A 72,089-nucleotide genomic window follows, 5' to 3' on the forward strand; every position below is an offset into this window, starting at 1 on the left:
GATACGAAGTTCCACCAAGGGTAAGCCATAACCTACCTAAATGGCCGAACCGCAACACCAACAACTCACTCATTTGCCTTGCCTTTCCGCTGAACCTCAGAACCAAAGTAGTATAAGCATAATCGAATTCTAGATTAGAAATCATGAAGAATGATAATAATATTGCTACCATTTAAATTAGGTCAATTTTAGCCCTAGAAATTGGGGAAACGGGCCCACAAGGGCAAAAACGGGAAATTCGAAAGCAAAATGCCAAATTAAGTACTAGATGACGATAACCCAACCACTAATTGTTGATTTAACTCAAGGATTAGCCTAATTTCTGATTTCAAGCAAATCCTTAAAATTGGGTAAAAACCCTAACTCTTTGATTCCAAAATTCAACACTAAAAAGGAATGATATATGATTAACAAGCTTAGCTTCATTAAAATATAACATAAATATCACCAATTTATCATTAATAAGCCTAGGGACAATGTTCTTCAAAATCCTCTTTCAACTCCCATCACCATGGGTTTATTAAGGGGGAGGGAGAAATATAAGATGATTATGGTTGAAGGAAGAGTAAAGGAACAAGTAAGATTTACCTCCAAGAACTGTTTCCCAAGGCTCTAATTTCGAAATGGGAAATAATGAGGGTCTAAGGGATTTTAACTCTTTACTAATATTACTAACTGTCCATCACTCGCTTTAGCGGTATTGGGACAGCCCCAGCGGCCACCTGACCGCTTTAGCGGTCAAGCCTAAAACACTTGGATGCCTACAGTGGTAGGGTTACTGCCCCAGCGGTACTGCTGCCGCGGTGTTGGTGTCGCCAAAGCGGGCAACAGACATCAGAAAACTTCCCAAGTTCCACAATTCAATCCGATTTTCTGACTAGTTCCTGAGGCCATCTGCTCGTATATCATACACTTAGACACACATAAAAATGCGCTACGAATGTACCTGTGGCCTAGAAATTCCAACGGAGGTCTCGTTCAGTCAACACCCGATGCCTTAATTTCAATTTTCCAAACCCAAGTCCCGAAATGCATCCGAGTGCATTGGAAAATGAACCAAATACACACCCAAGTACTAAATGACCATCCGGACCTCTTGAAATCGACGAAATTTCAAAAAAGGGCCCGTTTACCCAAAAGTCAACTTTGGGTCAACCATTTTTCACTTTAAGCCTGTATTTCACAAAAGTTGCCAGAATTTGGTCTAGACACCTCAAAAGGCGTGTCAACGGTCCCCTCAGGTCAAAATTGAGCTATTTAATGCTCGGGAGAGGGCAAAAATGCCGAAAAGACTATGACGACCAAGCGGGTCGTTACAGACCTGGCCATGCAAGGCCTAAAAAAGGTGTTGTACATCTACTACTTTGCCAAATATGACGAAGATAATGTAGGAGAGAGAGGGAAAATGGCGGCGGCGCTAGGGTTTCAGGTAAAACCCTTGAAGAAAGCCAAATGATACCTTAAGGGGTCCGTTTGGCTGAGAACACACACCTATATACTAGTGTTTTGTGGGCCAGGGCTGGCCTTGTATTGGGTTGGACTCGGTCCAAATTTAAAGAAAAAATAAGAGGGGCCTGATATACACATATATATATATACATGACATATGTGTATATATCATATACATGCTTATAACGAGGGGTAGAAAATGCAAGTTTATGCAATAACCATAATTTGAATTTTGTTCATAATTGAACATTTCAAAATATGGCCACACCTAATTCAACAACCAATTGAAGGCCAATTTTGTAAAAATGACTCTAATTGACTTGAACCAATAAATTTTCTATTTCAATTAAGGCCATAATTAGAATAACAATTAATCATTTCAATTTTTGCCAATATTAGCCATGTAGTAAACAATTCATTGAATATAACCACAATTAAACATTCAATCAATTATGATTATTTCTAATAAATTGTACATATGCAAAATTAAGAATTGAGGGTTAGAAATGATTAATTCATTTAATTAATCAGATTCCTTGAATTAGACAGGGTGGAATGCTTGCTAATTGATCTTTCTAGTAATTTTAACAATTAAATGAATGATTGTTTTCAAATGATCTTCTTGATTGACTTTAGTAAATGGCCCATAATTATTTTAAAATATGTAAATTAATTTCCAAATGATTTGTAGAATTATAGAAATTATTTTGCCAAATGAAATGGCAAAATTTTATCTGAATAATTTTATAAAATCATTTTGATTTGTAGAAAATACATATTTCACTCTATTTAATATTCAAGGACTCTGGGTGATTAAAATAAATTTGCAAGATCAAAAATCAGGTGTCAACACTATACTAGATAGAGAGGTTCACAAGTTGAGGTCAAAGGAAATAGCGTCACTTAAGGTTCAGTGGAAGAACCGCCCCGTTGAGGAAGCGACTTGGGAGACAGAATTCGATATGTGAAAGAATTATCCCTAGATTTTCCTTGAGTCAGATATCATCCCCTTGTTCTATCTTTCGTTCGTTCGAAGACGAATGGTTGTTTAATTGGTATCTGATGTAACGACCCGCTAGGTCATTATGGGGGTTGACATAGAAAACTAGACCCCTGTTGGAAATTTTGAGGCCGCGAGTGAGTCTGTAGTGTGATTTTATCTGTCTGTGCATGTTTTGGTTGCGTCTATAGGGCCTTAGATTGGTGTTGGGATTTTTCGGTGGAAACTGGTGCAAAAACTCGAGCAACTGATCAAAATGGACTGCTACAGCGAGTGTGAGACCGCGGCAGCAGGTCCGTCATAGCAGGTAGGGGGTCGCTGCAGCGGGGAGGTAGGACTTTAATGAGGTCCGCCATAGCGGGAGCCTTCCTGCTATAGCGAGACAAAGCCCCGCTGCAGCGGTTGATGGGAGGTAGAATCCAAGTTTTATATTCTTTATTCTGAATCCATTCCCCACATAACACCAAAACAGTTTCCAAGAACTACTGTGGCGAAATTCTAAGGCTAAGGCTAAAGTACGCTTCAAAAGTAAGTCTCAACGCTTAACTTTGTTAATTCCATCATCATGATAGATTTCATGATTAGTTAAAGGTCCGTTAATGGTGAATGAAAGGGCTAATCATCTAGGGTTCTAGATTATCACTTCCTAGGATCATAACTTTTCTACTAATGGTGGAACTTGTTGAATGAGACCTAGGGTTCATAAAGATGATAACTTTAGCATAAAAACTGCTTATAAAAGGGTTGGAATGATTAGAAAACCTATGAACGGATAGAATATGATTATTGGAGTTGATATTATGATGAAATAACGCTTAGTGATAGTTCACCCATTTGAAAAGGGTAGAAGTAGTTGGGTTCTTTACCCCCCAAAGTGTACTTATATAACTCTATATTTCTAGACTTTGAACGTTCGGAAGCTTTGCGAAATGGGAAAGCTATCGCGAAGTAATTACATTGTTCCAGTTCTGGTTTGAGATAGGTTACGGTCTACTTGAGTTGGACTTTGATTAGTTTATTGTATGTGTTAAGAAATTGATAGGAGAAGCATGATTAGGCTTTGCACATAAATTGTGGTTGATAATTCCTATAGTTTGATATTGATTGATCAATTATGTGATGAACTAATATGAAATGATAAAGAAGGAGTTCATAACTACCCTTCTTGTTGACTTGGAGAATTCCCTTATTCATGTTATTGATTGTTGAGTCTTGATATGACTTGTGACGTGGTGACTTGTATTCCTTATTATTGATTATTAATTGGTCACATTCCTTATTGATTGTGAAGCGGGAATACATTGTGATAAGAAAGATATTATAAATATGAAAAGGCACACTTGACAGGGAGTGAGGACGTGGCCTACGTTAAAGGCTCGAGATTCGAGGTAAGATTTCGGAGCGAGGGTACATGGACACCATGGGTCCCCTACAGGTCATGGCTAATGGGTCAAACACCACCATTTAGCATGTGTGTACGGATATGTGACAGAGTTGAGCTGATTTGTTATTGATGATTGTGTTTAGTGATTACATGGGTTGAGTTACTCTTATTAATTTCTACTTCTGTGGAATTACCTTATCCCTGTGTTGGCTAATATTTCGGTGTTGGATGATTTCTATTGATAGTTCTCGAGATTATGTGTTGTTGTGCCTATCCGTGTATATTATTGATTTTGTGATTTTATGCATGATACTAATCTTAGTCTGCCTAAGATATCTACAAGTACATAGTGTTTGTACTGATACTACCTTGTTGCATTCTTTTGAGTGCAAAGTGTGATCCATAGATATCTACGAGACCTCATATTTAGCGTGAGGTCAGTTCCTGACAGATTTGAGGGTGAGCTCTTATCCATGTCAGGTCGCCTGAAGATCTTTCTTATTTTAGATGTCTATTTCATTTCAGACATATATGTTTATTTTAGATAGCTATTCATTCTTTAGACGGCTATGTTTTAGAGTCCTTGTACGATGACTTTCGGGTTTTGGGATTGTAAAAGTTAGACTTCCGCAGATTTTATTTATTTATGGCATGACTAGGCATTTGGAGATTTTTATATTAGTTATATCCTTGAATGCTTTAAAATTGGCTAAGTAATGTGGTAATCGTTTGGATGGTTGGTTAAGTAGATGCTTCGCCTATAGAAGATTTGTGCGGGTGTCACTCACGGCTGTTTGGGTCATGACAGTTCTAAATTAATGCTATGTATTATTTTCATTAGCTTCTAAGTATAATTTTTCTTAAATAGAATTGGGTGATTGCTATTGAAGCACTTAATTCTGCACTCCAAGATCACGGTAATTTCTTTTATATGGAGCATCAGTTGAGTTAGTTATAGGTAAAAAGGGGAAATCCCGTTAAGTTTGGGTTAGTTCTAGGAAAAAGGGGAAAATTCCGTTTAAGTTGGACCGATTGAGTTGTGATCCATCATTTAGCATGCAGTTCAAATAATTTTTGGGCAGGATTGAGCCAGACTCATTTTCAACCATTTTGATTTTTCAAAATTTAACCCAAAGTGATCATTTATCACCCCTAAATATGCTTAAATGTTTGAAAAATAATGATAAGTGTGGTATTTACTTCGGTCATTGACGTATTATTCATCAATTAATGGTTTAATTTTTTTATCTCTTCTGAACTCCAATATGTCATTCCGTTTTCTCAAATTGGTTTTAAAGTTTCTTTGCATTTCATTTGATTCTTTTTTTTCTCTTTTACCCAAGTTTGGAAGAATATTTTACAGAGATTTGTTATAGCTATCAATTGCAATTTGCAAGGAGTCGATGGGTCAAGAGAAAGGCGAAAGTAGTAATCTGTTCGAGTGTTTCATTGCTTTGTTGTTGGGCAGCATGTTGCCTAAATAAAATTAAAATAGTGGCTGAATGGGTTGCTTAATCTTTATTTATGGGAAAATTTAAGAAATATACAATTAGCTCATTTAGATTGCAAGAAAATAGCTCAAAACTTACATTTGCAAAGCTTTGGCCTAAAAATACTTTTATACAATGTTATACACTTATATACAAAAATACATGTACGTTATGTATATAGGTGTTTGAAGGTGTATAATGTGTAGGTATCATACACTAAAAATATAATTGTACAATATTATACACGAAAGTACGCACTTATACACATTTATACACAATTATACAATATTGTATAATGTGTAGGTATATACACAAAAAAATATATGTATACAATACTATACACAAAAATACGCACTTATACACTATTATACAATATTGTATAATGTGTAATATACACTAAAAAATATACTTATACAATATTATACACGAAAATACGTACTTATACACATTTATACACACTTATACGATATTGTATAATGTGTAGGTATATACACTAAAAATGTACTTATACAATATTATACACAAAAATACGCGCTTACACACAATTAGACAATATTGTATAAGTGTGTATAAACATAGATCTAGACTGGTTTTGAATGAGAAGTGCACTTTTATACAAGACATATACATTATGTATATAGGTGTATAAAAATGTATAATAGTGTATAAGAGGTGTGGTGTGTATACACCCATATACTATTATTATACAATATTATACAAACCTAATTTCAGAATTTTCTATTGTTCTTCTCCTATTTCTTACAATCCTGCAAATATCTCGCACCCGATTCTTCAACACTTTTTCTATAGATTAATATCGACAAATTAGGTCAGTAGGTGATTTAGTAATTTTCATCGTAAAAGCTTTTGCAGGATTTGATCTGAAATTTGATCCATTCATTTTCATGATCTTGACCTGAAAGCTCAATCAATTTCCGTTCATCTTCACCAATCATTTGTGTTCCTCGTTATATAAACCTTAATTCGTTGAAATTAGTTAAATTAGGACGGATCAATGGAGTGGGCAACACTACGACATTTAGATCTCCGGCTATGGCGGCGTCGTCTTCGAGAGATGCCAGCAGTTATGGTCTAGCGGAGAAGAGAGAGAGGAGGAGGAGGAGGGAGTGGCTGCATAGAGAGAGAGGGAGGAGGAGGGAGTGGATCATTTTTTTGTAAGCTTTAAAAATATGGGTCAATTTTGATGGCATTGTTATCCTAATTAACCTGAGGTGTAATTATCTGTCTATTTATTGCAAAAAAGTTATTAAAATATAACAACAAAGTCTTTGGTTTTATCTAAGTATTATATAAAAGTAGCTAAACTAGTATAATTTAAAAAAAAAAAAAAAAAGTCACTCAAGATTTTTTTCAAATATGATAAAAAATATCTTATTTGTTTTCTCAGAGTGATATTCTATAATACCTAGGTAATATTGATTGACTCTTATACAAATAACTAGAAGCAAGTGCTCGACTGCTCGTGCTTCGCACGGGTGTGCCCAATTATAGTAGTAAAGAATATTAACTTGCATTGAACTTTAAACATCATTTGTGATGCCCAATTATAGTAGTAAAGATATGAACTTGCTTGAACTTTAAACATCATTTGTGATCTCTCGTGTGAACGACTCACTAAGACATACACATTGTTCAATGTCTGTTAGAAAAAAGCTCATACAACCTGATGATATGAAAAGGTTCAATAAGGCAGCAAGCAACATCATTATAGAGTAAAGAAAAGTTTCAAAGATAAAGTCAAAGATCCAAGTGCTGGTTATTCTTACAGAAGCGGCCTTAACAATGTCTTTCCATAAAATAAATAAATTCTACCATACATCCATAAAAAATAATTCGTCACATATAGTTATCACTCGTTATTTACACCATAGGTAATAAAATACATGAACTTAAAAGACAATATAGTTTTAGACTTCCCTTCAGAAATACATTTAGTTTCTTCCACACCCCTTGCAATGCAGACCGGTACTCTTCCAAATGCTTTTCAGCCCCTTCAATTACTTGCATTCCTGCCAGTTACAAAACAGGTCTTTTGAGACTTACACATTCACCCAACTCGATCTAAAAGTATGTTCAACAGTTTCATAACAGACATGCAACTATACAATGCAGGAACCAATCATGTGACAGGTAATTCGGAGGAACTGAGCGATCAACAGGACATTCCTAAGTGTCCGGTTGGGCTTCCGGATGGAAGTATCTCTGTGTCATCCTCCACATGTATGGGCACATATTTGACATCGAGAACGTCTTTCTTAAAAAATATCAAGCAACATGTAGGCAAAGAGGCTTCTATGGAAAAATGCAATGATGAAAAGGATAAGAAATCATCATAAATCAAGAGCATGAACTTTAAAAACCCCAACCTATTCATTTCTAAACTCGCATTTGCACAAAACATATGAGAATGGAATATAGGAAATTAATGTAAAGTAGCAGCCAATTTATGTTTACATAAAAAAAATTAACTTGCCATACATATCAAACTCATATTGAACAAGAATTTAGGGAGAACATAGTTATAATATATGTACCATTAAGTGAAGTCTTTCTGTTCCCGATTCAATCACGATCACAAGATTTTTCTTAACAATTATAAAATAGCTGGAGCAATAATTTTATGATTTATTCATCTACAATACTATGTGCGGATGCAACATCTTAAATGCAAAGGTCTCACAACAGACAAACTTATAACATTTAGCTCACATACAAAATTATCTTTCAAAGTTAATAGGGACCTCCACCTCAATTTTTCACACTTTACGTAATACTTCAAAAACTAACAATGGGAAAAATAGAACAACTTTTTACGTAATGCTATAGTTCTTGAAGAGCTTTTGGCTGCTTTAAGTTAAATGGCTTACCCTGTTTCAATTTTGGAATATAGCTGTTGGATTGGATAGAGCTAATATTATTGTGTTTAATGTCCTTGTATATTTGAATGAAAGTGCTAGCTTAATTAAGTGGATTTTGGGTGTGGAGAGTTTTGATTTCATATATAACCGAAAGCGCCGTGGAGCAGATCAGTACTTTGATCAAGTGCCCTGACTGTCTCCTTGATCAAGTCTCCTGCCAATCAAGACAGTCTGAAAAGGTTGGATGTGTAAAAGATTGTGCGTGATCAATGGGTGTGTCACGGGGATTTAGTCTCAAGTTCCGGGGACGAAACATCAAGTATTTTATATGTATAACTAAAAACAATCTTCTTAAGAATAAGAGTCCAAAGTGTCTCTACCTCATGATTTTATATTGATGTTCCTAATTGTGAGTCTATGCTGCCAAAATGAACTCGAAATTTGATTGTTTCCTATATCAAAAGAAGTGGATGATCTTGCTTCATTTTTCCATGATATGTTGTTACCTGCATATAGCCGTTAAGTAATGCATATCAACATATCTTTCAAGAATTAAATCATAGGCATTGTGCCAAAGCTAAATCCCCACACATCGATTAGAAATTAAAAGGCAAAGATATCAATAAATGCAAATCTGAACTAAACGCTGTTGACACCCAATTTTGTCCCTCCTTTATTTCAATTTATTTTCTTGGGCTTCTAAATTTACTGACGAGCTAAACACTTTATTTTCACTATTATTTTTTATTGCTACTACTATTAATATCTTTACTTTCATTTTTACTATTTTACTATCAACATTACTAGCATTACTTTATCACAAATTTCAAAATGGTCCGTCATCATTTTATTTTTGGATTTTGTGCTCGTTAAATTAATTATACTTTATCAAGTCCTTTATTTTCTACATATTAATCACTAATTATCATAGTATATATTATACTAGTTATTAATTAGAAGCTCAAAAATAATTAAAGTAAAGGAGGAAGGATCCATATTTTCAGCCAAATAAATGGCCCAAACGACCAGCCCATTACCCCCAAACTTTCGGACCAACTGAGCCCACTATCCCTTTACCCGACCGACCCATTACTCCATTACCCGACCCGGCCCAATGAAACAAAATACACGGTTATCTCCAAAACTTAACATTTTCTCCTTCAGCCGCACAGCCCCTCTTCCTACGCTCCTCTCCCTCTCTCCTCTCCCTTTCCAGTAAAACTCAATCCCCTTTCACCCTCACAGACTTTGCCACCCCATTTTCGGATTAAAGCAGCCTTCCTCTCCTTTCCCTCTCCCTTCCCTGCATCTTTCTCTCTCTCAACCGACGTGAATGGCAAATTCGCAGAGGATTTTTGCAAACCCAGGCCATGCACGGCCATTTGAGGAAAAACAATTAATGGTCAGTCCAGATTTTCAACAGGTGAAAGGTTTGGGTTTTTGTTTTCTTTCACCGTCCTCTGCTCGCAATCTGAATTTACTTTAATGGTTTTTGTCCGTGTATGAAGGGAAAATCTTTCTTTATCAACTCCTGTGATTTTCTCGAGTACAAGTTTTAAATGATTTTTGTCCCCATCTTCTTTGTTTCTGATTAAGGTCAGAACGAGCTCCTAACGTTCTGATTTTGGAAATGAATTTGATTTCAAATCCCGCCCAAAATTGGAACCAGAAAAAACCCTAAACATTCTCCTATAAAGATTGGTTGCTTGACCCGTAGAGAGGAAGTTCTTTTCTTCAGCAGTTTGAATTCTCTGAAAAATACAAAAACAGTCTCACTTTGTTTCTTGACATCAATTTTAAAATACCAAACATTTTACTCTGTTTTACTCTATTATCGTTTTGAATCCGAGTATACGCAAGCTCGGAGATATTAACATTCGAGTGTAGATTCGAGACCATTGACACCCAGTTCAATGTACCCAAAACAGGTCGGCGCTGTCCCTCTTTTGCTCTATTTGTTCTGAATATTGTACTTTGTTACGTAATTAATTTACTTGGATTTGGATATAATGAAATGATTATACCACATGTCGATGTTGTTTGTTGATTTGATTTGGTCTCTAGTTTATGTTCTGTGTTCAGTTCTGTTAGCAGCCATGTATTGGACCTAGTTCTGTTTTCAATTCGTTAGTATGCTTATGTGAAAATAGATATGTCTTAGACCCTGATGCTGGTTATATCCGAGTGTTTTGTTTGTGAGGTTCATGAAATAAATCATGTCAAGGCTATTTCTGGTGATCTGTTCAGTTGTCTCAATGGGTTCAAATGCTAGTTTCTTTCCGCTCTAGAATCTCATCCTGCTAATCTGTTTACAATTTGTGCAAATTAGTCTTAGTTTCAATCCCGCTTGAAATGAAAAGGATTAGTTTTCCTTTAAACCCATTTGTAGGAATATGCAAAGATAGTTGTCTGGTCCTGTTTTGGTCCTATTTGAATCAAGCTTGAAGCTTTCGAGTGATTGTCCTCTAGCTGTGTTCAAATTTAACTGTTGGGATCTGCTGAACCTGAAGACTCTTGCTGTATTTTAACTACCATTTCAGTATAATAATTTGTGCATTTTTGAAAGGTTCAGTTAGTCTACTATGAACTGTGGCTATCTGTTTGTTTGCTATGAAATGTTCCTACTTTGATAAAACAAATGATATGCCTTGAAAAGGGAATTAGCTGCTTATTGGTTCTTTCCATAAAAAGAATAGATACTACATTTGATAGGTTTGCCCAATCCGTGGTTAAAATGGCCACCATGTTTGGTACATGTTGTTGTCCTTTAAAGAAACATTGGCTGCATTCGAAATTATGCTAGTGTTTGTTGTGTATTGTCTACTGCCCCTCCCCCGAGACTGTCTACAGAAACTTTCAAAGGATTTTTCTACTGGTTTCCTCTTTTATTTTATTTATAGATAACATATAATACGTTGAGAAACTCGAACATGATTTGGTTTGACTGATTTCTTTTCTTCTAGATCCCCCTGTATTAATTCCGCCGCTACTGTTTGTATATTTGTGGTGCCTGCCTATTATCATTTATCAGAACGTCTTCTGAAATCTTTAAGTCACATTAGAATAACTTTAGCGAGAGTAATTTAACATTACGTGACATAGTGTAAACACTTAAGGGATCGACTTGGATTTTCCAACCACTTTATATGATGAGATGCTTTTACCCCTGTGCTATATAAACATTGTGCCTCTTATGCATTGAAGCTGAAAATTAAGTACTGTGTGATTCTTTTAATTTCCATCTTCATATATTATTCCAAATCAGATTTCTCCTCTAATTATTTTGTCTCTTTCCTGTTTTTTGCATGTACAACCGGAGCCGGAGAGTTTCACTTTGAAACTCAACGACACTGCTTACGGGGTCCGCGCCCCTCCATTGTCTACTCTCTCACTTTGATTGAGTGAAATTGCAGAACATTGCCACCCCCCCCCCCCCCCCCCCCGAACACCGGAATGACTCTAGTCATTTTATGTTACTATTTCGTTTATCTGATGGTGTGATTTAAGTGTCTTATGTGACTAACCTTTGGCTGCTGTTGAGTAATTCAATATTAAGACTTTGGTTACTTTATAAGTTTCACTTGATATTTTACTCTAGCTAATACACAATGGACTAGTTACTTAACGTTGGGCTTTCCTTAAGTGTCTTCACCAAAGAACGTATTTTATCAAAACTTTCCATTTTTCTAACGGGCCTGCTCTTCCTTTGAACATAAATAGGACTGTCTCCATTTCTTTCAATGTTTCATAATCATAACAAGATTTAATAGTTTCCATAAAGATTAAAGATTATCACCATTTCTTTCAATGTTTCATAATCATAACAAGATTTAATAGTTTCCATAAAGATTAAAGATTATCACCATTTCTTTCAATGTTTCATAATCATAACAAGATTTAATAGTTTCCATAAAGATTAAAGATTATCACTAGTATAATTTGCAAATGAGAAAATTGATTTTACAAGATGAGCTTTCTAAAGGGAGTTGATACAAATGTTTCTTTAAATTAATTTAACTAGCTCCCTCTTAACACCCGTACTTTAAACATTTTTTACGCTCATATTTTGCTAGCCTAATTTAATTAATTAACATAAGTCCGGTCGGTTAACCATTATTAATGGGTCTTAAAGGATGCCTAATACCTTCCCTTTAGACTAATTGAACTCTTACCTAGAATCTTAAGTTTCGTAGACCTTAAAACGGAGTTAACTTTAGATAATCACTTTAATTAACTCCAGGTGTCCTAATTCACCATAAATAATTAGGTGGCGACTCCCTTAACTTTAATCAACCCCGAAATTACCGGGATGTTATAAACTATTTTGACTCCGGTTAAAATAGGGTATAACAAACGCAATCTTAATCATCACCATGTAGAGTGTTACCTCGTTCAAACATAATAGAAGCACAATGTTTAAGCATTTCAGACTATTAGTTGATCCCCTTTTCTTGTCCGTAACAGAAAAGTAGCCAATACCCCAATCAACTAATCTTTTCTTGGCACCATATTTCAACTCTTTACTCAACCTTGTAGACCTTTAAGAAAACAAATAAAATATCAGTAAACATGAATACAATGCACACGGAACCTAAAGGAAGCTTCATTTTCTCGTAGAAATATAAGAGAGCTTATGCATTTATCCAGAGAAGACACAAAATTTTCACTAATGGAAGTGCGCAGAAGCTAGAAAGGAACATTATATGAAATTAGGTGAAGAGTATTGCTTCCTGAATATGTTCTTATAGCTCTGAATAAAGTAACACAATGTCTTGATGTTTTCATTTTTAACCCAACGTTTACGAGGCCAACTTTATAACAATTTGACTACTAATCAACTTTGTTCTCTAATTTCCAATTTTAATCCAAACTTGCCAAATTTTCAGTACAATATTCACTAGAAAAGTTGATGACCGCAAAATAGCAACTATTAGAGAAATTTTAAGCAAATAAGTCTTTTACAAAAGGATAATAACGAATAAATATTAGTATCCAACAACTACTATTTAGCAGAATTTTGTAATGTATCTTTGGGGTGTTGAATGATAGATGCTTATGTTATACGACATCTAAAAAGTATGGAGTAAATGTTATGAAATAGAGAATTGTTCAGTTGTTTCAGGCTTATTGTCAAAACTTTTACTGTAGGAAAGTTCTTCCCTATTTGTTACCACAATTTTGCTTCTAATGGCAATTCTACTGCATAATAGAATTTACTACCAAGCTTCATAAAAGAATTTACTACCAAGCTTCATAAAAGAATTTACTACTACCAAGTAACTGCATACTTGTACAAAATCAACTAAGAGACCAAAAGAAAGAGGAAATACTATATATGTACGGATCAAATATCTCCAAAATTACATATATGCTCTACTAAAAAGAAACTGAAGCATAAATGCAAATTAATTTTAGCGGAGAAAGGAAGATTGTAAATCAATAATCTTAATCACTTCTTCTTCTGGACCAAAAAGAGTGTCCACTTATCAAATCAAGAATGAATTAACCTTACTTTTCAAATTTGCCCTTATTAAGTATGAGATGACCAAATCTCAATACCTATTAAATTAAGAACATTTTAGTCAAATTATCTATTTTTGCGCAGGAGTTAGTACTTTTTTAAGGGGGGTAAAACTAGCTAAGTGAACACTCTTTTTGATCTGGAGGGAGTACTACTTAATACTATACACATTTAGAATCGAAGATTTACATGTTCATCAAGAAAAAACAGAGAAAAACGCAGAAAATCCAAGTATGAATGGGAACCACGAAGGAGAAATTTTAAAATGAATCAAGAATTCAAAGCCAACAGTAAGAGCAAGGAAGACAAAACACACAGTATCGATGAGTTAGAGAAAGAGAGGCTAACTTTCTCTTTTGTCTTCTCTGCCCCTTCGCTTTACGCTACACTAAATAAATTTCCAGGAGACATCAAAGAGGATAAATGAAGGAAGCGATTAAGTTTACTGAAAATGCTAGAATGTTTACCAACAATTCTGCTAAGCTTGAGAACTTCATCAAAGAGGAAAATACGGGGGGAAAAATCAAAGAGGAAAATGAAGGAATAACTCTGTTTATGACACGTAACATGGCTACTAGCATCTTTGTCAATTTTATCAAATGTATCTTTGTCAATTTTATCAAATGTGATAATGTAAGATGTAAAAAAAAAAAAAAAAAAAAACAACAACAACAACAATGCAAGATGTACAGTACTATAAAGAAGTATGAAATGTCAAAAATGTCCTTGTTCGTCCACCCAACTCCCATTTATATATATTACTAGATGGCTTATGCTCGTGCTGCGCACGGGCCTAACACTTCAAATTATAGTGTATCTATGTATATGTAATTGTATTTAGATAGTGATAATATATATATATATGTATTATCTTGAAAATACGATTAATATAACATTGTAGTTTGTGCTCCGTATCTAAAACTTTATTTTATTCGTGTTTGCTACGAAAATTTATTAATATTTTTTAAAAGAGAAGACTTGTTTAAAAGAAAACTATTTTCCTCTCTTTGAGATAAAATAATAGCAATATTTAAGCATCAGTTGATACTTTCGATTTTAATTCGATTAATTTAAAAGTGTAAAATACTTTTTATTTTTTATCAAATTTTGATTTGGATAATTGTACTTCAAATTATTAAATTAATTTTACATGTTTGAAACGAAACAAAGTAGAAATTAATTTTCTATTTAAACGAAGAAATGCTATTTTTTAATTTTTGATAAATATTCTCGGTTTAACTCATTTTACTTGTCATGTTGTCTTTTGCATGATTTTTTAAGGAAACGTGAATTAGAATTATAATTTGACTAATTTACCTTATTCATTATTTGATCTTCATTTGATATTAATCTCTTTTCACATTTATTAGAGTAAGAATAAAAATAAAAAAATAATTAAATTGTATCTTATTTTTAAATATATATTTTAAGTATATTTATTTTAGTAAACATAACAAATAAATGACATGGCGGAATAGCAAATATAGCAATTAAATATTTTGAAGAAAAGTAATAATATGAGGTCCATGTTTTTTGCTGTGCAATAATTTCATTTACTCTCACTAATGGGTTAATATGCATGTGGCAATGAATCCACTATTATTGACTTGATGGGGATAATTTGAGAATTACATGAATATTATTTATTTTTTTTGGCGTTGCCTTTTTTTTTTTTTTTAATATTGGGTCCATCTTTTTTTTTCATGAGTTTGGGGAGGGTGGGAATAAGGTTTTTTTTTTTTTTTTTAAGAGTGACTGTCGATGAAACATGGGTAAACCAATACTTCTATATAGTAGAAAAATAAAAATATCATAAAGTATTTCTATCTACTTTTTAGAAGAGTTGGTAATATAAAGTATAAAACGACATTTTTTTGCCCTTAAATAAAAAAGTGGGTGGGACCACAAAGGATTTTTTTACTCTTAAATAAAAAAATAGGACCGAACACGGACGACGATCTTGCCTCTACAAACCGGACCTTCTATATAGTAGTAATAGTGAAGTAATACATACTAATTCAAATTATTATATTAATTTTACATGTTTAAGATGAAACAAAGTAGAAATTTGATTTTTTATCTACATGAAGAACTTCTATTTTTTAATTTTTAGTAAATATTTTTTGTTTAACTCATTTTACTTGTCATGTTGTTTTTTACACGATTTTTTTAAGGAAATGTCAATTAGAATTATAATTTCACTAATTTACCTTTTTAATTATTTGATCTCCATTTAATATTTTTTTTTCTTTTATGACATTAATCTCTGTTCACATTTATTAGAGTAAGGAAAAAATGAAAAAGTAATTAAATTCTATCTTATTTTAATATATAAGTATTTTAAGCATGTTGTTGTACAATAATTTCATTTGCTCCCACTAATGGGTTGATACGCATGTGGCAATTAATCCATCATTATTGATTTAATTGTTGGATTTTCTAAGCATTTTTTTTAACACTGTTTGTTTTTTTAATATGGGATTCCTTTTATTTTTTTTAAATATTGTTTGCTTTTGTTAATATGGGGTCCACTTTTTTTTTCCCGTGAGTTTGGATGTGGTGGGTTCCACTTTTTTTTTTTTTTTTAATACTGGTTGGTGTTTAATATGGGGCCATGAAAAACTTCTATTTTTTAATTTTTAGTAAATATTTTTTGTTTAACTCATTTTACTTGTCATGTTATTTTTTACACGATTTTTTAAGGAAACGTTAATTAGAATTATAATTTCACTAATTTAGCTTATTAATTATTTGATCTCCATTTAATATTATTTTTTCTTTTATGACATTAATCTCTTTTCACATTTATTAGAGTAAGGAAAAAATGAAAAAGTAATTAAATTCTATCTTATTTTAATATATAAGTATTTTAAGTATGCTGCTGTACAATAATTTCATTTGCTGCCACTAATGGGTTGATACACATGTGGCAATGAGTCCATCATTATTGATTTAATTGTTTGATTTTCTAAGCATTTGTTTTTTAACATTGTTTGTTTTATTAATATGGGATTCACTTTTTTTTTTAATATTGCTTGCTTTTGTTAATATGGGGTCCACTTTTTTTTCCCCCGTGAGTTTGGATGTGGTGGGTTCCACTTTTTTTTAACATTGTTTGTTTTTTTAATATGGGATTCACTTTTTTTTTTAATATTGCTTGATTTTGTTAATATGGGGTCCATTTTTTTTCTCGTGAGTTTGGATGTGGTGGGTTTCACTTCTTTTCTTCCTTTTTTTTTAATACTGGTTGGTGTTTAATATGGGGCCCATAATTTTTTTTAAAATATTAGTTGTTGTTTAATATATATGGGGCCCACAAATTTTTTTGCTTGATTCTGTTAATATGGGGTTCACTTTTTTTTTTCCCGTGAGTTTGGATGTGGTGGGTTCCACTTTTTTTTCTTCTCCTTTTTTTTAATACTGGTTCAATTGTTTTTTAATATGGGATTAATTTTTTTTTTAATATTGCTTGATTTTGTTAATATGGGGTTCACTTTTTTTTTCACGTGAGTTTGGATGTGGTGGGTTCCATCGGTTTTTTTTTTTAATACTGGTTGGTGTTTAATATGAGACCCACAATTTTTTTTTAATATTAGTTGTTGTTTGATATATATGAGGCCCACATTTTTTTTTCTTTTTTTTGTTATGGGCCTGTTTAATATGGGGCCCAATATTTTTAATTACTAAGCATGCCTTTCTAAGTAATCCAAATGTAACTGATATAAATAGAGTAAGGAAAAACAGAGGAAGAGTCCATCTAGGAATATTTTGGCTTTGCAGTTTTTTTTTTCCATCTTGATTGTGTTTTACTATATAATATTTGGTACAACACCTATACAAAGAATTTTCTAGAACCAAATTAGCTATAGTAAAAGGTTACCATATGCAAAAACTTGTCAGCCTCAATCACAAAGAGAAGTGGGCCCACTGAGAAATACATTTAAGGACACGTGTAAGCTTGAATAAAGGAGATTGAACGTAAAAGGAATTCTTTCAAAGGGTTTGGTTTTCTTGGTAAACTAAATCAATGTACAGCCAGAAGATGCTGACGACGACGGACGACGAAAAAGCACTCAACTGGTGCTTCTAAATAGTAGTAACTAGAGGGGTATGGCCCATGCTCATTTTACATTTTAAAGTGGTGGATGCTTTGCAGTCATTTGGTGGTGAACGATAGCAATAAGGAATCAAAACAGGTGATGAAAGCTACGACTGTATTGATGTAAAAGTATGTTGAATAAGTACTTATCGTTTTTCACGTGCAATATACATGGAGATAGAAGTGGTAGTCAAAAAATTGCACCGAATATGAAGTGATTATTGATCAACTCTTAGAAGATGGAGACTGTAGTATCCTTTTTTGTAAGGGGAATAATTAGGATCTGCACAATATAATCCCAAATTGTATTACATTTAGCTGGAAGCTAAAATACCATACCACTCTGCAAATTATTAAATATCATTATCTCAAATTACCACTACTAACAGTAAACCATCTAAATTTATCCAGCCATCATTGTGCACAATAGATACACTTTTTTTATAATATGTGCAAAAGTCCTTAAATACATCGTCTATGTTATAAAATATATATGTGAATGTCCATATAGTCTAGGTTTTCCACATGTCCTAAATAAGAGTAGGTACATGTACATTTGGTGGCATGTATGAAATGAAGAAAATGAAGCAACACAAGTTTGATTTTAACTCTTGGTGTTGTCATTGATGACTTCATCAAGAGATTTACCATCTCTATAAATAGATGGTTAAGTTCTCAATTTGTTATGAGATATCAAGAATAAGTGAAATATAATCTCTCCCTTCTCTCTACAAAGTTATTAGTTTGCTTCTCTTGTTTATTTCCAATTATATAGTTTTATAACACGTTATCAGCACGAGTCTCTAATATTTTATTTGAGTTTAGCCTATATCGAAGTTTTTGTTATTTAAGGGGTTGCAATTATAAATCATCCGGGAAACGGTTCACGACAGTGTATGTAATCAAGTATTGTTTGCAATTCTTCGTGAGGTTTGGATATCTAGTAAGTTATACTTGTATCTTATAATAAAAACAGTTTCCATCACAGGTAAAGTGATTTGAGCCTTTTTGCTTATTATTGTTGGTTTAATATTTTTAATTCACTTCTAATGTTACATGCTATGTTTATATATGCGTATATCATGATCAATTTGGTACTTGTTGTTAGAATGATCCCAGAAGTGACATTCATACTTCACAAGTATAAAGTATCACTAAATTTATTTATATTTATGGATCATGATCACTGGAAGTGATGATTCATATATAGGCCTCCATATTGTGATTTATATTGAAAATATGTTAGAGAAAAATCTCTACATTATATGCATATCTCGATTTGCTCCTGAAGTAGCAATATTTTAAAAGAAATTTTAAGCTATCACAATTTGATATGCTTAAGGCCTGCATGTTCAGATGATTGTGTTCCATTTTTTTAAGAATGAGAACTTTTGATATAAGCTATAAATATAGATTCATTCCCTGAAGTGAATGTGATAATATGTAGTAAAGCCTATAAATATAAACGTGCATTTGATTGTGAAAATATCATGATCCATCTCCAGAAGAGATAATTATTTATTTACAAGTATCATGACACTAGCAATGTCCAAATAATATCTGATTATGATAAATAAATTGAAGTCTCTTGAAGATGTTATATATGATAATACCATTCATCGTAGATCGTAATTGGTACGATCGGAACACTGTAGTAGACCTGAAGTTTACTAACAATAAAAATGGTTATCATATTGAGACTACAAATAATCGGAATATTAAATATCTTCAAGTTACTATGGGTAAGAAATACACAAGTGAAATGTTACCCGAGCATGATGAGATCACATACCACAATAAACCAGAAGTTTATTGATATACAATTTCATGCAATAGTAAACCAGAAGTTTATCAAAAGAAATAGCACTCGTCATGGTAAACTTGAAGTTTACGGGTACAAATAATTTTATCAGTTGACAAGACCATTTTGATCGTCCTGATTTAAATCTGATGTGCTAATTGAGTATTAAAAACATATTGAAGAACTAGAAGATTCTTCAAGAATTTGTTTGTGTTGCTTGTTCTCATGATAAGTTGATTACACCAGCTAATATTGGGACTGAATCCCCAAAATTCTGAAAAATATAAAAGGTGAATGTGGGCCCCTTCACCTGTAATGTGATGTCTTAAATAGATGCATCTATGAGACGGTCATATGTATGTTTATTGTCAACTGGCAGTTTGACATTTACGAAGTTGCTTGCTCAAAATGATTGAGTTGGAAGCACAATTTTCAGAATATGTAATCAAGACAATCATCTTGATAATGCTGGTTTATATCTAAGTTGGTTTGGCATTAGATGCCTCCATAATACAGCTAAACCATTGCTTATGGGAACAGAGTTTCAAATGTTGGTCTGAGATATGATATATTGCATACAACAGCACTTGTGTGCTTCAGATCAATAAATTTTGAAAAATTCTCCCCTCATATTTGGTTCAGGGTCAGGAACTAGATATTTCCATCTTTTAGCATTTGATGTGTGGTACATGATTAATGGATATACCATGATGCACACAGATGGATTTTCCCAAAGAAAATAGGGACATATGTCACTAAAATAAGGGGGAGAGAATAAGCAGCTAAGAAATATGTTGTGAATTATCATCAGTATGATCCTCAGATAATTCAAGTCAAATGCTGGAAGCATTTGCTGACCCAACTATTTCATATTTCATCTGCAAAATGCTCATAATGTCCCTGAAGGACAGAGTCTACAACATGCATGGAGCATGGTAGACCAATCGGTTCCAAATATAATAATCCTTGAAAAAAAAAAGGAGGAGCAAATGATCATAATAAGGAGGCAAAGTGCTCTTGAAGAGCCGACGACATAACACTTCATGAAACCTTATGCGAGGTTCAGGTAACTAAAAATAATGAAGTGATGAGATCTCAGTAAGTTATGTCGAATTGCGAACCGATACAACATGATATCTTGTCGACAATATTTTGATACAATATAGCGCAATATTGTAAAAGATTGTGAGGATCTAAATTCTACGTCTATCAAAGCATGCTGACTTAGAAATTATTATCAAGTGAAATGACGCATCTTGGTAAGCATAAAGCTTATTTGACCTGCTGTCCAGACACCAGAAGATGTCATATCATTTAAATAGAAATAGATGTTTTCACATCCTATATGAATTACTTGACAAAATTTATATGAAAATTTCTGAAGGATTCAAAATGCCTAAAGCATATACAAATTCTTGGGAAACTCGTTTATAAATCCTTAAATGGATTAAATGAATCAAGGCTGATGTACTGAAATCGCCTTAATGAATATTTATTGACGAAGGGTACCAATAAGATCATGTTTACCCTTGTCTCTATATGATAATCAGAACCTTTCATATTATTATGCAAGTTGATGACTTGAATATTATTGGAACTCTTGAAGAGTTTCCAAAAGCACTTGATTATATCTACTGAAATGAGAAAATTGAAATGGTCCTGAAATACCATATATTTGTGCAGTTGATGCATTTATATATCTTGCTATAACTACAGGCATGATATAATTTACTCCAACATGGAGTTATTGAAATAGATCAACTGCATATTACAAATGAAAGCCCTAACATGAATGTATTTGTCCTAACCAATACTGTCAAGTGTTTTGGACATACAGGGCATTCATCTTATCGACTTAAGAATTCAATCCAGATGTGTTATCTATTTCCATAAAGGATTATTGTCATGACAGTCAAATCATAGAAAGACAACAACAGATTATGAAGCAAGTCATGATGTACTTGTCCTGATTGCAACAATATTATACGGCGATGATGCAGCTCTATCTGAGAAAGCAAGATACAGATCATCAACCAGTTTGTCAAATGATCATTTAACAGATCTGATAAAAGCTCTGTCAATCTCAAGATATGATAAGTTGGTATACAAGATTTGTCACATGATCGTCAAGAATTATGTGATGCTTTAATCAGGGGGAGCAAATACGCACTGTACTCTTTTTCCCTTAACCAAGGTTTTGTCCCATTTGGGTTTTCCTAGCAAGGTTTTTAATGAGGCAGCTCTCAAAGCGTATTACTAGATATGTGTACTCTTTTTCCTTCATTAGGACTTTTTCCCACGGGGTTTTTTCCTAATAAGGTTTTAACGAGGCACGTCATCTATTAATGGTTTAAAGCAATCCATGCGCATGTGGTATAACCGCCTTAGTGAATATTTTTTAAAAGAAGGCTATAAAAATGATGCAATTTGCCCATGTGTTTTTATAAAGAAAGTAATATCGGAGTTTGTTGTACTTGCTGTATATGTTGACGACATAAACCTTATCGGAACTCCCGCAGAGCTCAAAAAGGCAATTGATTATTTAAAGAAGGAATTTGAGATGAAAGATCTTGGAAAGACAAAATTATGCCTTGGTTTGCAAATTGAACATTTGACAAATGGGATTTTTGTCCATCAATCTGCCTATACAGAGAAAGTGTTGAAACGATTTTATATGGATGAAGCACATCCATTAAGTACTCCGATGGTTGTTCGATCACTTGATGCGAATAAAGATCCGTTCCGACCTCAAGAAAAGAATGAGGAAATTCTTGGTCCAGAAGTACCATATCTTAGTGCAATTGATGCACTAATGTATTTTGCCAATACCACAAGTCCTGACATAGCATTTTTCAGTTAATGTGTTAGCGAGACATAGTTGTGTTCCTACAAGGAGACACTGGAACGGAATTAAACACATATTGAGGTATCTAAAGGGGACTATCGATTTGGGCTTATTTTATTCTAGCAACTGCAGTCCCGATCTTGTTGGTTATGCCGATGCAGGGTATTTATCTGACCTACACAAAGCTAGATCTCAAACAGGCTATGTATTCATTTGTGGGGGCGCTGCCATATCTTGGCGATCTACAAAGCAGTCTATTGTGGCTACCTCATCAAATCATGCTGAGATAATAGCTATTTATGAAGCGAGCCGTGAAGTTGTGTGGCTGAGGTCAATGATACATCTCATTCGAGAAAAGTGTGGTTTGAAATGTGATAAAATACCCACAATGTTATATGAAGATGATGCAGCATGTATTGTCCAATTGAAAGGAGGATTCATAAAAGGAGATAGGACAAAGCACATTTCACCAAAGTTGTTCTTCACACACGAGCTCCAAAAGAATAGTGATATCAACATGCAACAGATTTGTTCAAGTGATGATATAGCTGATTTGTTCACCAAGTCTCTACCAACCGCAACTTTCGAGAAGATGGTGCACAAGATTGGAATGCGAAGACTCAAATACTTGGACTGAAGTTCTCATCAGGGGAGTTAATACACGTTGTACTCTTTTTTCCATACAAGGTTTTGTCCCACTGGGTTTTTCTTGTAAGGTTTTTAATGAGGCAACCAAAATGTATACTATTAGAAATATGTACTCTTTTTCCTTCACTAGAATTTTTCCCACTGGGTTTTTTCTAGTAAGGTTTTAACGAGGCATATTATCTATCAATGGACATCCAAGGGGGAGTGTTATAAAATATATATGTGAATGTCCATATAGTCTAGGTTTTCCACATGTCCTAAATAAGAGTAGGTACATGTACATTTGGTGGCATGTATGAAATGAAGAAAATGAAGCAACACAAGTTTGATTTTAACTCTTGGTGTTGTCATTGATGACTTCATCAAGAGATTTACCATCTCTATAAATAGATGGTTAAGTTTTCAATTTGTTATGAGATATCAAGAAGAAGTGAAATATAATCTCTCCCTTCTCTCTACAAAGTTATTAGTTTGCTTCTCTTGTTTATTTCCAATTATATAGTTTTATAACAGTCTAGCAGAACTATCATATTTAAAGTACTCTTCATGTATGAGGAACATCGGTCGCACTTTAGACAACATAAATACCTTCAGTGACTGGAATAGATCTGGGACGTCAACAATTGATGAACAAATAGAGATCTTGGTCCTTTTTAAAGTAGAAAATTAAGAATCCTGGAGCATTACACCAAGAAAATACAGATGGACATCAATATGTGCAATAGTTACTTTTTCTCTCCAAACTCATATACTCCATCTGAAGACACACATCAATTGCTAAAGCACTAACATTCTAATTAGCAATAACATCAGTTTTTTAAGTCCTTATTCAGTCCTTGTTGCTTTCCCCCACCACTTCCAGATTTTGAATAATAAATTACCAAAACATGCTCCATATGCATGTGAATTGTATGTAGCAGCACAACTAATCTGATTAACAATAATATCTATTTCATAAAGCCTTATTTCAATATCTTTTTGCCCTTTCCCCTCAAATGCCAGATGTTGAACTCAATCAATCTAAATTCCCTGGACATATTACACAAACACAACACCCAATTGTTAAACAAATGCAAATAAATGTAAATATGAGCACAGACGGATCCGAAATTTTGAACTTTAATGGGTTCTAGATTTCAGGATAGTGACATCAAGTGTCAGTTACTGGTATTAAGTTGTTCTATATATTTAGTGGATGCCTTAATACAAATACAGGGTATGTTACCTTCTAGCTCCATCACTGAATCTGAGCAAGTTACAATATGAGGAAAAAAGGCTAGAAATATAGTACCTTTTGTTAAGGAAAAAGAGTCCAATCCATTGTGTCGATGAATGGTAACTTGATAGTCCTTCTTTGATAAATCCAAGTAAAACAAATCAACACATTGTGGATCGAATTCGTGGCCATCAGCAAAGCAAAACAGTCATCACATGTACATCCAAATTCATCATTCCAACTGAACAGGAGTAGTAGTCCCAAGCTTAGTAGTCGGCATTTTCCATTCCAAACCACATTATATGGAGAGAGTTCAAGCTACCTTCAAAAATCAAGTGAACACCATTCAACTAAAGAAACTGAAACCGAGAGGATTGCAAAAAATAGATATTAGCAAGTGAAAAAATAGAAGTTAGAGTTGTTTCAACTATTGCACAAATATTTAACAGATGAATAACCTTTTAGTCGCAGTTTCAACACATAGATTACTAATGGAGACAATGAAGAGATACCCTCCTTGCATGGCCGCAACACATGAAGTATATGGGAACAGAAGGGATAACACAACCATTGAGGCTAAACACCATGTCACTGTCTAGTTAGCCTTAGGTTGGAGCTTTGCGCCGTAAACAATACTTTCTCAAGTGGCATTGAATAGGAGATCATGGAAAAACTAATCTATCTAACAGAATTCTTCTTGTAGTGGTATCATTATGTAAAGAAACAAGACTGAATAAATCATACGTACTATTTTCTCAACGGAATTAGGGGTAGCAAAAACTGAAACTTAGTGCTACTGTAGCAGGGCTAAAGATAACAGACCTCTACAATTTGGGAATCCTAAACTGCTGATCATATAGAGACAATAACTGACATTGACATACCATCGAAAACTCACAAGCATCAAGGATACGTCTGGTTCTTAATCCTTGCCATATTATTATTAGGTTTGTCATTACATTCCAGATACCTATTTCTCAAATCTCTACTGATCACTCTTATTCTATCTATCCTACAATTTTCAGAAGTTGTAGGTTCAACATTTTTCAACAGAATCTCCATATTATTATTGTTTTTTTCTTTGTCTATATTCATCTTTTTTTATAACACCACAACACTACACTATAAAAAATTTAGTAATCTAATCAGCTGCACTTAGATCCTATTTTTTTTTTTTGGTGAAAGCATATGTTATAGAAAGTCAAATCACATCATCATAAGCAAAGCCACCATGCCAAAAATAAACATGAAATAACCTACTTAAGAAAGTGTTGATTTCCACCATCATGACCCTTCGGAACCGAACACTAAACTACCAAACAAAACTTTCTAGCTTTACTTCCAAAAAATAGCTACAAGTAGCATACTAGTAATGCATATTAGCAAATTGGCCTGAATAAACCAATTATAGCATGGAAAATTAGCTTGGTAGCTCTATAATTACATCATAGATCTCCACAGTCCTAACTCTCCATTCTACCGAGACATTTGCATATATAAAGGTCTATATGTCTAACATTCAACAACTAAGATTTTCTTCTCCCTAATCAGTTCACTAAAATTACCTTGTCATGAAATGAAGGAAATTTTTAAGTGATATTTTTCGCTACCCTATGTGATCCCTGTAATTAAGAAGAGATAATCATTAGACATGTAATTTTTTTTAATACAAAATCATTAGACATGTAAAATAAGAAGAGAAAATCATTCTACACCTACTTACAACATAAAAAGAATTAAAAACAAAGAAAAAAAAAATCGAAGGGAGTTGAATCAAAAGTCTATTTGTACCACAAAACATTCAAGTCATCAACATACCGTTTTCTTGTCTCAAACTGACAACCATCATCCAGTTCTTACTCCCCTTGCTAGAGTTTTTCTAGTTTCTAGCTACTTCGTAAGGAAAATGTTGCTTATATTGCATTACTCTTTCTTTCTGTACAGTTAACAGGGAGTCAATCAATCAAAGTAACCAACAAACTGCTCCTTTGGGAACTTTCACCTTATAAATACAAAGGTGTAAATGTAACTGTCCTTATGTACTTTTGTAAGAATCATTTTTCTTTCACCTTGCTATTTATCCTACCTTTTGCAACATGCATATGTTTGATTCCTTACTGTGTCAAATAGTCCAAATGCATTTGCACCTAAAGCTAGCTTTTCTTATCTACATAATCATTCGTTAAAAAAATTGAAATCCTTTGGTAAATTGTGCATTCCATCTTTCTACTTATGGTATGATTTCAAGAAATAATTTCATAGTACTTATTTATTTCATTTCACGTATAACTGAAGGCACCATAGAGCAGATCATTATTTTGATCAAGTGGTCCAACAAATGAATTTTCATAATACTTCAGTGCATTATGTACTTAGCTAATTTGTTTTCACGAATCAATTTGAAAAAGAAAAGGAAAAGTGAACAATTTCTATTTATCCTATCACTAGGTCATGAGATTCTTGTATAGTACCTGCGACTGTATAGTACCTGCGACAAAACTGTTCCTTCCCATATCCACATCTCTCTCAGGAATTAAATCAAACACATTGTGTTAAAGCCAAATCCCCACATTTTGAATAGAAATTAAAAGCAAAGAAACCAATAAATACAAATCTGGATCTACCATAATCTAAATTATCACCATTTAGAGCATTGCATTTATTCAAACATAATAGTTGCACAATCTTTTAGCATTTCATACAACTATTTGATCCTTTTTTCTTGTCCGTAATAAAAAAATTGCCATTACGTACCTCAGTCAATTAATCTTTTTCTGGCACCATTTTTCAACTCTTTACTCAACCTTGTAGACCTATAGAAAAACAAACATCATATTAGTGAACATGAATAAAATGCACAAGGAAGCCTCATCTTAGAAAAGTAAGAGAACTTATATGTTTATCCCAAGAAGACGCAAAATTTTCATGACTACTCAGAAGATTTGAGACTGAATAACTAGTTCAACATGAATGGATAAGTTAGAAAAATTATTGAGTAGAAAATTCAACAACGAACAACCCAAAAAACAGAATAATTAACATATACCCATATTTGATTCAAATGTTAAAAACTTCTTCAAGTTCGAGCAAACTAACTGGTGAAAGAAAAATTGTGATATTAATAATCTCCCTATAATTAAATTCCTCCAACATTCATTAATCGTATTGTTAGTTGTTGAAGAAATTAAAGTCACATAGAAAAGGAACAAGAAACAACGGAGAAGAGATAAAGGAACATGTCATAGAGAACAAAAAGGAATACATACACATGTGGAAAGCTGTAGCAGTGAAGAAGGAAAGAGCATGAGAGAGCAGAGGAAGATATTGAGAAACTTGAAAGAGGCTATCGAACAAACAGTTTGACAGAGGATAAGGCTTTGACAACAAAAATAACTACAGGACACGTTTCTATATCCACACAGTACATGTGTAGAAAAGAATACAATAGACGTTAGGTTTTGCATAGAATTAATGAGGACAGATTTACCATTTTACCCCTAAGTGAATTCACAATTACGGAAATACTGTGTTCGTCCACACTTAACTGTCCTTTCTAATATATAGTAAGTAAAGTAATTTATTAAAATTGAGAAATAATTTAATAAAATTAAGTGACTTTTTCGTACAAAAATAATTTAGCGCTCATGGTGTAATAATGAAACGAAAATTGAGTAAACATCTATGAAATTAACCTAATTCGATTAAATCAAACAAGTATGTATTATGCATGTTATTTTTTATATGTTAGCTCTAATTTTGACATTCCTAATTAACCTTTGATTAAGAATGTAAACAAGGTTTTTTTTCGAATGGACAAGAATGCAAACGATGTTGGTTTTAAAAGGTAAAAAGTTGTAGATGCGGGGTTATATATCCAAGAGAAAATCACTGAGCAAGTGAAAACTAGACAATTTAATCAGGATACAAAAGAGGCGATTTGTTTTGCCCAATTCCCAAGCTATACTAGTACTAGGAGAAAATTCAAATACATGCTTCCAATTGCTTTATGCAAAACCAAGCTGTATAGAAGTATAAAACTAAATGTAAAAAGCAGCCCGGTGCACTAAGCTCTCGCTATGCGCGTGGTCAGTAGTCGAAAATATTGCACAAAAGCCCAAACACAAAGCCCAGACATAACATCATAGAAGAATAAGGTAGTCACGACAAATTTGGCACTACATGACAACCTATCCTAATAAATGACTTTAAAAAGTCCAACTTATGATTATTGGCGGGCAATTTGCAGGATTGTCCTTCGCTGGGGGTGATCTTTATTTTTTGTACCCCAAATTGGTGGTCTTTGATTTTTATCCACTGCCTTTGCAAATTCTGCCTTAATTTGAGCCTTAAGGCAGAATTTGCAAAACTGGCCATGCAAATTCTGCCTTCCATGGATAGTTTGGCAGAATTTGCAAAGGCAGAGGCAAAAATTAAAGACCAATTTGAGGGGCAAAACTTAAAGACCACCAATTTGAAGGCCAAAAATTAAAGACCACCCCAAATGAAGGACAATCCGTGCAAAAAAAAAAATTATTGGCACCTCATAGCCCAATATTCTAAATTATACAACTAAAAGATTAAATGCAATTACATCCATCTTTTGAAGTCTCCCTCATAACATGTAACTAACCACTAACCAAAAAGGCCACCCAATAACATAAGTTAGATTTTTCGCCTCATATTCCCAAGTCTTCCATCAATAGAAGAAGAAGACTCAACCTCACCCACAGCTTCCTTAAAATTCTCATTATCACAAGTATAATAATTTGCCTCAAACTCAATCAATATTTCATATAAAGTTTCAAGTTAAAGAAAGTTTATTTTTTCCTTCAAAGTTTTTTATTTATTTTTTCAATTTTTTAACCAAAGTGCCCAATTTATTACGCAGCCAAAAGAGAATTACAAAAAAAAAAAAATTACAAAATATTTTTTTCACTGTTAAGAGCACCATTTTCCCATTTCAAAAGATTGTTTTCACTAATGAGAACATCCTTTTTATTTTTAAAGTTGTTGATGAACAGGATAATTCATTTTGAAATTTTTTTGTCTTCCCAATTCCAATATCTACAACGATAATGCATGCAACATAAATCACAAAGAAAAAGATTTACCCAAACAAAACATAAACATAAAAAAGTTCATTACAGATCTGTTGCAAAAAACAATCACAAGGAAAAAAAGATAACTTATGTCAGATTTATGACACCTGAAAAAACGTCTCCTAGAATTATTTGGAGTCCATGATGTGGGATGGTGTGTAGCAACTCCACATACACGAACCCTTCCACGACTATTTGAAGAACTCGAAGCTTTCGACATTTCATAAGCAAGTGAAAGAATAATAGAGCAAAGTGTGGAGTTTCAAAATGCAGTACCAAAAAATAAAAAAATAAAACTGACTAGCGCATAAAGTGCACTACACAAAAAAATATCTTTATACAATATGCAGTTCAGAAACTTCAATGAATCAAATATACCCCATACTATGTGAAACTGAACAAACATGCCCTCGAATATAAGTTTTCGGGTTTTCGTTAAATCAAGGCCACGATTAAATGCAAAACATAATGGTAATGGCACATTTGAGACAACGTTTAAATGATGGGCAAAAGCGCGTAATATGGTATAGTCCAAGCAGATTTGGCCTTTTGCCGAAAAAATTACGGCACAAGCTGACGACAGCCATGCACCACCTGTGTCCTCGTTCCCGAAGGCACCTCTCTCTTTCAAGAGGATTCGCGGCATGTCAAGCCCTGGTAAGGTTTTTCGCTTTGCATCGAATTAAACCACATGCTCCACCGCTTGTGCGGGCCCCCGTCAATTCCTTTGAGTTTCATTCTTGAGAACGTACTCCCCAGGCGGGATACTTAACGCGTTAGCTAAGCACTGCACGGGTCGATACGCACAGAGCCTAGTATCCATCGTTTGCGGCTAGGACTACTGGGGTATCTAAGCCTATTCGCTCCCTAGCTTTCGTCTCTCAGTGTCAATGTCGGCCTAGCAGAGTGCTTTCGTCGTTGGTGTTCTTTCCAATCTCTACGCATTTCACCGCTCCACCGGAAATTCCCTCTGCCCCTACCGTACTCCAGCTTGGTAGTTTTTACCGCCTGTCCAGGGTTGAGCCCTGGGATTTGACGGCGGACTTAAAAAGCCACCTACAGACGCTTTACGCCCAATCATTCCGGATAACGCTTGCATCCTCTGTATTATCGTGGCTGCTGGCACAGAGTTAGCCGATGCTTATTCCCCAGATACCGTCATTGCTTCTTCTCCGGGAAAAGAAGTTCATGACCCGTGGGCCTTCTACCTCCACGCGGCATTGCTCCGTCAGGCTTTCGCCCATTGCGGAAAATTTCCCACTGCTGCCTCCCGTAGGAGTCTAGGCCGTGTCTCAGTCCCAGCGTGACTGATCATCCTCTCGGACCAGGTACTGATCATCGCCTTGGTAAGCTATTGTCTCACTAACTAGCTAATCAGACGCAAGCCCCTCCTCGGGCGGATTCCTCCTTTTGCTCCTCAGCCTACGGGGTATTAACAGCCATTTCCAGCTATTGTTATAAATTACCCTTCATTAAATACTATTTTATTAATATAGTTTCTTGATTACATAAAAATTCACTTATCTAAATAGAAGTAAATTTGAAAGAAAGGGATTAATCAGTAAATTTGGAAGAAAGGGATTAATTTTTTCTTGAATATGCAAGTAGACACTTATTTTGAAGCAAATACTCTACTAAAATTAAGATAAACGTAAAAGAAAGGAAAATGATAGAAATCTTACATTCATAAGTTGACAAATCAATCCCCTCCGTAAAACCCTCGTACCCTTCTCCCTAAAACCCTTAACACCGATCTCTTTGGAACCCCTTGTCCTTTGAAATTGCGTGGTTTCTTTCCAATTAATTGCGGTAACTAGTTCTTGGCCTCCAAATAACATAAACATGGACATACATATACTCGTATATTTTACAACACTCTACTAACTAATTAATTAAGATAAACGAAAAAGAAAAGAAAATAATACCCTTCTGTCTCAGTTTACATGATACTTTTTTCTTTCTAATAATTTATCCCAAAAGAATGATATAATTTTATATTTAGAAAATAATTTAACTTAAAACTTTTGTTCCCTTAATGAAATAATTTACGGCTCACAAATATTTATAACTTGGTATAGACCACAAATTTCATGAATTTCCCTTTCTTTTTAAATTTGGTACTTAGTCAAACTATATCACGGACGGGTGAATAATACTCCCTCCATTCCATAATAAGTGACTCTTTTAGCTCATGCACACCCTTTAAGAAATTGCTTCCTCCTAGAAAATTATGAGTATTTTTACTAATTTACCCCTAATTAATGTGTAGAAAAATAAAAGTTATTTAATGATTCTTGATTATAAATAAGGATAAATTTGAAAGAATAGAATTAATTTTTCTTAAAATCCTCAAGCGTCACTTATTTTGAAATAAAATAAAAAATCTAAAAGGTCACTTAATATTGGATGGAGGGAGTATTTTACAACAATCTACTAGCTAATTAAGATAACCCAAAAAGAAAGAAAAATGGTAGAAAAAATATCACAATTCATAAATTAACAAATCAATCCACTCCCCATAAAACCTCTCAACCCCAAACACCAAATACAATGACAGACACAGCAACATCCGACGTCTCCGACGGAGCAGTCCTCAACGTTATCAACTAACGCCTTCGTTCCCTTCGTAAAAAACACAACCTCATTGTCCAAATGGAAGGATCACTTTCTAATGGCAAAACCCTTAACAAAGAACAACAAGAAACTCTCCGTTCCAAACCAGCAATCATCGCAGGTACGGGTTGGTCTGAATTTGGGCGGGTCAAAAATTACTTGGGCTGATATAGGCTAAAAACTGGGTCATAACCCAACCCGCCAAATTCTTGCTAAGTAGGCATTTGGCCATGAAAACCCTTTTTTTTTTTTTTACTTTATTTGGAATTTGAAGTTTGGGGTGAAGATGGAGTTGTGTTTGGTTTTAGTTTTTGCAAAGAATATTTGTTTTTTTTAATGTACTGAACAACTTGTTTGGATGGTTGTTACCTATTGTATTATATTGTGTTGTTAGTTTAAATACAATGTTTGTTTTGATTGTTACTTAAATTTTGTTGTATCGTATCATTAAATCTATCATTATGTAACGACGAAAAGTTTCATTTTGTGTAATGACTAGTGTGGTGTTATCGCGTCGTTACCTTATTTCTTGTTCTCATTTTGTCTTTACTTATTATTTAATAATCCTATTTTATGCAGCTTTACGTTACCTTTTTATAGTAGCTCTACCTCCTACATACTTTTCTTGTAGGTTTATCGAATTGTGACATTATGTAACTACGGGAAACGATACAATCTATCCAAATGTTGTATTCATTAGAACAATACAGTACGATACAATACAATACGATATAATACGACACATTATGGAACAATACGTGACAACCATCCAAACAGAGAGTGAAAACAGGGTTTTAGATGTTTTCCAAATTCTATTTGGAATTTTCATGGCCAAACGCTGATTTTCAAAGAACGTGTAAAAAAAAGTGAAATTAGGGTTTTAGATGTTTTCCAAATTCCATTCAAATGAAGTGAAAAAAGTTCCGGAAAAGTGAAAATTTCTTATGGCCAAACGGGTCCTAAGTTTTAATTTCCTTATTTTCCTTCGCAGGCATCGACAAGCTTGAGAAGCTTCGCGAGCCTCTCACATCCGCCGTGGCTGAAGAAATCAACCTCGCCACGTCAGCCAACCTTTCCACGTCAGTTGACTCAAATTCTGATACCGAGAGTTTAATGTTGGTGGTTGAGGATTAGTTAAGCTGTTTTATTTCAGGTTTATGTTTGATGTGAAGTCGTTACAGAGTGATTTTATGTTGAGGAGGATGCATGAGAGAGCGTGTTGTTTGAGTTATGATTGTATGCAGGAGGATGATGATTCGACTGATGTGGTGGATGATATGTTAGGGGAGAGGGATTTGGATTTGATTTCAATGGTTAGTGGGCTTTTAATTTCGAGACCTGTTAATTCTCCTTTGCCGCATAAGCGTGCACTTGAACAGTGCATTGAGCGTGCGAAGCTTTGGATTGCGAAGTCTGATAAGCAAATTGTACCTGATTCTGATACCACTTGTGAGTATTACAGTCAAACCTCTTTATAACAACATCATCTGTTCGGATATTTTTTTGGCTGTTATAGAGCACATATAATATAACATGAAAAATCTGTTTAAAAAAAAAAAAAAACTTAGCTGTTATAATGAAGGTCTGACCGCGTAATGTTATAACAACTGCTATGGTGAATCCCAAATAAATTATCTATAGTCCATTTCGTGCTATTTCATCCCTTTTTATGATACTAAGGGGTGTTTTGGTAGGGTGTATAAGAATAGTACTGAGTATAGGGTGTATTAGTAATGCTGAGATTAGTATGTTAGGTTTGGTTATGCTGTTATTATTTTTTATTGATTGCTTGGTTTGTTGTATTAAATGAATAGGGTGTATTAGAATAGGAATAGTACTGGTATTAGTTATACATAGGTTTGCTATGTATAAGAATGTTACCAAATAGGGTGTATTAGTTATACATAGGTTGGAAAACAATACCAAACAAGGGATTAATAATACCAAAGCTAATACATGTATTATTTTCTGTAATACATCCTACCAAAGGACCCCTAAATAATTTATCTCCTGTGACAAGATTTTAGATTCTGTAGAACTAAATATATCCAATTTGTTGGATGAATGTTACCGTTCCCAATCTTGTTAGGACTGGCTAAATTGTGTCCCATTTGGACCTATTTCAGTCTACTACTGAATATTATTTTCTCTAATACATCCTACCAAAGGACCCCTAAATAATTTATCTCTTGTGACAAGATTTTAGATTCTGTAGAACCAGTGTTTTAAAAGGCGGGGCGTTTTCCTCGAGGCACGGGGCGTAAGCCCCATGGGTATTTAATTTTTAGTATTTCTTAAAATAATATAATTACAATAAATATTTTTAAATAGGTAAAATTACATAAAAAATAAAAGAAAACTGTAAATAAATGAAATATATATATATATATGTGTGTGTGTGTGTGTGTGTGTGAGCGCGCGTGCGCTTGATCCTCACAAAAAATGATCAAAGCCCATTATACACCGCTTATAACTTGTAATTATATATAACATAATTTTACAAGTATAAACAATACAATGAAATAAAAGCTATTATGAAATGCAAAACAATTCTAACATTTTAACTTTCAAACACCGAAAAAAACACAGTTTCTTAAAACACTATTACTATCATACTATTCATTTTATCTCCGTATAAGCAAATAATCAATAAAATTTATCAATATTACAATTAAAACATAACTTCTTCATGAACAAAAAATAAAATTATATGATAATTCTGATACATAGGACTTATGACCAATGACAAGTGAAAATGTGCAATTCCGCTATGTGTTTTTTTTTTAAAAAAAATAAGTGATTCACCCTCACGACGTTTTCAAATAGTAAATATCCAATACTACGACTTGTTATATGAGTTACACCCAATCTTCTATTTCTATAGATGAAAAACTATTAAGTATCATTATTTTGTTAAACAATTATGAGGGTGAATGATTTTAATTAAGGAATTTAAAATATAATTTGTGTAAGAACTGTTAGGCGAGCCCTGGGCGTTGGTCGTTAGGCGTGTTTAGGGCGTACGGTTGGGCGCTTAGGGCGTAAGCCTCATAGGAACTAAGCCCCGCACGTTAGCCCCAGGGCGTTTTGCCACTGCCCTGCCCCGAGGCGAGCCCCGGGGCGAGTCCTGACACTGCCTTTTAAAACAATGTGTAGAACTAAATATATCCAATTTGTTGGATGAATGTTACCGTTCCCAATCTTGTTAGGACTGGCTAAATTGTGTCCCATTTGGACCTATTTCAATCTACAACTTCATAACTTATGTTTTAGGATATCTAGAGCTAGAGTTCAAGAATAGATTCTTGCCTATCCCTTATTTCTCCATTAAGTCCGTTTTCCGCTAAAGGAAGCACGAAAGCACCTATTATTGTAATACTTAAGATGAAGGACGACTAGGCAACTATGCTACTATTGGCACCCCAAACTAAAAAGTACAACTGGAAATCCAACTTTAGGTGGTCATTTTAATTAGAAACTCACTCTTTGGAGAATTATAGTTATATCAATATTATGGTGAATTTTGAGACGTGTAGATGTTCATAGTTTAAGCTGGTTGTTTGTGGTTGTAGATGCTGAGTTGAGATCGAAGCTGAACAGGATAATGTCTTCACTTTATTTTACTACGGAGCCTGTTAAAGTGGAGGCAGCTGCTGCAAACTATGCGTCACATTCAGTGCCTGTAGAAGAGTCTGTGGGTGCTGTGCCTATCAGTGAACCCATGCAAGTGCACACTATTGCTGTGCAGAGTCAGCAGAAGGTAAATACTTACGGAAGTATAACCTCTACAATCTATGGGCAATGTTTAAGTGCTGAAAGACATCTAGCAAGATTGACATGATAAAGTTATAGATGATTTTTTATATATGGATGCTTCTCTCTGTTGTTATGTGTGAATGCTAAGCTTTAACTCATTTTCTTTTATTAGCCCTTGTCTCCATTGCTGTATAGTTAATGTAATTGTTGAAGTAATGTTGTTTAGCCCTAGCAGTATTGCTTAATTAGGTGACCTAGCCGATAGATAATTTCTATGCAATGTTTTTAATAGTTGTACTTCAGATGCATAAGAGTCCCGTGCTCCTTTCTTGGGAAGTAGCTGTCTTTTAATTTTTCTTTCCCTTTTCCAGAATAGGGGGTGGTTTGAAATTTTGTGATATTTTTCTAAAGCTAGTTTAGCAATGTAGTGAATTTTTTGCAATATAGTAAGGCATAAGTAGCTTAACTAAAGCATTGTGACGAATCACTTATTGAATTAGTACTTTCGATCTTCTAAGCTTTTTATAGAGAAAATAGCATCCAAGAACATGTTGATTTGGGATGCTTTAGTTGAATAAGAGTTGCTTAAGAAAGTTAGTTTGACATTTGTTTATTCTGCTAAATTGTTGTGTCTTTTGCGGAAGTTATATTTGTTTATGGTGATGTTACACGTATGCTTTTTATCGTGATGTTACATGTAAGGTAATATGCACACTAACCCTTACATTAGTAGGCTTCTCCTAAATTGTTGGAAGTGGGACAATACTAGCATTGAGCCGTGGTGCTTGTGTTTAGGTTTATCACAGGTACTCTTTGCTTGTGTTTAGGGCTATCACAACTCACAAGTACTTTTTGCTTCACTTGTTTTTAGAGCTCAAAAACCCTAACCTTGCCTTTGCTTCACATGTTCATATCCGCCACTGAATTGCTTAATCCGTTGACTGTGTTCTCATTCAAAAAATAGCTAAATACAGTCAAGTGGAAACTTCATTGCTCCCTCACGACTGTGCATGTGTATGTTCATCTGTTAGACTCAACCTTTTGTGGTTCTCTATGAGTATTGATCTGTTAGACTATACTACCTTGTCATGTATTTGCGCAATTTAAACAGTCTGTCAATTTGTGAATTTTTTCTGTATAATTGTAATTTAGGGTTGTGTTTACATAGATCAAGTTCACCGATAGCATCAATGTAACAGACTTTTCTCAGATCTTGGTTTGGTATATATTAGAGAGATATGATCAGAGTCACACGACAATTGTTTTTCCTATGTGATAAGTTAGTGTTCTCTATTTATTATTGCACAGGTCATAGAGATTTAATTGGATCCTCCATGTATTTCTGCTCCTCTACACTTCCTTGACATACAAAAGTACAAAAATACATTTACATGGAATTCTGTTTTGAAGATCACATTTACATGAAATATTTGTTGGCTTTTATTTGAATGACTTCCAAACAAGCAGTTTTCGAGTTTTGACCCGCATGATGCTTGTTTTTCTGGCTCAAAGTGTGTGTTAAAATGTAATTCACCTCACCTCTCTTGTCAAGTCCATAAAGCTTCAGCGTCATGCCCATTTCTCTTGCTCCAAAGGTAGGTTAGGTCAAGTTTGATGGGTTTGCTTTAAGCTCAAAGAAAAGTTTGACGGGCTTGGTTATGACCCCTTATTTAGCCTATCTTAGCCTAATACATTGTGGTCTTAGTAGACTTTGGGCTAATTGGGTGATATTATTTCATATTGTTTTAACCTAAGTTGCACGGACTCGGGTGCGGGTACCCGATACGGGTGCGGATCCGAGTGTCGGATTCGACAAAATCTAAATTTTAAGATTTGGGGGTGCGTATCCAGTTATGGATACGGGTGGGGGGATTCGGCTAAGAAAATTCAAAATTATATAAAAAATAGAGCTATAAAGATATTATAAATTTGACTATTATATAATTATATTTCAAGTATTTCGATAGTTTAATATTAGTTATTGCTCCTAAATTAATTTTAATTAATATAAATTAAGTGCTCTTAAATTCTCTCATTCTAAATATAGTTATCTAAAATTCTCGATTATTTTTCTTTGTCATTTTTCTAAGTTATTTCAATTCATTATCAAATTACATATTTGAAATTATGTGAAAATACTATAAGTTACAATAATTAATAATTTAAATTATTTAAAAGACATGAAAAAATACGTTCCTGAATAATCTGTTTTACAAAGGGGTCAATTTTATTATGTACAACCAGTAAATTTTTCCGTGCTTTTGTGCGATTAAAAATATAAATTAATTATCAAAAAGTTGACATGCTAATAATAAGTTTAGAAATTATCCCTATATTGTATGGGAAAGAAACATTTATAAACAGCATAGTTAAGTGCCTTTCAATTTTGCGTCACAAGTAGCATATAATGGAAAATAAAAGGGACAAAAATAGCATAGCATATATGGAGAATAAAGGGGTCATTTTACTAGTTATTACAGTTAAGAGACCTAATTCTAGGCTTGTAGCAGTTTCACGCCTCTTCCTAGTTAAGAGTCGTCTTCTCCAAAATTCTCCACTTCCTTTTCAAGCTTTTACATATCTGTAATTCCACAGCAAAGTTCTCTTTCACTTTCTCTTTGTTCTTTACTCAAGATAGAAAGAGAAACCCATTCAAGGCCGGAAACAAACTCTCCATCTATATCACTGCTTCTCTCTGCCATCTGAAGTTATATTTTTAATTTTGAGAAATCAAAATCTCAAATTTTTCCCCCAAATTTGTCGATGGACTCCGGTCAAGGTATCCGAATGTAATTGACCTTATCCCGGACGTTTGCCGTTCCCGCACCCGACCCGACCCGTGTCGAGACGGGAACGGTACCCAAAATGGTGAGTCCGTGCAACTTAGGTTTTAACATTTTCTCAAGCTAGTGGAATTTAAAAACTTCTGCAAGTGACCTAAAATAGGAAGTGATACATAATTACATGAATTGGATGTGCTAATGTAAAAAGAAAAGTCAGTTTGGTGCACAAAGCATTCCGTGTTCACGCAGGATCCAGGGAAGTGCTGCATCCCATGGGTCAGTGGCTGATTCTACAGTTAGAACCCGTGACCTATAGGTCACACGACAACTTTACCATATGTGGGTACATAGAAATAGAATATGCTTGTAGCTTGTTGTAAATTTATGTGGTCCTGGAACATCAAAGTGACTTTGTTAGGATAGAAATACATTCTAACTCAAATCTTTTTCCTGATAAAGCAGCATCTATCTTTATGTGCTTCTTTCTTTCCAGAGCATATGACAAACAACACGTAGTAGTGCTACTTGTTTGTCACAAATCTGTTTCATCATTTTTGTCCTTTCAAATTTCTGTTCTTGAAGAAGCTGCTTCAAGCCTTAAACCATATAGCTGACATGTGGCTTGGCCCTTGCTCTAACCTCATTTTGTTTCGTATGCATATAAGATTCTAGATTGTCTCCAATCAAGAGGCAGCACCTAATGTGAATCGTCCATCTAATAGAGATCCTGCGAAGTTTGTACCAGAACACCCAACAAAATTTGTGCAGTTTATATGCCTGCATCTTCCTGTTATTAATTGCCTTGAACGATGACTACGGCCTACGAGTAACAATGTAAATAAACTAACCCACTTTTAGCACACTATCTTTTCTTGGTTTTCTTTGAAAAATCTTCAATTTATACATAATCTGAAAAACGAAGCAGTTAGGAAATAAATTAAAAAAATTAGGTTTTCATAATGTATGCAACTATGTATGATAAGATCATGAATTGGGTCACAAGTCTAACCTAAAGTTGCTTTAAAACTTGTTGAACATATATTCACCTGCATCTTGCTGTCGTGCCACACATCTGCTTCATGTATGGAAATTCTGAAGCTCAAACTACATCCAGGCCCCGAAGGACATATCAGAATAAAAACTACAGGGGTAGTAATCGCAATGGGGGTGGAGGAGGCCGTAGGGGATATTCTGATGGCCATGGAGGGCGTGGTAGGAGCGGGTCCTACCAGAATGGTGGCTGCAACCAATACTATGATCAATCTAGTAACTACTTCCAGAAGAGCTAATAACAAATTATAGGGGAAGAGGAGGTGGGGGAGGAGGTACTGTTGGTGGGAGTTACAACAACCCCCATGCTTCAAGTGGTCAAGCTGGCAATGTCTCTGTTGATTCATAGCCTTGTTTGGATGTTTATAAACTTTTCCTTTGCTAGCATTTTCTGGGGAGATGGGGAGGGGAGGGGCGGGGGTGGATTTAGTGGTCAGTATGTTTCCCTGTTAAATGGAACGCGTATCTTGTAGTTTTTGAATAGTTGTAGGCTTGTAGCTGTTGCTTAAACTTTCACTAATTCAAGATCAGTTTTGGTTATCAAGTTTCTTAACTGATAGTTTGAAGGTTCGTTCTTTTGGCCGTGGATGTGTAAATGATATTTTGAAAATTTGTAATGGGGCAGGTGAGGTGGCGAGTTAGCACTCCTTTATTTGGGTAATTTGCACGATTGACCGTTATTCGTGGGTGGTCTTTAATTTTTGTCCCTTAAATTTGCCCTTCGCCTAATATCCCGAGGTTCTGGGTTCGTACCCCGGCTGAGTCAAAAAAAAAAAATCGCAAAGCAAAGTTTCGTAGCTAAATTAGGCTTATTCGGTAAAAGTTAGGCCTTAAGATAGATGTTTGCTTCAAATTAGGTCTATTCAGGCAAAAATTAGCTTAAGACAAATTTTTGCTCAAAATTAGGCTTTAAGGCAAACTTCAAAGCCTAACTTTTGCTCGAATAGGCTTAATTTTGGGCAAATATTAGGCCTTAAGGCTGAGGTTTCGCGAAAGTCTTGTCTTGCGATTTTTTTTTTTTTTTTTTTACTGAGCGGGGTTTGAACTCAGAATTTTGGGATATTTTCGATCACTTTTTTAAGTGAAGGACAAAAATTAGAGACTAACAATTTGAGGGACCAAAACTAAAGACCAGTGCGCGTTTGAAGGACAATCCGCACAAAAAAATGCCTTTATGTAGGGGTCATTTGCACTTTTGGCCTATTTTTTGCTGGTCTTTAATTTATATCCTTCAAATGACTGGTTTTTAATTTTTTTTCCCTTTCAAATCAAACCTATACCTAGACAGGCATAGGTTACGCATCATAATATTCATAAGTTATGTCATCGCCGTTAAAGAAGCCCCGCTAGGCATAAGTTCAATTTTAAAGGGCAAAAATTAATAAAGACTAGCCCATTTGAAGTGTAAAAATTAAAGGTCAGTCCATTTGAAGGGAAAACCGTGTTAGGGTTTTGCCCTGATTTTCTTACCATATTTGAGTTTTATGTTTCTCTTGAAGGAAAGTCAAATTATAACCATAATTGCTTTACTTTTCCTTAAAACAAAATATAATTCTCTTCCATATTTGGCTAGTCCTTTTCTTGGAGGAAAAGGTTTTGGACCTCTATAAATTAAAGAATCCCTCTCATACAACATAACACAATAACATCCACAATGTAGTCGTCAAACGAAGTCTTGTTTAGGGGTAGATTTTCTCTCAATAGGATTTTATGATTTTCTATTAGTTTTTTCATATGTAGGCCAATTGGCCAAATCATATCAAAATAATAGAGAAAATTACACCTTAAGTCACGTATTGAAATTAAGCACATAAATAGCATAACTTTTCAAATTCTTCAAAAAGAACACGTTTTTTTTTTATTATTATTTTTTTTGACCTTTTTAGCATATTAAAAAAGTATGTTAGGATAAGGAATATCCTCTAACTAAGGGGTTGCATGATATCTTTTATTCTTTTTCTTTCATTTATCTCTTATTTTAAGGGATAAACCCATTATTTTATCTCTCTTCTTAACCATTAATATCTATATTTTTCATGTATATAGTATTTATTCAAGCCTTCATGTAGTTTCAAATCAACTCCTAATTCCTTTTTCATGTCACACTGAATATCTCTTGAAGTATAAATTGACTTGGGATCATCGCATTTGTCCGTGATCAATTTTCCAATGAGGTTTGATGTAGCATTCCTTTATGAAAATAATCTTGCTTCATTCCCGCATATGTAAACATCTTTAAAATCTCTCACCTTGAATATATTTGATGCATGAAGGCTTTGATGACTTTAAATTCCAATCACACTGATCATCCACACATACAAGATAATACTTGTAATATACAGAACATAATTTATCATACAACTTTAATAAAATTCTACCACGCATATGATATTTTTTATACAACGTATAATCAATATATAATTTATGAAATGTATATATATTTTATTACATAGGGTGTAATAAAATTATACCAATAATATTCTGTGTATAACAGCTTTATTAAACTACACATAACAAAATTATATAAGTAATGTACATAATGCAATTATATACTGTAATCGTATTCCACATCTCACTCCATCGTATTAAATCAAAACTCTAATTTTATTATTCATGGATGAACAAAAATCAGACTAGAATAAGGAAAAAGTAAAAAAGGCAAAAAAAAAAAAAAGTACTCTACTAATATATCTTTCAGATTATGAAAAAAAGCGTGACAAGCAGTTACAAAGGATATAACGTCCCACGACATTGCCGCTTCTCGTTTCCTTATACTTAGGAAATTGCTTTACTATAAGACTCTTAATTAAATTACTATCAGATGTTTATTGTATTTACCTGTTATGAGTATGTAAATACTTTTATATTTTTGTCTACTTATGTTTTTTCCCAAAATAATATGCTTCTTTAATATAATTTTTCTTTGTCGTCTAATTTGTTGCCGAGATGAGGAATGAGGATATTCGGGATAAGGTGGGGGTGGCCTCGGTGGAAGACAAGATGCGAGAAGCGAGATTGAGATGGTTTGGGCATGTGAAGAGGAGAGACACAGATGCCCGAGTGCTGAGGTGTGAGAGGTTGGCCATGGATGGTTTCAGACGAGGTAGGGGTAGGCCGAAGAAGTATTGGGGAGAGGTAATTAGACACGACATGGCGCAATTACAGCTTACCGAGGACATGACCTTAGATAGGAGGGTTTGGAGGACCCAAATTAGGGTAGAAGGCTAGTAGATAGTCTCGTTATCCGTTCTTATTAGTAGTCGCATTATTGCAATATAATTTCTTGTGCTCCGATTTCTGCTATTATCTGTTATTTCTTGTGCTTTGGTTATCCTGTGTCATCTGCTCCGATTTCTGCTATTATCTGTTATTTCCTGTGCTCTGATTATCCTGTGTTATCTGTGTCGCTTGCATTATTTCATTTCCATATCGCTTTAAATCTCTTATCCGAATCTCTTAACCTTATCTGACTTCTTTTTATGCTTTTATTGAGCCGAGGGTCTTTCGGAAACAGCCGTCCTACCTTGGTAGGAGTCAGGTCTGCGTACACTCTACCCTCCCCAGACCCCACGATGTGGGATTTCACTGGGTTGTTGTTGTTGTTGTTGTTGTTGTCGTCGTCTAATTTATCATGTTTAAGATTTGCAATTATTAGCTTCCGCATGACGCCCTAATTTTTCCTACCCCAACAAACCATGCAATTACTTCTTTATCTAATGCAAACATAGAGGATTTCTGAGTGATCAGCACTAGGGCTATACAAAGAAAACCGATAAACCGCACCAAATCAATAATCCGAGTCAAATTGAGAAAAAAAAATCGATTAGTGGTTTGGTTTGACTTGTTTTGGTATTGAAAAAATAAAAAACCGGACTATAATTTGTTTGGTTTGGTTTTAACTAAAAAAAAAAAAGTTAAATCGAATCAAACCAACCCGACAATGCATATATACAATTTTTAAAATTATTTTATACATAAAGATATTTATTTGTAATGCGATTTATAAAAATTTCTTAAATATTTTCATAGTTTTTAACTTTTAACATATTATTTCAAGCTTGGACTTAGAATTTGGAATGATCCAATAAGTTTCATAGCCGAAAGATCGTTAGCAATTCAAATAAAGTTCAAACCAAAACCAAATTAATACTAATGCTAACAAAAGAAATTCAATTCTATAACTGATAATGACAATAATGTTGAATATCTATTATTACTTTTGCATTGATTTAAACGGCAAAAATACATAACTTTATTTTATTTTTGTCATGTAATTAACTTATTTTAGCATGAGTTAGGATTTTTAGATTATGAACATTTTCATTATGGCTTAATTAGCGATATCTATTTTATTTCATTATCTTTTTTTGTTGTATATTTTATTACAATGTCATCACTCATATCACATTTGTGTTATTTCTTAAGAAACACCTTAATTATATAGTTGTATCTTACAATGACTAAAGAAATGTTTGAAGTAAAAGTTACTCCTATATGTTTAATTTATATGAAGACTTATCCAAAAGAAAAAAAAAAATCCGAAAAACCCGAAAATATCCGAGGTTGAAAAACCTGACTTATGTTGGTTTGGTATGGTTTATAGATTTTAAAACTCGACACAATTAGTTTGGTTTGGTATCTGAAAAAGCCGAACCAACTCGGTCCATATACACCCCTAATCAAGTTAAGGCATAAAGTTTAAAAGGAAAAAGGAGGACAAGAACAAGTTGGTATGAAATTTGCTTCATCTAACTAAATTTTAAGGGGAAAGGACATAAATGGCCGGTCGGCCCAAACTTATCCCACCCGATGGCCACAGTTCTTTTAAACTCAAATTATAATATTCCACTTTCCCTTCTTTTTCTGCCTTCTCCATTTTTCTTCTTCCTCTTCCACCTTCTTCTCCATCTTCTCCTCCTCTTTCCTCTTCCACCTTCTTCTCCAATTTTATTTGTGAGTTGCAGGTTACGAAAATGGCAGAGGATTCATATGAAGACGCCATTGCAGGACTGAAAAAGCTTTGATTTATAGAAACTGTATCATATGTATTTATAATATGTATCCCTACTGTATATGTATATAAAATATATCATATGTATAGAAACTGTATCATATGTGTATATAATATGTACCCCTGTTTTATATGTATATAAAATGTATCATATGTATATAAACTGTATCATTCTTGTATAGAAAGTGTATATATAATTCCAACATGTGTATATAAATTGTATCAGTTTTGTATAGAAAGTGCATCATACGTATAAAAAATGTATTATAAAAATCGTATCATTGTGGCATATAATATGTATCATGATTGTATATGTTAAAAAAAAATATCATATCATTATTGTATAATATGTGTATAATAAATGTATAATTAACGTATAATTTATGTATGATTAATTCCAGCATATGTATATAAACTGTATCATTCTTGTATATAAAGTGTATATATAATTCCAATATATGTATATATGCTGTAGCAACCCTTTTGTGGCGACTTAGTCGCCACAAAACTTTTTTTTTTTTTAAGCGCCTGGGCTGTTGGGCCGACCAGTCTTGGTATTATTTTGGGCCGAGCAGACTCCTGGGGTATCAGGGCCAAATGTGGCATTACTTTGGGCCATTGGATACACAGTGTCCTTTTCCCAAATTTTAAATACAATACAAATACTGACTATGATTAAACAGGAGCACAAAAAATGGCTATTAGTGCACTTCTTCCCCTGGCCCCATATGCTTCTGGCGAGCCCAGAGCTGTATTGATCTGGCCCATTGGCTTGGGGAGGCCTTTTCCTTAACGGGTTGATTTCTGACCGGGTCAGTCATGCATAAGCGTTTGGAGAAGTTACATAAATACAAGTAAATAAGTAAAATATTTCGTAATCTATAACTATTAACTAAATTACATAATCTACAATATATACTCTATATTTAGGGTATATGTATGATTTTATACCATAAATTAAAAAATATTGCTATGAAGAAAAGGCTAATAATAAGGAGTTTCCTATATTAGTGGTAACCAAATTAAATACATATCAGAACACATTAATTACTTTTCTAAACATCCCAATATACTTAACTAGAATTTAAATTTTTAAAATAGTATACTACTGCTTATATGATATATATTATACAAATTCTTGAACAAGTATATATATTCTTGTACTTATATATTACGTATATTTCACTATTATATACTATATATAATATTATTTTTTATGTATATTAACTAGTATATACTATATATAAAATAATTTCTTATATATATATGACCACATACATTATTGTATATATTAGGCATATATTGTTTATTATATTAAATATACAAAGATAAATTTAATTGATTTAGTTTTCCTATTTCATGGAAGAGAGAGAAAAAAAATTGAATAATTAATATGTGATGGCAGAAAGAAAGCCAAGTTTTATGGGATAGGGTGTCAATTATTAATTAAGATCCTATTTTAGTGGTAATCCATAAGTAATTATATTATTCTTTCTATATATTGTATATTGTATATTTTATATGTTATTGTAGAGTACGATTGGTTGACCCATAGAATAATATATTCATATATTAGGTATATCGTAATATTATATACAATACTATATACACAAATAATAATATTATTATATTATATATATATATATATATATATATATATATATAAATTTAAATATACTAATTTCTATTATTATATTCACAAATATTTTTTATCATCTTTTCAGTTAAATATACCAATTTGAATATACCATATACTTTTTAAGGTATATTTTCATGTAAGTGATGCGCGGTGAATATTAGCTATTTAAGTTTATACTCAATCTTTTGATATATACTTAAATCTTATTTCTCTATATTTCTACATTAAAGTTTTTGACGTTTGTATTCCTTGTTTATCGTTATAGGTATTATACTTATTACTTGGTATCAGTAAATTGCAAGGCTTGAAATTCTTTTGTTGTTCAATATTTTCTATATCTTCAACTTTATCTGTTACGGTTTCAGTTACGTGATTTTATGCATAATATAATTTTTCAAATGATTTTTTCACCTCATATTCAAATAATCTTATCCAAAAATATCGACATTATAAAAATTAATATTAGAAAATTTCTCCTTTCTCGATTTTTGTCTTTTGTCATTGTTATCAATTACTTAACATCATTTCATTGACATGTGACTTCGTATTAAATTGTCTTTTGTTCCCTTTTCTATTTAATATAATGTATTAACATAAATTTTGCATTAATTTTATAATAATATTCTTTAAATTTATTAATTATATTATCTAAGTGAATTCAAAGTATACTTGAAACAAATGATAGGCTAAAATAGTGAGCTAAGGATGAAAATTGCACTGTAGTTCATAAATTCTAAGATACTATATATTTGCGCACAATTATTTAGCTTCTGAAATATATTTTCATTATATAAAAAAAAATTTTTTTTCCTAAAATCTAGCCAAACACCTCTTTTTCTAAAAGTAAACACTTTCTTTAAAAAAAAAAAAAAAAAAGCAATTTTGATTTCTCACAAGATTGGCTTATATGTGAGGCTAAATTAGCAAGTCCTCAATCTTCTTTTCTAGGGGAAATTATCCATATTTCTCTCAAAATTAGATTAAGAGACTAATTATCACCATCTTTAAACAACAATAAAACACATACAATCAACCAAAAGATCATATAATAGCTTGAAATTACGATGAAAATTAAGTACTGCTAAAGAACTAAACATGATCGATAGCTATAAAACACATGTAACATGAAATAAATTACATTCATATAATAATTGTGACTATACCACTTATTTAAATATTAAATAAAATAAAAAATTAAAACCGTCCATTTCACCATTTAACTGATGACAAAGCTTAAAATTGCAATATTTATTGCTCACAATGGGCAAGTTATTTCAGTCTCCAGCATCTCTATATGTTTTTCTAATAAAATGGAAAATAATGCTTAAATAGAATCATCCGGGCATGTCAATGAGATGATGATTTTTATTCAGACTTGGAGCTCGATCTTTTAAAGAGGAAGACATTGTACAAATGAATATTTTTTGAAAATATTGTCAGATTTAACTTTTTAAAGTAGTATATTATCGTTTGTGATAAATACGCGTTTGGTATACCGCTTTTCCCCAATATCACGTTTGCAATTACGTTAGACATTTTAATATAATAAAACTAACATCTTATCATATATCATTGATATGTTTATAAATAAATAATTTTTAATATTGACAGAGGACATTTATTTGCAAAGAGAGGGAGAGATAACAAATTTACCATTTATGCGTGGCTGCTTATAAGAGGAAATATAAAATGTTAACCATTAAAAGCAACAAAAGAAATCTATATTATGTTTCTTTGAAGGTGAAACTACGATAGTGAGGTTACCAGTGATTTGTTGATTTTGTAAGAAATTTGTTATCATATTTCTTCATTGCCATCGCCAATTCCTACTTTTCCACCCAAGTTTCAAACACTACAAAAAAAAAATGCCTTCTATAGTCCGTAGTATTATGAGATGTTCTAAGATCCGAAAAGCAACTAAGAAAACTAAATGCTTATAATAAAGCTTCTTTTTCTTTTTGGCTAATATGATAGGAGAAGTAATTAAGCAATATGACATGCATTGACATAAAAGATTAATAAAGAAGATATTGATGAAAAGTTAAGAACATGAAAGTAATTTATGCAACGAAATGGTAGAGAAATAATGCAAGTTAGATCATAAAATGTTACATCACAATATAAAGCCACATAAAATCATTCATTGGAAAACAAAACTAAACAAAATTCTTCAATCAACTCACACAAAAAAATCACATATCTTTATCCTTTCTCATACATTTGCGGCACTATCAAACACAGTAAAAATCAAAAAAATAATTTGAAATAAATGGAGACTTTTTAAACCAATATACATACATAATGGTAGATCCTTCTATTAGAAAGGGAAGATTTCAGAAAACATAATTTTGAAAGAAATGGTGATGGCAGGAAGCATAACTTTAAGGAGAAAATCTAATTTAACTTATGTGTTATTGGAAGGGTATATATATAGAAGGTTAAGCCTAGAACCATCAACTCTCATTTTAAATTTGAAAAGTAAATCATGATTACATCATTTTTTCCAAACATCTAATAACCTGATTATTAAATGTAACATTTAGTGAGAAAATCATATCGTCAATTTTCCTCTAATATCCCAAAAGTTAATAAAAGCAATCAATTTCTTTATTTTATTTTTTCTTGATTATCGTGTTTTCTTCTTTAAAAGTATAGTTTCCTATTAGTAGCAGCATATCAAATACATTAAACTTCTAGAGGAAAAAGGAATTATACTCCATTTTTTTCCCAACATAATTTTTCTTCTAACTTATATATAAAATAGAAATTTTATATCCATATAAAATATTAAAGTAAATCATAACTATATCCTTTTTTCCTTACATCTACTAACCTAATTAATGTAGCATTTAATGAAGAAATAATATAGATCGTCAATTGTAATAGCCCAAAACTAAATCTTTTTACCAAACATTATTCTTTTCTTACCTTATATATGTATGACGAGACCAATGTGCATAGGTATTTTCTGCTCGTACTCTGTCAAATTATAGTAAAGTTTAAGATATCGTCTCACAGAGATTAGAACCACCTAGGCTACAAATTTGTATTATTTTTGTTACTATTTGAGAGGATCAAATTGATGAAAAGGGAGTTGTTCAAAAGTCTTGAAAATTATGATAACAAAATAAGAAATATTTTTGGATTTTTTTAATAAAAGATAGAGGTTGGGATATTTTGAACAAGATAAAATTATTATAATAAAATTAAAAGTTTATTATTTATTTCTCTGTTTAAAGAATGATAGCTTATTTCTAATACAATCACTCCACATAACGACAATATGTTAATAGCACCACTCTCACTTATACTATTAATTTATTCACAATTAATTAGTGACACTAAACAATAATTAATTAATCACACCTCTTTCGATTAGTGTAGTTAACCAATTAAAGTAATGGCTACAAACAAGAATTATCTTAGTTGAGTGCACCAAGTGAACAAAAGCCTCTTTCGATTAGCTTTTGCTAAATCAATAAACTTATTTGAGTCAATCCCTCCGTGAGAATTAGGATTGAAAGAAATAAGACAATGATTCCTTAAATCAGTAAACTTATTTGAGTCAATCCCTCCGTGAGAATTAGGACTGAAAGAAATAAATAAAGATCATTTAAATCAATAAACTTATTTGAGTTAATCCCTTCGCGAGAATTAAGACTAAAAGAAAAAAAGATAAAGATCATCTAAATCAATAAACCTGTTTAAATCGTTCTCTTCTCCCGAATAAGAAATAAAATAACAAGCTAAAGATTTTTGTAAAGACATATAATTAAATCCAATAATAGATATAATTAATATCAAATACCTTGGTGTATAAAGATGATAAAGAGAAAATCCCAACATAAGAAGATAATAAAATAAAGATGTTTATTATAATAGCTTCATCAAACTTCATCTAGTATCCCAATCAAGGAAACTTACTCCATTATGGAGTAGAAAACTAAATAGAAATAAAGACTAAGAGAATATTTTTTTACTACAAGAAAGATCCAAGAGAGACACCAAGACTAGTTCTTGTGTCCTCTTCACTATTGGATGCAAATAGGATGAAAGATGCGTTCTTTTCCCCTACAAACATGTGCCTATTTATAGGAGAATTTTTACAAGACTTTGGTGAGAAATTGCAAGAGAATATCAATATAATATTATATCCTTGATGAGAATTTGACATGGCAATTTATCATGCAATCTTGGTGAGAAATTGACATGACAATTTGTCATGAAATCTTGGTAATAATTTGCCATAACTTTGTATGTCTTGACTTTGATGAAGTTGTCATGAATACATCCTCTTTCCTGGATTTTTATTTCTTGCTTCTTATCTTTTTCCATGCATTCTTTTTCCTGCAAGATTTGTTAAAAGAGTGCGAGAATATGATATAAATTATTCGTATTTTATTTTAAAATATTATAATTTTATACTGAAATTACATGAATAATTTATATCCATCAATGTAATATACATATTCTTTTGTTAAAAATATGTCGAATTTTCTTTAATTTTTATTTTTGTATTATATGCAATAATCAAATAAATTTTCCCTCTGTTGCATTATCTCTATCCTCCTCTACCTATATTATTTCCCCAACAATGATATTTTATGTTATTTTTCATTTAGTGTTTAATTGAAATGAAAGGAAAGAATTTATTTTACTTTGTATGTTAAATTAGAAAAACCATTACCATATTGTTGGAAGCCTTGAACAATCAAGTCTCATCTTCTACTTTCTTTTTTCCTTACATCTAATAACCTTATTATTAGATGTAGCATACTAACATTAGTGAGGAAATCATATGGGTTGTCAATTTTCCTTTAATAGGCCAAACCTAAATCTTTTTTGCCGTCCCTATGTTTTTTCTTCTTACGTATATAATAATATAGCTATTTTATTTAAGATCCTATTTTGCTGCTTGGAATTTTTAAGTCATCAAATCTTTAATATTTGACGTAAATTCATTTATTTTATTTTATATATTAACTTATCCCAAAGTATGAAAAGTCATAAGTCATATTTTATATATTAACGTATCCAAAAGTATAAATAGTCATCAAATCGTATATTGATATATGTTATGCAATATTATTTTTTTCTATTAAGAATTTCAGTATCGCTTTTTTTTTTTTCCTGAAATCATATCATGTAATATTATCTCTTACCATTTAAAGAAGTATTTTTAAGTATAAATTAGATTCAAGAATATCAATTAATTATATTTCACCAATCAAATTCACCAAATTAGGTGAGTATATTTTATAAAAAGAATTATGGTGAAATCTGTAATTTACTTTAATTTCAATTAGATTCGATATCACCCTAATTAAGGGAAAAAAAGAATGTGAATACTTCTAAATTTTTCTAAATAGTACTTACGATTTGACCTCATGCTAATTAAGGAAAATAAATAAATTGAATGATCCTAACTTCCCTAAATAACGTAAACAATTTGTTCTGATGTCTTCAATTCACCTTTGGTTCTAATTCCGTTGCTAAATTTCTTGATTTACTCAATTAAATGAAATCAAGAATATTCTATATCATGTTGTAAATTTTTTAGACATACAGCTGAAAACTCATTATCATTCAAATAAAATTTAAATCATTTTCAATTAAAATGTGGAATTTGGTTATAAATATTAAAAAAATCATAATTTATTCGAATTCAATGTTTTTCTTATTTCACTTTTAATCTCTATCACATTTACCTTAGCAATACGTGTGCAATTCAATACTTAAAGTTTTTTTTTATTTGAATTCTATCATTGAATATTATATCTTAGCATTTAAAGAAGTATTTTTTTACTATAAATTAGATCCAAGAGTATCAATTAATTATATTCTCCAATCAAATCCACCAAATTAGGTGAGTACATTCAATAATGTCACTAAATTTTTTATTTTTAAATTAAGACAAATAGAATTTGTTGCCAAGTGACTTGTTCATATTACGCCACTTGACTTATATCAAGTTAGACTACCCTCCTTTTATTATAATATAGATATAGTTTATTATATTATAAGCTTATTGCTAAGGTGATTACCTCTAGATTTCAACAAGTAGTGGACTATCTAGTTGGCCCTTCACAATCAGCATTCATTGCTGGTAGGAATATACTGGATAATGTCATAGTTGCCCATGAACTGGTTAAGGGATACACTCAAAAGGGTCTAACACCTAGATGTCTGATTAAAGTAGATATTAGGAAGGCCTATGACTCCGTAGAGTGGCCCTTCCTAAGAATGGTACTCTTGCAATATGGCATACCTTCTAGATTTGTCGAGTTGATCATGGAATGTGTTTCTACTGTGAGTTACTCTTTATTGATCAATGGTGGACTTACACCAAGTTTCAGGGCACAGAAAGGTCTAAGACAAGGGGACCCTATTTCCTCTTACTTATTTGTACTAGTGATGGAGTACTTGAATAGGACACTCAAAGAGCTAACCGATAATCCTACTTTCAAGTATCATCCTAGATGTGGCAAGTTGAAACTGGTGCATATCTGCTTGGCAGATGATTTGTTAATGTGTTGCAAAGCAGATAAGCCCTCAATTCAGTTGATGATCCAGGCTTTCAATCACTTCTCAGAAGTCTCAGGCTTACGGGCAAATATGGAGAAAATCTCACTTTATATGACTGGGACAACACAAGAGTTTAGGGATCAGATCCTAGATGAAATGTAGTTCACTCCAGGAGACATGCCATTTAAATACCTTGGTGTTCCCCTGTCATCAAGGAAAATCACAATACAACATTGCATGCCTCTAGTAGACAGAATGGTGGCTAGAATCAGATATTGGTCTACCAAGTTTTTATCTTACAGTGGCAGGGTTCAGCTGATTAAAAGTGTTTTATTTGAGATGCAAACTTACTAGGGACAAGTTTTTCTTCTTACCTAAAAAAGTCATCAAGCTAACAGTTAATATTTGTAGGACTTTTTTTATGGACAGGTAGTGTAGAGTCCTTAAAAAAAGCTCTAGTAGCTTGGGAGACAATGTGTAAACCTAGGAGTGCAGGGGGCTAAAACTTGATTGATGTTTCTGTTTGGAATAAAGCTGTGATGTGTAAGCTACTTTGGGCAGTTACTCTCAAGAAAGATACTCTTTGGGTTAAATGGCTTCACACATTTTACATAAAGAGACAGGACATCAATACAATGAAGACACCTGCTCTAGCATGTTGGTTAGTAAGGAAGATTTTTGATGCTCGATCATGATTTACAACTAACAACCTAAGGAATGAGTTACAGCAGATGGTCTCAAAAGGTAAATTTAGCATAAAAAACTCATATTTGTCCTTCGTACCACAATATCCAAAGGTTGATTGGAAGAGCCTGACAATGATACAAGGAGTAGTACCAAAGCATCAGTTTATACTTTGGTTGGCAATTCAGAGGAGGCTTGCTACTGTGGATAGATAAGAGAAATGGGGTATTCTAGTACCTCAGGACTGTGTTTTGTGTGACACAGGAGAGGTTGAATCTTTCAATCATTTGTTCTTTAACTGTCATTATGCCAAGAACATTTGGAAGAGTTTACTACAATGGATGGGGCTGCATAGACAGATTGGTAATTGGTAAGAGGAACTGCATTGGCTCTCTGCAAGGGTGAAATTGAATAAGCCTAAAACACAGATATTAGGATGGCTGTTTACTGCATGCATATACCATGTCTGGATGGAACGTAATGCAAAGAGATTTCAAGAGCATCGAGAAGATGAGAGGCATTGGAGTAGAGAAATAGTTATCCAACTGCACATCAAAGGCCAGCATCAGCAGAAATGGAGAAATGTTCTTCACAGTCTCAACAATTTTCCTAGTTAAAATTGTACAGTTGTTAGTGTTACTGAAGTATTTACTTTGGATAGTTACAAATATAATTAGGAATTAGCTTAGAGTCCAAATGAGCTAATTGGTGTACAAAGTTTACTTGGTGGAATAAAATTGACAGCTCGACCAAAAAAAAACTCTACTACTATGTGTTGATAATATCGTATAAGTATATTAGATGAGTTCATTATTATTATTAACAACTACTACTACAATGTGTTGATAATATCGTATGACTATATTACGTGAGTTTATTATTATTATTATTATTATTATTATTATTATTATTATTATTATTATTATTATTATTATTATTATTATAGTAACAACTCTACTACTATGTGTTGATAATATAGTATGTGTATATTGGGTGAGTTCATTATTATTTTCATTATTAATATTAACAACTACTACTACTATGTATTGATAATATCGTATGAGTATATTACGTGAGTTTATTATTATTATTATTATTATTATTATTATTATTAGTAGTAGTAGTAGTAGTAGTAGTAGATTATTAAAATTAGGTAATATTTTGAAGTACAATTAATAACTTCTTTTATAATTATTGCAAATAGAATTTGTTGCCAAGTGGCTTATTCATATTACACTAATATTAAGCTAGACTACTCTCCTTTTATATATACTAGTGTACGTACCCGCACGATGCAGGGTGAGTATTAACTATTTAATTTTATGCTTAATATTTTTATATATTGTTAAGTCATATTCCTTATATTTCTACGTTAAAGTTTTTACGTTTGTATTCCTTGTTTATCGTTATAGGTATTATATTTATTACTTGGTATCATTACATTGCCAAAGCTTGAAATTCTTTTGTTGTTCAATATTTCTTATTTTAAACTTTATCTGTTATGATTTCAGTTATGTTACTTTATCCATAATATAACTTTTCTAATGATAATTCAGATGATTTTCATCTCATATTCAAATAAATTCTTATCCAAATATATTTACACTATAAGAAGATAGTTTTAGGAAAAAAAGTTCTTTTCTACTATTTTTGTCTATTGTTATTGTATTATACATTACTTAATCCAGCCTTATTTCTCTCAAAATTGGATTAATAGATAAATTATCACCATCATTAAACAATAATATTAAAAAACTCATGAAATCAACCAAAAAAATCAAATAATAGCTTAAAATTGCGATAAAAATTAAGCACTGCCATCGCCAATTCCTACTCCTCCATCTAAGTTTCAAACACTACAAAAACAAATTAATGCATTCTATAATCCGAAGTATTATGAGATGTTCTAGAATTCAAACGGAAACTAAGAAAACTAAATACTTATAATAAAGTTTCTTATTTCTTTTTTGCTAATATGATATGAAAATAAGTAAGCAATATGACCTGCATTTACATAAAAGATTTACAAATAAGAGAACTAACGATATAAATTCTCTGGAGATATTGATAAAAGGTTAAGCACATGAAAGTAACTTATGCAACAAAATGGTTGAGAAATAATGCAAATTAGATCATAAAACGTCATATCGCAAGATAAAGCCACATAAGATCATTCATTAAAATACAAAATTTAAAAAGACTAATTAATCAGCTCACACAAAAAATTATATCTTCATCCTTTCCCATACATTTGTGGCACTATAAAACATAGTGAAAATCAAAACATAATTTAAATAAATGGAGACCTATTGAATCGATATACATATATAATGGTAGATCCTTCTATCAGAAAAGGAAGACGGAGAAAAAATAATTTTAAAAGAAGCGGTGACGGCAGAAAGAGTAACTTTAAGGAGTAAACCTAATTTGACTTATGTGTTACTGGAAGGGTATATATAGGAGGTTAAGCCTAAAACCACCAAATCTCATTTTAAATTTGAAAAGTTAATCATAACCACATCCTCTTTTTTTTTTTTTTCATACATCTAATGACCTAGTTATTAAATGTAACATTGAGTGAGAAATAATATGTGTCGCCAATTTTCTTTAATAGCCCCCCCCCCCCCCCCCTCTCCCCCGCCAAAAAAAAAAATCCCAACATAATTTTTTTCATACCCAATATATAATATACATATTTTATATCTATATAAAATATTAAATTAAATCATAACTACATCTTTTTTTTTCCTTACATCTAATAACCTAATTATTTAATTAGAAAATCATATTTGTCGCCAATTTTCCTTTAATGGCCCAAAACTAAATCTTTCTCCAAACATTATTCTTTTTCTTACCTTATGATATACATTTTTTTTTTTTGTTAAAAATCTGTAGAATTTTCAATAACTTTTATTCTCGATTACATGCAATAAGCAAATAAATTTTCCCTCCTTTGCATTATCTCTATCCTCATCTTTCTATATTATTTTCCCAACTATGATATTTAATTTAATTTTTTCATTTAGTATTTAATTCAAATGAAAAGAAAGAACTTTTTATTTATTTTACTTTGTATGTTAAATTTAGATCCATATTTCTGAAAGCCCTGAACACTCAAGTCTCATTTTAAATTTGAAAAGTAAATTATACTACACATCCTTTTTTCCTTACATCTAATAACCTTATTATGAAATGTAGCATTTAGTGAGGAAATCATATGGTTGTCAATTTTCCTTTAATATCCCAAACCTAGACTTTTTTTTGCCGAGCATAAAGAGTTATTTTCTTACTTATATATATTATAGTTTTTTTATTTAAAATCTTATTTAGCTGCTTGGAATTTTTTAAATTTTCAAGTACTAATTAATATCTTAAGTAAATTCATTTATTTTATTTTATATTTTAACTTAACCCAAAGTATAAATAGTCATAAGTTATCTCAGACTACGTGGTTTTAAATTTTTTATTTTTCTTTCTCTAACTTTTTAATTAATTGTAATAGTCTAGGTATATCTATTAATAGTCTTATAATTTTTTGGGTCTATTAACATTTCCATGGAAAATGGTTGATAAGGTTTTTTGGAATCGGGAACCATCCATAAACGTAGAACACGAACTTTCAAACACCACAACATTTTAGTTCTGGATATATCACTAATAAAATCAGTCATTGTTTCTTTGAATGAAGTAATGGCTTGAGCCTAGTTTTTTTCTCTCTCTGTATGAGTGTATACGCTGAATGTTTGCATGGTACTATTATACTCCGTTCGTTTCTATTTATGTGAACCCATTTGACTGGGCACGACATTTAAGAAAGAGGGAAGATTTTTTAAACTTGTGGTTCAGAATAAGTCTTGAATATTTGTGTAACTATAAATCATTTCTAATGTGAATTTGTTTCTAAATTAGGAAAAAGGTCAATCATTTTGGCATGGACTAAAAAAGAAATAGGTTCACATAAATTGAAAAAGAAGGAGTATTAGTTATTGAATATATAGTACTCTACGTAGATTTTTATTATGGAAGGGCTCTTGACGACAATATTTTTTTACCACGTTTGTTGCTTGGTTGTCAATCAAGTAAAAGTTCTAAATCCCGGAAATAGATGCAAATCATACGCCATTTGCCATGAATTCAGTCTATTTAGCAAAAATTTACCACTTATTTTACTTGATGACTGTCAATCAATTATCACATTTTCCTTGTCACACATGTGATATATTATTTTTATCACTAATTTTACTTGATGATTGTCAATCAATTATCACATTTGCCTTGTCATACATTTGATATAAATTTTTTACCACTGATTTTACTTGATTCAATCAATTATTAAACAAACTAAAAGTACTAAATGATTGCAAATCATATTAATCGGATCTAAGGATCCGAATATTACACCCCTAATTAATTGTATCCGTATATATATATATATATATATATATATATATATATTATTTTTACCATTAATTTTACTTGATGATTGTCAATCAATCATTACATTTGACTTGTCATACGTATGATATATACGTATTTTTTACCACTTATTTTACTTGATGATTGTTAATCAATTATTAAACAAACTAAAAGTACTAAATGATTGCAAATCATTTTAATTGGATCTAAGGATCCGAATATTTCATTGGAATTCAATGATTTCCTCTTGAATTTATTCATGTAATATTATATTTTATCATTTAAAGGAGTATTCCTAACTATAAATTAGATCCAATAATATTAATTAATTAGATTTCTCCAATAACATTAGGTGAGTTGTTATTATTATTATTATTATTATTATTATTATTATTGTTATTATTATTATTATATTAACAATTCTACTACTATATGTTGATAATATCGTATGAGTATATTAGGTGAGTTCATTATTATTTTTATTTTTATTATTAACAACTATTACTATTATGCGTTGATAATATCGTATGAGCGTATTAGGTAAGTTCATTACTATTTTCATTTTTATTATCAACAATTATTACTATTATGTGTTAATAATATCGTGTGACTATATTACGTGAGTTGATTATTATTATTATCATTGTTTTTTTGTTAACTGTATATATTATTACCAGGGTAAAATTTGCACAAGTAAAGCCAAAAAAACAAGGAACCTAGCAAGCTAGGCTCCAGTGAAAGTGAGCAACCTATCCTCTAGCCACTAGTCTACCTTCACCCTATTAAATTGAAATTCAAATAGGATAGTTATCAAGTCTTCTCAGTACTCCTGTAATCTTGACAAAGTGACTTCCTCCGTTATGCACCTCCTGTACAATGCACTTGCACAGTTGTCTCATCGTACTCTTCTTCCCTTGGAATTGTCTTATATTATTATTATTGTTATTATTCTTCTTTTGCTTCTTATTATTATTATTGTTGTTGTTGTTATTATTATTATTATTATTAATAGTAGTAGTAGTAGCTGATTATTAAATTAAGTAATATTTTGAACTATAATTAATAACTTCTTCTATAATTAATGTAAATAAAATTTATTGTCAAGTGATTTATTCATATTACGTAATATTAAGCAAGACTATTCTCCTTTTATATATATATATATATAATTTACTAACATGACATACTTTTTCTATTAAACGTATATAATATCATTTTATAAAAATGACTCCTTATAAAGTGTAGGAAAAAGTTGTGACAGTTCAACAATATAAACAACTTTTGTCAATACATGACAACCTGTGATTAATTTAACTCGATAGGTAGAATGAATAGTACCAACTATCAAGTTATAACTTGTGAACAGTTGAGCAACACATGCAATTTTTGTCTATGATTATGAGGCATAACTTGTGACCAATTGCAAGTTCACTGTCTCTGACTTATTGAAATGCATAAACCCTCGACTCATGGATAAAACTAATTTATGCACATAACTTATGCACTTACCAATAACTTTTTTTTAAGCAAAGATCAATTTTACAATTTTTTTTAAGCACAAAAATTCAAAATCTAACCTTCATGAAGGTCATTCTTACAAATCGTGCTCCTCCTATTTGGAGCTTCATTTATTTTGCTCAAAGATTTTGGAGAGTGGGTCAACAAAACATGCCCTCCCCTTCAATCAAATGAGACGAACACGATACTTTTTCATCACTTATCTCTGCTAGCTGGCCAAATACTATTGTCTAGAAATTATCAAAGAAAGAGAAAAGAATCATTGACTTGAAGCAATTACACCTCAATGACGAGATAATAATTATAGTAACCATAACTTGGAATTGGCAACTTGGCATATACACCATATATTTTGTGATGGGAAATTGGGAATATTGTCGTGAACTCGTGATCCTGAACCTGGTGAGAGAAAAAAATTTCTCATTGATTTCCTTCCCTAAATAGTAAATTTCGCAGATAATCACTTAACTATTAATTTTTTTTTCACAAAAATCACTTAAATATAACTTTTTCCCCATAAAACTCACTAAACCACTTTTCGCTGTCACTAAACCACTTTACGGTGAATAACCTATCTTTTACTCTCTTTTTATAAAGAAAAAAAATAGAATAAATTAAAAATTTCTTAAAAGATTCAACCCGACCCAAAAAATTTACTCCCTTCGTCTCATTTTATGTGGTACCTTTCGAATTTCGAGATTCAAACAAGTACTTCTTTGACCGTAATTTTTTCACATATTTTTTAAATATTTTGAATTGTCCATTATCGTGACTTATAATATTTTTTACGTAGTTTCCAAATATGTACATTTTGTTTCAAAAAACTTAAAGATCACATGCACAAATTCACAGTCAAAATTAAACTGTTTGACTCAAAATCCGAACCGTGTCATATAAATTGGGACAGAAGGGAGTAATAATTAATTTTGTGTTGGGTCGGGTTGAACCTTTTAAGTAATTTTTAATTTATTAGTTTTTTTTTAAAAAAAGAGAGTAAAGACGAGTTGTTCACCGTAAAGTGGTTTAGTGACACCGAAAAGTGGTTTAGTGACTTTTATGTTAGTATACTCAAAGTTAAGTGACTTTTGTATTAGAAACGATATTTAAGTGATTTTTGTGAAAAAAAGTGATAGTTAAGTGACCATATGTGAAATTTACCCACTAATGCCATCAAAGCAGTTGGGAAAGACTTCCTGGAATTTAATGCATGCTCCAAATAAGTTAATTTATAGTATTCCCTTCGTCCCATAGTTGTCAACATTACTATAAATATCCGTCCCAAAATATTTGTCCATTTACAAAATTAAGATAGAATTAATTAAGTTTTTTTTTATTTTGCTCTTAACATTTATTGTTTTTTTTAAGTAACCAATATTAATTAGAGTGCAGTTAATTAGAGAGAGATAAGAGTATTGTAGTAAAAATACACTTTTATTTATGAGTTCTTAAAGGGCGTGTAAAGAAGAAAGTGGACAAGTAACATGGGACGGAAGAAATACACCATTAAGTGATAAAAGATATTATTTGACTATCATTAGGAGACAAATTTTATGTAAAAAACATGTGTAACACACTTAATTATGTGTATGTTTAGTGCATGCGCAAGATACGAATAAGTATTTTTCATTTAACAGATCAAGTCTTTTAGAAGGCTCGTACTCGTAGTGAGGAAATGTAGAAAGCAAAAAGGTCCTTTGTCATGTTATAATAAGAATATCAATATCGGAATTCAGAACCATGATTTGAAGCTTCTGGATTTTAACTTTTAATATTTTTAAATGATTAGGTTCTATATAAATTAATAATATATACTTATTTAATTAATTTTTAAAATAATACCAAGTTTGAATTAAAATTACTGAATTCAGCCTAATCAGTAGCCAACACTCTCTCCACCCCTAAATATGATGACTATTTAAGTTAAGAATGTATGAGTATGAGCTGTTTCCGAAAGATTTAAATGCCATCTTTAGATATATAATGTGGCCGAGAAAATTTTCACGTTCAACGATCTAAGTTTAAAAAGTTAAATTATTGGGTGGAGAAAACAAAGGTGGAAAAAGAGATGATCTAAATCGTTTCTTTTTTCCTTTTGGTAGATCCGTAAAATAGGGAGAAATCAAGGAAGATAAAGATTTATTTTTCAGAATTAATATCCTGCACCTTAATTAGTAGTGGTAAGGTGGATACCCTACCAAAGGTTTTCTTTCCGGTTTTTATTATTTTTAGTTTTAATTTTTACCCATCACTCTACTTATTATGTGTGTATAGTGTTTTCACTTATTATGTGTGACTCAACCTAAATTGACCCTTATTTTCACTTATAAGGGCGAGCAATTGTGGAACTAGAATTTTTATTAAGGAAAATTAAAATTAAAGAAGTATATATACAATATCAAGGGGATTCAACATATAGTGTATATATAAATAAAATAAAAAAATTATCCTTCTTCGAAAATCATATGGCTTAAAAACGATATCGTTTTAGCCAAAAGTCACACTCCGAAAATTTCGCGTATAACTTACGATCCTGAAGCGTCTGCAACACTACTCTGAGATGTTTTGCGTGGTTGGTCTCGCTACGAGAGTAAACTAGGATGTCATAGTATACACAGTTCATTTTTGAACGAAAGAATATCAATTGACTTCCTTAGACAAGATTAGCTCAGCTTGTGAGGGAAGCTGTTTTTTCTTTTTTTCAATTATAAACTTAATAGAGTATTTGATAGTTGTGAGTATTGAGAATCACATAATTTGCAATATTGGTCAAAGGAATAAAGTGCGGAGCATTTGATCACAAGAAAGAGAAAGAGGGCTACCACCCATTAATTTGTACAATGTGCTGGCCTAGGCTTTGGCGATTCTTTCTAGTCGGGGGAAAGATATAACAAAGCAATCAACTTTAAAAAAAAAATCATACTAGTAAGCTCCTATTATTGTAATGTGGTATATGTCGTTGCATACAAAGTGCTTCCAAAACAAAATATTTCTTGAAACTATAAGTTAATTCTTTAGATGATTACTCAACTTAATAAAATTATGTAGTAAAATCAATTTTGTTTTTGTCCTAATGAATCACCAAAGAGTCCGGTCTTGCCTCAGCCACAAATGAATCATCTCTGTAATTCAAGAAAAATATATTTTAGAGTTACTATCTTGTGTGGTCAAAAATTCTGATTTTCAATATCGATCTTGCGTGGCTGTTATTTCACTCTTCTTTGAGGCATTGCTTGTAAGATGCCATGTATGAGTTATAAATGAACAACTTGACGTAATTTGAAGTATGCTTCTTACATTTGATTTGACTTGTGGAGTTCTTTTCATCATTTATGTATGTATGTATGAGCAAACGCTAATGAGAATCCATCTATTAACTTCTTGTACGAAATGCAATCTAGTTGGCTCCCTCAGTTATGCATTATATTAAAGCTTCATCATGCAAGTTTTATGCCTTAAGCTATCTCAATAACAATACTTAAGTTTTATGGTCAATGTTTCCATAAAAAAACAGAAATGTCCTGTAGACCTACTACGCTTTAACTAATGGAGTATTTGCCCCCTCAAAATTTTATAATATTATTACTTATTAAATCTTCTCTATAATAACAAACAAATTAGGGGCTAGCTGAGCTAAAATTTGGAGTATGGGAAAAACTTGTAGTGATCCCTCTATTAGCAAATAGCAATATTGTAATAGAGCATCAACACAAAAAGCAAAAGTAACATTAGAGTTTAATTTCCTGTAAGTGAGATTATTAAGGACTAAAGAACATATTCTGCTTCAATTTGAAAAAGATTTTCCCTCACATCAGCAAGAAATATAAAAAGGGTCCCTGCCAAATAGTAAGCCCAAGATCAAGCCAAGTTGATTTCTTCCACTTAAAAAAAACTTTGCTTCAAAACTATTGAGAAAATATGGGTGCCAACAAGTCTTCTGCTTGGCATCAAACAAATGCGCTGTCAGTACCCATGAAGAATCAAGTCATACGTTTCCATTCCTCAGCAACATGGAAGCTCCATTTTGATTCATTGAAAGAAACAAACAAATTGGTAATCATTTTGAAAATTTTCAAAGAAGACATTACTCCCTCCGGTTCATAATAAGTGGTATCTTTAACTTTTTATCTTACAAAATGATTTTCTTGAGCCGAGGGTCCATCGGAAACATCCTCTCTACCCCACAAAGGTAGGGGTAAGGTCTGTGTACACCTTGTTGGAAATATTAACAATACCAATAAAAAATTGAACAAAAGGATAGAATCAACTTATCGAATTAATGTTGCGACATGACACAATCTACTGCCTTGAAAGCGATTTCAGCCCAACTCAGGTGCAAATCGTTAAGGCCGGTCACTCCCCAAGATTCCACAGCTCTTCCAAATATTGTATAAATAAATCACTATCAAACTTTTTACTTTGCATTTTCATTCATTAATGATTAATGCCCACACACCTCACCCTTCTCAGACCCTACTTTGTGGAATTATACTGGGTATGTTGTTGTTGTTGAAGAAACTATATTAAATATGTATAATCTAATTAAGGTCAAATTACTAAAAACATATTTTCACTTTCTAGGAATGAGTAGATTTTTTAATGAATGTGCCCAAGCTAAAAACACAACGTAATATGTGGGAGCAGATAAAGATGGGCTGCAGAAAAAGATTGAAATAAACAGAGCTTAAGAAACCAAAAAGAAAGCACTATTTCTTCCTCACTTCAATAAGGGTGATGATAGCCCTTGTCATTGTTGTATATTGGTTTTGAATAAGAAGATGCCTTGCTTGTGTTGTGTTCATATCACTCTCTTCCAAATCCAACTACTCTATTCAACAAAGACCCCTCCCCTCTCTATGTGTGCGGGCAGTGTATACATAACTAGTAGCTGATATTGAAGTTACCCTGCACAAATTTCAATACTAACATAAAAGCTTTCGCATTCTTCTGGGTTAACACGGTGCAAAATGAAATGCCAAAACCTGGACAGAAAGCAAATACAGTATGAACAAAAATGTGCAAACAAAAAATCTGAATCTAACAGCATGAACTAACAACATTCATCTGTAATATACACGCAGTATACATGGAATCTACTGCAATGCAGTTATTCAATTATTGGAAGCATGAGAGCTTTATTCTAGAGAGAAGAAAACTTTATTGATTGTCAAGAGAAATATCTACATTACATTTCAATTCTGAATCCTCTCATGTATATATAGAGGACTAAGGAGGTGCGTATATGACAGCTGTATACAGCTGCCAGAATCACCACCACTACACCAGTGCTACAGTCGGTTACTTCCACTAACAGCCTGTCAACTAATCTGCCAGCTTAGCTAACTAACTTAGGCTGCCAGCTATTTGCTACTCACACACTCACACACGAAAATACTACTCCATTACATTTGCATACTTGCATCACATTTGTATATCATGAATTCTGAATTGGCATAATGACAATGCCAAAAAACCAACAAATATGTTAATTGCCAAATGCTGATCTGAACTAAGCCTTTACGGGAATTTAACCTCAAACTTGATCTTCAAATTTCCTTTCTTTCCGGGTTCTTTTGATATTGGCATTCCTTCATTTGAAATTATCTTCTCCTGTCCTGGTTTAACGACATCTGTAATTGGTATTGTGAGTTCCCTTCCATCCAAAGTAATCAAGTAGATAGTTTTCCCAGCGAGAGCATCTACTAATGAGATTTTCTGATTGATCACTAGATCATTCCCGTCTCTCTTGAAAACATCATGTGGCTTTTCATCTATTACAAAAGTAAGATCACCAGGTGCAGCTCCGGGTTCATGGTTCCCTTTCTCTGGAAAAGTGATTTTTGTGCCTTTCTTCCAACCAGGTTTAATGTGTATTGCCAAGATCTCTTCAATAGTTGTGGGCTTACTGCAAATATAATTCATACATGGAAGAATAAACTGATGAGACTAAGAACCAGTATTAGAGCAAACTAATTAATTGTAACTTCTATATTAAATACATGCAACGGTAATAATCACATGTTCACAGAATTCTACTGTTAAGTCATTTCTGTGTTATGCCCCTACCCACTTTGCACCTCCAAAAAAGATAATGCTGCTTTAGCAGCCAGAAAATTTGTCCTCCTATCAGCTGTACTTTTTATTAGAAACTACATCATCGCAACTAGGGAATGGAACATGCAGCATGACTAATCTACCTCTCTGGTGATCATAGCGAAGCAATGTCCAGACTTATATTCTGTAGGAAAAGTAGCTTTGATCCTAAAATCATATCTCTGATCCAAAAATCTTGGAGTAATTTAGTAATAATAGATGACAGAAGCATGTGTTCCATAATAGTAACAATATGTAATTCCTCAAACCAAAAGTGTATTCTTGCATAGGAAGATTTAAGTCTAACTAACTGGAACTATGTAAATGCATAGTTTTTTTTTTTTTTTTGATCAAGAATGTAAATGCATAGTTAAAACACTACCTATATTCAGATTGATAAGCAACAAAGATGTTGTATTCTTTTTGAGATAAATTATTCTGGAGTCAGCAAACTCAAAAAATAACAAATTTTCTAAACTCAAATTCCATCATTTTCAAAATGAAAACCTCAGACAACAAATGATGGTTTTCTTCATTAAGCTTGAAGAGCTATCTAAAAGGTTTGCTGTGAAACCAAGTGTTCTATTTCCCCATTAAAGCTCAAAAGTAAATATTAGAAGTTATTTCCAGTAAGACAAGACTCTCACTATTGGAAATTGGGATGTCAATGCACTATAAATCTCCCACCAAAATCCACACAAAGGAATTAGATTTATATCACAGAATTATCACTCATTTCATCAAGAGGTAGATGGTTGAAGCACATGAAGCACAAGTTAGTTGTCACAAGCAGCACTTGCAAATGGTTGATGAAAAGAGCTGATTTTAAATGGGTAAAAAGTGCCAAACTCCTCCGGCTTAGTTCCAACTATCACATCTACAGAACTACACATTCAAATTGGTTGAAATGCATTCAAGAAAGTATCAGTAACTCCGGAGTTTGATATATCGTTTCTTCTCTGTAACTTCACACTAGACAAACTATTTATACTCGTTCTTCGGTGCTATCCCGACTGATAAGCACAACTTAAGTTAAATGTACTTTTGCCAGATTAATGATAATCAAAGAAGAACTTAATTACCTCGAGCATCGACTCACCAATATTATTCACTCATTCTATACAATTCATGCATAACCCCCATATGCTGTACTGGTTCTGATACATCACTGTGGAATAATCTGAAAGGCAAAATTTCAAGGGGATGGCATAGTGGTTGAGCATGAGAGTAGACTTCCTAAGGATCCAGATTCATATCACAACTATAACACTCGTGGCTTGTTCGGTAGCGTTTATTGGGTAGAATAATGTTGATACTAAATTTTAGTTCAATGTCCGGTTGCAAATTTAAGTCTAGTATAACTAATACCGGTATTACTCATACACCTTCTTCAGTACTATTCTTATACTTAGTAAATCATGGCATTAACAATACCAATACTATGCTTATACATATATAACCTATTCAGTACTATTTAAAAATTATGCAATGCATGCTATTTAATACCAATAAACAATCGATAAAAAATAACGCCAACATAACTAATCCCGGCATTACTAATCTCCGCATTACTAATACACCCTATTTAGTACTATTCTTATACACCCTACCAAACGACACCTTGTGTAAGACCATTTATTCCAACCTTAGTGGACAACATTAACTTGGAAACCTTTGCCAAATTCACCACACAGAAGACCCAATCACAACTATCAACCCCAATTATCTACTCCAGATGAAAAGGAAACAAGGAAAACAAATATAATTGAAACAACCCCAAATATAGATGGCTCAGATATAATTCATTCCCCAGGACAATCCTTGAACCTAAATTGCTTATTGAGAATGGTAGATAACAAACTTAATAAACAGACTTTAGCAAATATAGATAGATGATGATGACAACAACAATGTACAAGAAACAACAAATAATCGCAGAAATACAAGAACTAGCATATAATAGCAGAAATCAAAGGACAAGAAACTACAAGAGCATGATGCAATTTCTTATATATTTACCGGTATTTGCATAACATAAGGTTTAATTACTTACCCAGTATCATCACGAACAATTCTTGATATCTTCATTTTCCTCTTAGAACCCTTATATAACTCTTCCAAACCACACAACAACTTATTCTCAATAGGTTCAGCTTTCTTAACCCTCACACTACCACTGTACCCATCCGATCCACCAAAAAACTCTGCAAAAGTATCTTTAGCTTTCTTAACCCTCACGCTATCACTACTACCACTATACCCATCCGATCCACCAAAAAACTCCGCAAAAGTATCTTTAGCTTTCTTAACCCTCACGCTATCACTACTACCACTATACCCATCCGATCCACCAAAAAACTCCGCAAAAGTATCTTTTGCTTTCTTACCTCTCACGCTATCACTACTACCACTATACCCATCCGATCCACTAAAAAACTCCGCAAAAGTATCTTTTGCTTTCTTACCTCTCACGCTATCACTACTACCACTATGCCCATCCGATCCACCAAAAAACTCCGCAAAAACATCTTTAGCTTTCTTAGCCCTCACGCTATCACTACTACCACTATAACCATCTGATCCACCAAAAAACTCCGCAAAAGTATCTTTTGCTTTCTTACCTCTCACGCTATCACTACTACCACTATACCCATCCGATCCACTAAAAAACTCCGCAAAAGTATCTTTTGCTTTCTTACCTCTCACGCTATCACTACTACCACTATGCCCATCCGATCCACCAAAAAACTCCGCAAAAACATCTTTAGCTTTCTTAGCCCTCACGCTATCACTACTACCACTATAACCATCTGATCCACTAAAAAACTCCGCAAAAGTATCTTTTGCTTTCTTACCTCTCACGCTATCACTACTACCACTATGCCCATCCGATCCACCAAAAAACTCCGCAAAAACATCTTTAGCTTTCTTAGCCCTCACGCTATCACTACTACCACTATAACCATCTGATCCACCAAAAAACTCCGCAAAAGTATCTTTTGCTTTCTTACCTCTCACGCTATCACTACTACCACTATGCCCATCAGATCCAGCAAAAAACTCCGCAAAAGTATCTTTTGCTTTCTTACCTCTCACGCTATCACTACTACCACTATACCCATCTGATCCACCAAAAAACTCCGCAAATATATCTTCAGCATCAACATTCATAGGTGATGATGGATCAAATTGACCTGATTTTAATGCTTCATCACCATATATATCATAGATCTGTCTCTTTTGTGGATCACTAAGTACATCATATGCTTCAGATATTTGCTTGAATTTCAATTCAGCTTCTTTCTTGTTCTCACCATTATTCTTATCTGGATGCCACCTCATCGCTAATCTCTCGTATGATTTCTTTAAATCTTCTTCAGTTGCATTTGGTGATACTTTCAGTGTCTTATAGTAATCAACCCCCATTTTTTTATTTTATTTTATGAAAACTAAGAGAGAATGTAGGTTGTGTTTGGCTATATTAATGTATGTATGGAAGTTTGAATTAATAGTTGACCTGTAGAAGACGGGCAAAAATCCAGCGAGTGCTTTTTTTATATACGTAGAGTTTGAGCTTTTGACCAAATTCATTGTTTCATCCTAACTTTCATTACATTCTTATACTATCCCTCTGTTAACTTTTCCTTTTAAGTTTCCTTTTAACCTGCAACATCCTTTTAAGTTTCCCAAACTCAACCAAAATAATTCCTCTGTTAACTTTTCCTTTCTTTCCTAACAGAATCTTCTTTTTCATGTGTACTTCATATTTTTTTTTTCTTTATTAATTTCTTAAAGCCCTTTACTGAGATAAATAATTAATGTTGATCAATTTAAAAATCAATAACGTTGTAAAGCTTTCTTCTCCGAAAAAATTCTTAGCCTTAGCACTTTCTCTCCGTGGGGGATGATCTGCTAAATTATGTGATATACTCCACTTGTTCAGGCCTTAGCATAGGTGTATATAATTCTCAAATACTAATACGCCATACTTTGCTTAGGTCTTGTGAGTGTAGAATTTGATATCTCAATGGATCTCAAGGGAGAAAACAAGTACAAATGTGAAGCAGTAGAAGTTCAAAACTAACTTTAGTCTGCAATACCATTACCCTTCAGTCCACCCTTTTAAATTCTAGATTTTTATTAATATCTGCAGAAAATTTAATAACATGAAATCAGAGAAAAAGAAACAAGAACAAGAAAATCAGGCAGCTGCTGAAGTGGGATCACACTATGACTTGGCCTTAGCATACTTACTCTCATCCCTCGGTGGAGAGAAAGTGCTAAGACTCAGAATATTTTGGAGAAGAAAGCTTTACATTATGTTGTTATTGATTTTTTCGTTTGTTCAGCATTAATTGTTTGTGCTTCTTAAAGAGCTTTAAGAAATTAACAAAGAAAAAAGTTACATGAAATCCACAAGAAAAAGAAGGTTTTGTTAGGAAAGGAAGGAAACGTTTACAGAGGGATGATTTTGGTTAAGTTTGGGAAACTTAAAGGATGTTGCAGGTTAAGTGGGATAGTATAAGGATGTAATGAAAGTTAGCGTGAAACAATAGGGGTGATTTTGGTCAACAATTGTAGAGTTTAATTTGGTGATTAAATATATGGGGTTGTTATAAAAGGTACTCCCTCCGTCTCAAAAAAATTGTCTTAGTTTGACTTGACACAAAGTTTAAAAAATAAAGGAAGACTTTTAAAATATGTGGTCCAAAATAAGTCTTAGATATTTGTGTGGCTGTAAATTATCTCATAAAGTTAAATTCTTTATAATTATAAAAAGGTGTCAATCTTTTTTGGACAAACTAAAAAGGAAGGGAAGACAAATTTTTGGGACGGAGGAAGTAGTAATTTACAGCTGTGTAGTTGTTTCATGACACGTAGGATGATAACGGTGACAGAGTATGATGGAAGGAATAAAATAAAAGGAAGTAGTTAGTGGGAGGCGAGAAAGATTTTTTTACTCTCTCGTTCACTTTACTTTAGATACAGGGTGTGTTCATTACGGAGGAAAATATTTTTCGAAAAATACCTACCCAAGCCCCACTAATCCCACCACCACCACCAACCCCAAGCACCCACCCTCTACCACCACCCCACCCATCCCCCAACCAAATCCCACCCCCAGCCAACCACCATCCTCGAACGCACTTCATCTTCAGCCACTCCTACGACACACCACCACCCACCCCAACCCCAACCCATACCACGCTCCATCCAACTCTCCCACCCACCCACCCTCTCCCAAATTTTCTATTTCATATATTTTATTTTACTTTTATAATTTTTTTATAAAAAATGGAATAATTTTCTTACCCACTGTCACGACCCAACCGGAGGGCCGCGACGGGCACCCGGTGCCAGCCCACCCGGGCACCCACTAGCATACCTTTACATTTACATCTAGGTGAGCCACATACTAATCATACTTTCTATCCGTCAATCATACTATTTCCATTGGGCAACAATACATATTTTTATATCACCATTAATAGCAATGCCTATAGCAATGTACATAAGCCGACGAGGCTAACAAAATGACATCTAAAATATAGGCCGACAAGGCCAAACACATCTAACCATATACACATGTCTACGAGCCTCTAAGGAGAGTATGTCATATCATATAGGCGGGACAGGACCCCGCTATGCCCATAAATATGTACACAAAAGAATCAATACCAAAAGCTGCAGCTCCGAATGAAATTGAGCTCCGCTATGTAGTCCCTGAGTAATATAGCTATGGATCAAGTTTGTCTCCCTGGCCACCTGTGGGCATGACGCAGCGTCCACAAATAAAAGGACGTCAGTACGAAGAATGTACTGAGTATGTAAAGCATGATCAACATCATTATAGAAGCATAATAAACAACATAAGAAATAGCATAAGATGGGAGATAGTAGTATCATCGTCACAAGCACTTACATGCTTTTCATAGGGACTTTCCATTTCTAATGCGAAATTGTGTACATACATCCGTATCCGTATTCATATCCGTACTTATTCACATATCATATCCGTATTCATAATCGTTCTCATTTACATATCTTATCCATAGTCACACCCATATACCTATTCATATTTATACTCGTATCTATATCATACACATATCCATATCATATGCATATTGTTACTCATAATCGTATCATATTCGTATTTATACTCACATCTATATCGTATATAACATTTGCATAGCATACCCGACCACGAAGGTTCGGTGTTTCGCGTACTTGACCATGGCTAAGTTCGGTTATTATACATACCTGGCCAACTAAGGCTCAAGGTTACACATACTTGGCCCTACCATGGCTTCAGGGTTATCCGTACCCAAATGCAGTGGTGCGCGCGCATCATCATATATACGTACATATATCTATATATTCTACCCGGCCATATAAGCTCGGGGTTTCATAATAGCCATACATAGGCACATATACATATAAGCTCATAGGCATCTTTATCATCATCACTATTATCATCGTCATCATTATCATTATCACTATTATCGTCATTATGATTATCGTCATTACCATTATCGTCGTTCATTACATCTATCCTTATAGGATCATTCATCA

General features: G+C 32.7%; 2 protein-coding genes and 1 long non-coding RNA gene across 9 annotated transcripts; 1 reads left to right on the forward strand and 2 right to left on the reverse strand.

The window, feature by feature from the left end:
* Nucleotides 1–8,693: 8,693 nt before the first annotated feature.
* LOC132614086 (uncharacterized) lies at nt 8,694–27,749 on the reverse strand. 5 transcript variants are annotated; one of them, XR_009572173.1, is made up of 5 exons: nt 27,599–27,749; nt 27,087–27,145; nt 24,408–24,654; nt 12,590–12,740; nt 8,694–8,708 (listed from the first exon to the last, which is right to left on the reverse strand). It is a non-coding gene; the product is annotated as an uncharacterized LOC132614086 (long non-coding RNA). The 5 variants fall into 5 exon arrangements; XR_009572172.1 differs by lacking the exon at nt 8,694–8,708 and having other exon boundaries at nt 12,550–12,740; XR_009572174.1 differs by lacking the exons at nt 8,694–8,708; nt 12,590–12,740 and adding an exon at nt 16,294–21,629.
* Nucleotides 27,750–31,872: 4,123 nt separating this feature from the next.
* LOC132615018 (uncharacterized) lies at nt 31,873–40,321 on the forward strand. Of its 3 annotated transcripts, none has more exons than XM_060329570.1 (4): nt 31,880–32,165; nt 33,036–33,493; nt 35,617–35,804; nt 39,682–40,283. In XM_060329570.1, exons 2-4 carry the CDS (start codon nt 33,202–33,204, stop codon nt 39,883–39,885), a joined length of 684 nt encoding a protein of 227 aa, XP_060185553.1. In that variant the 5' UTR covers nt 31,880–32,165; nt 33,036–33,201; the 3' UTR covers nt 39,886–40,283. The 3 variants fall into 3 exon arrangements, with proteins under 3 accessions (XP_060185557.1, XP_060185553.1, XP_060185556.1); XM_060329573.1 differs by having other exon boundaries at nt 31,882–32,165; nt 39,698–40,051; XM_060329574.1 differs by lacking the exon at nt 33,036–33,493 and having other exon boundaries at nt 31,873–32,165; nt 39,682–40,321.
* A 22,855-nt stretch (nt 40,322–63,176) lies between these two features.
* Nucleotides 63,177–69,151, reverse strand: LOC132615623 (uncharacterized). Its single transcript, XM_060330231.1, has 2 exons — nt 67,570–69,151; nt 63,177–65,328 (listed from the first exon to the last, which is right to left on the reverse strand). Exons 1-2 carry the CDS (start codon nt 68,940–68,942, stop codon nt 64,941–64,943), a joined length of 1,761 nt encoding a protein of 586 aa, XP_060186214.1. The 5' UTR covers nt 68,943–69,151; the 3' UTR covers nt 63,177–64,940.
* Between the last annotated feature and the right edge of the window lie 2,938 nt (nt 69,152–72,089).

The sequence above is a fragment of the Lycium barbarum genome, chromosome 10 (genome assembly GCF_019175385.1).
Source record: "Lycium barbarum isolate Lr01 chromosome 10, ASM1917538v2, whole genome shotgun sequence".
NCBI lineage: Eukaryota > Viridiplantae > Streptophyta > Magnoliopsida > Solanales > Solanaceae > Lycium > Lycium barbarum.

Excerpts from the sequence above, each read along its gene's own strand:
- LOC132615018 (XM_060329570.1), top strand. The coding sequence starts at position 33,202 with ATGTTTGATGTGAAGTCGTTACAGAGTGATTTTATGTTGAGGAGGATG. Across the intron at positions 33,494-35,616 it reads ACCTGATTCTGATACCACTT|ATGCTGAGTTGAGATCGAAG; the intron begins GTGAGTATTACA and ends TTGTGGTTGTAG. Across the intron at positions 35,805-39,681 it reads CTGTGCAGAGTCAGCAGAAG|CTCAAACTACATCCAGGCCC; the intron begins GTAAATACTTAC and ends GAAATTCTGAAG.
- LOC132615623 (XM_060330231.1), bottom strand. The coding sequence starts at position 68,942 with ATGGGGGTTGATTACTATAAGACACTGAAAGTATCACCAAATGCAACT. Across the intron at positions 65,329-67,569 it reads ATTGTTCGTGATGATACTGG|TAAGCCCACAACTATTGAAG; the intron begins GTAAGTAATTAA and ends TTATATTTGCAG.